Here is a 72089-nt window from a genome sequence, read left to right on the forward strand (position 1 = left end):
ATAAGGGAGCGCCTGTCAGCATAGAGCGAATACGTCCATATACCGAGCAGCAGAAAGTGTAAGAGAAGAACTATAGAAGGATGGACCATAGTGGAGCATTCCGGACTGGAGCAACATAAGGAGCCAAAAGGCTTCCCCCCGGTATTCCATGCTATGTGCTTCTTATAAAGAGACATCTCTCCATAGACCCCTCTGTGAAGACCACCCCCTTATCCAGATGATACATTCTCACTTCCACCATATATAATGCAGACTGGCCATTTTTTTTTTTTTTCAGAAAATCCCCAATTTTGGGTCGTCAGCTGTAAAAGAAGAAATGCTTTACACCAGTGCTGGGAACCTATGGCAGCGTGCAGAGGGGGCAGCAGAGCCCTCCTGGGGGGCACCATGGCCGCAGCACTAGCGCTACTGGATCGGGCCGGCGGGGAGAACTCTGAGCCGCCGAGTGCCGGCACCAGCTCCGCCACTGCAGCTAGATGTGCGATCTCTCTCGGACGGAAACACATCGAGCTGAAGTGTATTGCAGCGCACGAACTAGCCAGGCCCGTACGCTGCAATACACGCTGCCGGCCAATCAGAGGCCAGCGGCTCCCGGCCAATCAGAGGCCAGCATGACGTCGGCCGGTCAATCAGAGGCCAGCGGCTTCCGGTCAATCAGAGGCCAGCATGAATTTGGCCGGACAATCAGAGGCCAGCGGCTTCCGGACAATCAGAAGCGGCTGCCGGCCAATCAGAGGCCAGGGCTGCCGGCCAATGAGAAGCCAGCATGACGTCGGCCGGTCAATCAGAGGCCAGCATGAATTCGGCCAGACAATCAGAGGCCAGCATGACGTCGACCGGTCAATCAGAGGCCAGCGTTTGCCGGCCAATCAGAGGCCAGCATGACGTCGACCGGCCAATCAGAGGCCAGCGGCTTCCTTCCAATTAGAGGCCAGCATGAATTCGGCCGGCCAATCAGAGGCCAGCGGCTTCCGGTCAATCAGAGGCCAGCATGACGTCGACCGGTCAATCAGAGGCCAGCGTTTGCCGGCCAATCAGAGGCCAGCATGACGTCGACCGGCCAATCAGAGGCCAGCGGCTTCCTTCCAATTAGAGGCCAGCATGAATTCGGCCGGCCAATCAGAGGCTAGTGGCTTCCGGACAATCAGAAGCGGCTGCTGGCAAATCAGAAGCCAGCATGACGTCGGCTGGCCAATCAGAGGCCAGTGTCCGCTGGCCTCTGATTGGCCGGCAGCGTGTACTGCAGCGCGCACGGACCTGGCTAGTACGTGCGCGGCAATACACTTCAGCTAGATGTGCCGACTACAGGAGAGGACGCTGCGCGGGAGAAGAAGGAAGGTGAGGAGGAGGGTTTATTATGTGTTTTTTTTTTTTTTTTTAATATGCGATGCACAATGGCTGGGGGGGAGAGGGAGCATGTATACCAGGACTGAGGGGAGGGCCAGCATATATACCAGGATTGAGGGGAGGGCCAGCATATATACCAGGATTAAGGGGAGGGCCAGCATATATACCAGGATTAAGGGGAGGGCCAGCATATATACCAGGATTAAGGGGAGGGCCAGCATATATACCAGGATTGAGGACAGGGCCAGCATATATACCAGGATTGAGGAGGGCCAGCATATATGCCAGGATTGAAGGGAGGGCCAGCATATATACCAGGATTGAAGGGAGGGCCAGCATATATGCCAGGATTGAGGGGGGGCAGCATATATACCAGGATTGAGGGGAGGGCCAGTATATATACCAGGATTGAGGGGAGGGCCAGGATATATACCAGGATTGAGGGGAGGGCCAGGATATATACCAGGATTGAGGGGAGGGCCAGCATATATACCAGGATTGAAGGGAGGGCCAGCATATATACCAGGATTGAGGGGAGGGCCAGTATATATACCAGGATTGAGGGGAGGGCCAGCATATATACCAGGATTGAGGGGAGGGCCAGCATATATACCAGGATTGAGGGGGGGAGCATATATACCAGGATTGAGGAGAGGGCCAGCATATATACCAGGATTGAGGGGAGGGCCAGCATATATACCAGGATTGAGGGGAGGGCCAGCATATATACCAGGATTGAGGGTAGGGCCAGCATATATACCAGGATTGAGGGTAGGGCCAGCATATATACCAGGATGTGGGTGAGCACATTCTTTATTTCTGCAGTCTCTTACCCCTGCTCCTGTCTGTGGCTGCTCTATGCTGCCCTCGTCTGCTCTTTGTATCAGTTGTTTGTATCAGTAAAACCTCAATATTTAGGATAAATTGCCGTGTTGGCACTTGGCGATAAATAAGTGGGTTTTGGATTGCAGTTTGGGCACTCGGTCTCTAAAAGATTCGCCATCACTGCTTTAAACCAATCAATGTGCAAATATCAACATTTTTGAGAAAATACAATACATTTGATCAGATGTCAAAAAATATTCCAGAAAAAAAAAATTGTGATCAGAAATCATAAAGAAAAATTAACTCTTTAATACCATTTTTACCAAAAATACATTGTAAAAAAAAAGAAGTGTAATTTTCTACAGTACAATATTTATTTCTATTTTTCTCAAAAGAATTTTCATTTTAGTCCCCCCAAAAATTGAAAATCAATGTAAAAAGTGTATTTTAATACAATAAAAAAAATCAGGGTAATTGTTCAGTTGTATTGCCAGTTTTACAGCACGACCCGTAGCGATTTACGATCCCACAGGCCGATGAGCTACAATCTTCCTGAGAAAGGATTCATCAATGTATCAGATGCTTTCTTGCATGTTTCTACATGGAGCAATACACATATGTTCCATGTCCCTTCCTCTAAGAAACCTTCAATGAACCCTGATAGGATCTACAGAGAATAGACAAGACGTCCTTTACAGTGTTACACACTTACTCCATACTCAGTCTAATTTCATCATTCATTTTACTTTCTGCTTATAAATGCATTCATTAAAATAATGAATATCTGCATTGAGGACAGTAGAAGAACGAGTTTGTGTTTGTTCATCAAGATGCATTATCTTGGTCTCGTCTTGGCACTGTTAACTGTTGGTAGGTAGCAGAGTACTGGAGAGGTTGCTCCCGTCGTTCAGAGAGTTGCTCCGGTGCGGTGTTCTGTTGGTAGACTGACCGCTTTGTTGGTTTGCTATCAGGTGGTGAATCATATCGGTTATGAGATTGAGTTTATGATCCATTTGAGTTACCTACAAATGTATAAAAAAAAATTCAAACAAAGAGAATAGCATAGATACAGACCACACTCCATACACATTTCACACTACCCATGAGCGCTGCCTGATATTGTAGCTTATCCCTAACCAAATCAATGGGGCACTGAGTTGCAATACCAGACACACCCCATGGACAAGAGAGGCACAGTTTTGGGGAGAAATAAAGTAGATAGATCCCTTAATGCAATATTGGTTAGCCATTTAGACATTGTTGTTTTAATTGAAAACTAGAGTTGGTGCGATTCATTTCGCAGCACTCGGTCCATCGGCCACGTCAGTAATCTTTGGATGCTGGACAGGAGCCTCAAGACCTGCCTTCTACCTTCCAAGATTCCCTGCTTCTCTTCTGATTAGCTGCATCTTTATGGTTACAGCATGATGCATATGTGACATTGCATCAGGCCGGCTAATCAGTAGAACAGCTGTGGATGCCGGGATGTAGGAGGTGGTTCTCAGGGCTCCGATGCAGCGGTCACAGATTATGGATGTGGCTGATGCACTGGGTCCTGCGAATTGACTCGCACCAACTCTATTGGAAACCTTTGTCAGATTGAACTACTTAATGAACTCAGAAAGAGCTTTCTGTCCACATCCATGAAAGTAGTAGCCAACACTTAAAGGGGTTTTCTACTACTCGGACATCTCCTTCTCCATATATATATTTTTGCCCTCAGTAAAATAATAACACCTATACTCCCCTCCAGTGTTCCAGCCATGTCGGCATTGGCTCTCCTTGGAATCACGTGACATTGTTATGTCAAGTGATCCCTGCTGCCAATCAGCGCTGGCTTCACTCTTCCTGCCTCCAGTTATATCACATGCCTGTACATCCGGAGGAAGTAAGACCAGCAACATCTCTCACTTCCTCTGGATGTATGCAAGTTGGCCAAAGGCGGGGAGAGTAAAGTCAGCACTGATTGCCCCTAGGAATCATGAGACATAATGTCATGCTGTCACGCAAGGTGTGGGAAAGACTAAGTGCAACACAAAGGGAAAAGGGAAAGGGAACCCAGACTAGGGAAAGTGGGGAGTGGAGAACTCCTAGGCTGATCTAGTGTCACCCTGTCTCCACTAATGTCCCTTTATTGGTTCTTCACCAATCGCCGCACGCGTACCTCAGCCTGTCTATCCCTGGCATTAGGCTCAGGCTAGGGAACAGAAAGGATGAGCACTAGTTGATCCCCACTGAACACTAAAGACAACAATGGGGGACAAACAAGGGAAAATCGCTTAGCTTTACTCGACTCCAGACAAATGCGCACACGTTATCTAGCACCAGAGAGGAAGAAGTACTGCTCTTGCTCAAGCCTTCACAAGGGGCAATGAATATCGCTGGCACCTCCCTCTGGCTCACAACAGGTATTTATACATCCAGGCCAGGGTGTTAATTAGCCGGAAGGAAGCTAGCCGCTGGGTCCTAGAGATACATATTCTAAGAAGTTGTCTGTAAGGCCAAATGAAGAGATCTCCTGCAACCAACTGCAGGATGACTGTCTGTCACTTCTGACACACCCATGACACACGCAATCCCCAGGAGAGCCAGTGCAGACACCGCTGGAATAGTGCTGGCACTGGAGGTGAGTATAGGTGTTATTATTTTACTGGGGGACACACATATGGATTGAGAAGGTGTTGTCTGAGTAATGGAAAACCCCTTTAAGCCTCCATACACAATAGACTAAGCTAATAGTCTAAGGGGACATCCAGACTCTTCCCTGACAGATGAGGTCAGAGGAGGTAAAATTCAAACTGTCTGACCCTTAATGCCTGACCCTTTTGTTATTCAGGTGATAAGCTGCTGCCAGAGCCGTTTGGCAGTGATTTTTACAGTTCTCCACTTTGAAAACACATTAACATTTAACCAAGCCAAACCTTCTCGTGTATGAGAGTTGGGAGAGGTAGTGGACGGCCGAACCAGCAATCAACGTTCAGTTATTGTGTGTGGCCACCTTAACTTGTCTGTGCAAGTCACAGATGACCACAGGTATTTAGACTCTTTGCAGTGTATGAGCAGCGCTGTAGAATTGGTGTCTGGATGCACCATTATGTATTTTACACTTTTTCAGAGAGTGAGGAATATTCTGTATGTAGTATGTGGTAATTGTCTGTATATCCTGTACTCCATGTGTGTATGTGTAAGTAGTAGCTGTGCATAATATAAATATATATGGTTTTATCTTATTTTCTTACCTTGTCCTCGACACGGTTCAATCTTGACCCAATTGTATTAGAGCCTCGATCTTTCACTTTATCTGGAAATAAATAAAAGTAAAAAAAAGTCATTTTTAAATTTACTATTAGAAATTAGCATTTTTTGGGTCCACTGGCATTCAACCAAATTTGTGAAGCCGTTTACGATTTACAGTTCAGAGAATATAACATGAGAAACGATTTACCTATTCTTCCACAAAGCGATGAAATATGGCATCCTTATTCTGGACAACCTCTTAAAAAAAGGCTTTCCCATTGTTACAAATGACGGCATATTGCTTGGATTTGCCATCATATGATGTCAGATTACTACCATTACTATTGTTAATTTCTCTAAAACATAGCATTTATTCCATTTCATAGTGGTAGGAAGTGGAATCTATCCAGAAAGAAACAGCGAGGGCTTCCCCAATGACTGGTCCAGTCTGTAAGAAAGGAAAAAAATCACTGGTGTAATCAAAAAGTATTTTTATTGAAGAGAAATTCCACCTAAAACTTGCAAACTGTCTCTTCCAGTGCAACCTATTAGAAGTAGCAATCCTAAAAGTCAATATCAACCTTTTAACAAGCCTTGCCACATGATTTAGGATAAATGGCAAACTAGAATCTCAATTTGCAGCCATGGTGTTTCGGGGTGTTGCCCCTCAGCAGTGCAAAGCATGAGATCTGATTTAGCTGTGTGAGAGACTTCAGAAGGAAAAACTTTACCCCTTAGATCCCAGTGAGGAGAGTGAAATGCCAGAGTAAGGAGGCTTATAAACCATGCAATGGCTCCCCGGGGAGCTTACGAGCCTCCTTACACTGGCATTTTTTAGACAAATTATCTTACTTTTCCTGTAAGGATTCAATTTTCTACCTTTTTTCTATTACTTTATCACTGTTGATGACTCCCACTGATTTGCTATAGCAATGAGATGTGCACATATATACATATATACAGTTGAAACCAGAAGTTTACATACACTATATAAAAAGACACATATGCATGTTTTTCTCAATATCTGACATGAAATAAGTATAAACCTTTCCTGTTTTAGGTCAATTAGGATTACCATCATTTTTAATATTTGCCAAATGCCAGAATAATGAGAGAGATAATGTTTTAAGGCATTTTTATTACTTACTGCAAAGTCAAAAGTTTACATACACTAAGATTACTATGTATTTAAACAATTCTGGACTGCCCATATGATGATGCCATGTGTTTGGAAGCTTCTAATAGTTTTTTGGGCAACATCTGAGTCAATTAGAGACACACCTGTGGATGTATTTTAATGCACACCTGAAACACACTGCTTCTATGTGTAGCATCATGGGAAAGTGTAAAGAAATCAGCCAAGATATCAGGAAGAGAATTGTAGACTTGCACAAGTCTGGCTTATCCTTAGGTACAATTTCAAGATATCTGAAGGTGCCTCGTTCATCTGTACAAACAATTATATGCAAGTACAAACAAGATTGGAATGTCCAGCCATCATACCACTCAGGAAAGAGACGGGTTCTGTGTCCCAGAGATGAACGTGCTTTGGTCCGACATGTGCATATCAACCCCAGGACAAAAGCAAAAGACCTTGTGAAGAGGATGGCAGAAGCTAGTAAGATTGTCAGAGTGACAATTCACAGTGAAACGAGTACTGTATCAACATGGGCTGAAAGACCACTCTGCCAGGAAGAAGCCATTACTCCAAAAGAAACATAAAAAATCCAGATTAATGTTTGCAAATGCACACAGGAACTAAGACCTTAATTTTTGGAGACATGTCCTGTGGTCTGATGAAACTAGAATTTAACTTTTTGTGCATAATGACCATCGTTAAGTTTAGAGGAAAAAGGGAGAAGCTTAGAAGCCTAAGAACACCATTCCAACTGTGAAACACGGGGGCGGCAGCATCATGTTGTGGGGTTGCTTTGCTGCAAGAGGGACTTGGTGCACATCACAAAATAGATGGATTCATGAGAAAAGAAGATTATGTGGCAATACTGAAGCAACATCTCAAGATATCAGCCAGGAAGTTAAAGCTTGAGCAGAAATAGGTCCTCCAAATGGACAATGACCCGAAGCATACTGCCAAAATGGTAACAAAGTGGCTTAACCCCTTCATGACAAAACCAATTTTTTTTAAATCTGACCAGTGTCACTTTATATAGTAATAACTCTGGAATGCTTCAACATATCCCATAGCTTTCGAGACTGTTTTTTGTGATGCATGATACTTTATAATAATGGTAAATTTAGGCTGATATGGTTTGCGTTTATTTATAAAAATATCAGAAACTTGGCAAAAATGTTTTAAAAATTGCACTTTTCAAACTTTGATTGATTATGCCTTTAATCCCAATAGTCATACCACACAAAATCAGTAATAAATAACATTTCCCTCATGTCTGCTTTACATCAGCACCATTTGTAAAATGTTGTTTTATTTTGTTAGCATTTTAGAAGATTTAAAAATGTAGCAGTTATTTTTCATTTTTTTCAAGGAAATTTACAAAACTTATTTTTATAGGGACCTGTTCAGTTTTGAAGTGACTTTGAGGCTGCGTGCCCACTGTGCGTTTTTCAAGCGCTTTTGCTGCGGAATTTTCGAAGCGAAAACGCTTAAACGCTTGGTAATGCGTGCCCCATGGTCCTCAATGATAACCCGCATGTGCTGTGTGTTGGTATATGCAACAGTTGTGGACTTCTTTGTTTGTGTGAAGGAGGACTTTATGCTGATCTGACAGTAGATGGCGATGTTGTGTAAAGTTTCCTTGTTTACTGTATTGTGAAAGAAAAAAAGTCTCTCTTGTATTTTCTATTTTGTTCTTACTTCCTGATGCAGTACTGTGTGACTGTGCGTTTTTTCCTTTACCTCATGTTCTGAGAAGTAAAAGCTTGTTATCCCATGTAATCTGCTTTGTGAAGTTTTATACTGCAACTGTGGGTCTCCAGAAGCTGTGCAACACTGTGCACATGCTGCGGAAATTTACGCTGTGGATTATCATTGCGGAAAAATCTGAAGCATACCCATTAATTTTGGATAAATTTTGGACTGAAGGCATCAAAACTATGAATTAACACATGTAGGATTATATACTTAACAAAAAAGTGTGAAACAACTGAAAATATGTCTTATATTCTAGGTTCTTCAAAGTAGCCACCTTTTGTTTTGATGACTGCTTTGCACACTCTTGGCATTCTCTTGATGAGCTTTAAGAAGTAGTCACCGGAAATGGTTTTCACTTCACAGGTGTGCCCTGTCAGGTTTAATAAGTGGAATTTCTTGCCTTATAAATTAGGTTGGGAGCATCAGTTGTGCAGAAGTCAGGTGGATACACAGCTGAGAGTCCTACTGAATAGACTGTTAGAATTTGTATTATGGCAAGAAAAAAGCAGCTAATTAAAGAAAAACGAGTGGCCATCATTACTTTAAGAAATAAATGTCAGTCAGTCCGAAAAATTGGGCAAACTTTGAAAGTGTCCCCAAGTGAAGTTGCAAAAACCATCAAGCGCTACAAAGAAACTGGCTCACATGAGGACCGCCCCAAGAAAGGAAGACCAAGAGTCACCTCTGCTTCTGAGGATAAGTTTATCCGAGTCACCAGCCTCAGAAATCGCAGGTTAATAGCAGCTCAGATTAGAGACTAGGTCAATGCCACACAGAGTTCTAGCAGAAAGAGAGAAGGACATTGAGTTTAGCGATAAAAAACATAATTTTTATTAATTCAATTTCTTAAAAACTTGCATACATAATTTAACATACAGTTTAAGATGTAAAGATGGGTACCCAGTGAGGGCTGAAGTGCCCAGGCGCACAGCACATACACAGGTCGCAGAGATCAGCTGCATTTATTGGACAAAAATGGGGCAGTACTTATAGCAGGCACTTTGCAGAGAGAAAAAAAAGGGGAAGGGGGGGGGGGGTTAAACATATATTGGTAGTCCATACAATATTACGTGCAGAGGTCCATGTAATAATCTCCCCAATGAATCATAAAGTGCAGGTGTCTTGCGCAAAGAAAAATAAATAATAATAGTAGTAATCCATTCAATGTTCCATGCAAAAGCTCTATGCAATAGATTACCCAGTAGATTGTATAATCACAGTCCCTGCAATAATGTGCCACTAATGACAGGTGAGATACCTATACATGGGAGCCCTCAGTAAAGAATGTATTAGGCATGCAATAAAAGCATGAATATAAGAGGAGCTTCCCCAAAAAGTAGAGAGTCAGAGAAACAGTCAGAAACAATGCATACCCATGTGTGTGCAGCCCGCACCAGGTCGTCAGCCTATCCCCGAACCCACGCTCTCGCCGTATGGCTTCCTCAGAGTTCTAGCAGCAGAAACATATCTACAACAACTGTTAAGAGGAGACTTTGTGCAGCAGGCCTTCATGGTAAAATAGCTGCTAGGAAACCACTGCTAAGGACAGGCAACAAGCAGAAGAGACTTGTTTGGGCTAAAGAACACAAGGAATGGACATTGGACCAGGGGAAATCTGTGCTTTGGTCTGATGAGTCCAAATTTGAGATCTTTGGTTCCAACCACCGTGTCTTTGTGCGACGCAGAAAAGGTGAACGGATGGACTCTACATGCCTGGTTCCCACCGTGAAGCATGGAGGAGGAGGTGTGATGGTGTGGGGGTGCTTTGCTGGTGACACTGTTGGGGATTTATTCAAAATTGAAGGCATACTGAACCAGCATGGCTACCACAGCATCTTGCAGCGGCATGCTATTCCATCCGGTTTGCGTTCAGTTGGACCATCATTTATTTTTGAACAAGACAATGACCCCAAACACACCTCCAGGCTGTGTAAGGGCTATTTGACCAAACTGAGAGTGATGGGGTGATACGCCAGATGACCTGGCCTCCACAGTCACCAGACCTGAACCCAATCGAGATGGTTTGGGGTGAGCTGGACTGCAGAGTGAAGGCAAAAGGGCCAACAAGTGCTAAGCATCTCTTGGAACTCCTTCAAGATTGTTGGAAGACCATTTCCAGTGACTACCTCTTGAAGCTCATCAAGAGAATGCCAAAAGTGTGCAAATCAGTTATCAAAGCTAAAGGTGGCTACTTTGAAGAACCTAGAATATAAGACATATTTTCAGTTGTTTCCCAAATTTTTTGTGTTAAGTATATAATTCCACCTGTGTTAATTCATAGTTTTGATGCCTTCAGTGTGAATGTACAATTTTCATAGTCATGAAAATACAGAACAATCTTTAAATGAGAAGGTGTGTCCAAACTTTTGGTCTGTACTGTATATATATATATATATATATATATATATATATATATATATATATATATATATATATATATATATATATATATATATATATATATTAGAATCATTTATTTTTATTTCAGACATGTAGTTCATACACATTCTAAAATATGTACCGTAGATCTATATTCTTTCTATTTGAACAAAGGAAATGTTTGATGCCTAAAAGGAGTTTTCATAAGTGATCTCTTGAGCAGCTCAGAGCTGTGCAGTCTCCTTACTTCCTGATTTCTGGCAGGACGGGCTCTTCTCCCTGAGTGATAGCTCTGATGAGCAAGCACACAGCCACAGACAGTGAGAGCCTAGATACTGGGTGCAGGAATTGTGATTCTACAGGATGGATAAGAGCATCTCGTCAAAAGCCTAAAGGGAGAAGGCAGGGAGCAGCTAACTGGTGTATAGAAATGAATGGGCTGGACAGGGATAACGGTATGTTAGGAATTAACTTTTCTCCTGGAATGTGACTACTGCACACTCTCTACCAAGGTCTACTAGTGGCTGAACTCCAAGGAAATGAGCTTTACACTATGTAAGATAAAAGCTCTCATTGCAGGAGAATGACAGCAGATAGAAAAAGCAAGTCAGTGGCAAACTTGTGTATTTTCATGCTGTTTAACTAATTAAAGCAACTTAGTAACTTGAGAATACCGGTTTATTGACAAAGGTGTTATGAGACTTAATGAGGTTGTCTGGTTTAGAAACCACTTGCACATACTTGGGGCACTATACAGGTTAATAGTGGGGATTCTCCGTTGTAAACCTGAACCCATTTTATGCAGACTAGAGAGCAGTTACATGGAGTCATTCCCACTTTGAAGGTCCCAGTACTTCATTCATTACATAGTCAGCTTATTGATTTCACTGGATACTGTGCAGTACCTCCTGTTTCCTTTGGTGGCAGTGCAGGAGAATTAAATGCTTGTTGACAGATTTTTCAACAAATGGCTTATCGCCGAGATTGCCAGCAACAGATCATCCTTTAGTCAGCATATTGGGGCCCTTCTAACAAAAAGACATTAACTAATGCAGACATTCCTTTTAAGTACAAAGCATATGCCAGTATACTATCTGCAAAGTAAAAAATAAATACATTCTTAAGTGCTTAAAAGGAACGTGTCCTCTGTTGTTTAACCCCTATCTGCCCTACATGTATAGTGCATGTTGGGTGCGAGTGTGTGGAGTGGACTCTGCAACTCAACCCGCAATATACCTGCAGATTCCAGCTGTGTTATACTGCCGGTATTCGTCTGTAAAAGCCGCTATTAGAGCAGCTCTGGTTGCTGCTGTTAACCCCTTACATGCTGCAATAAATCCCTGACCATGGTAGTTAAGGTGCGATGTCCCAGAGGTTCACCATTTTGGATGCCCATGGGATGTTGCCTTCCACCCCCCTTCACTAAGTGAAAGTGCTGCTTATGGATTCCAGTGGCAACCATGAGCCTGCTGACCGCCCCCATGGCTGCCATGTTGGTACATGAAAAAGTGGGATTGAAACATCGTATATAACCCAAAAAATGTTATTAATGAAAACCTCAGCAATTAACAAGCCCTCATAAAGCTCTATCGACCGAATCTCTGAAATATTTTCACCATCAAAATAAAACTATACAAGTTTGATATCTGGTTTTTCAAGTTTGCTCGACATGAAGAATCATGTTCACAGGTCATTTTCACTGCACAATGAAACCTTAGAAACAAAACCCAAATACAATGAAAAACGCAATCCCATTTAACTTCGCTTGGAATTTTTGTTCCAGTTTTCCAGTATATTGTAGGGTAAAAAAAAAACCAGCCCTCATACAGCTATGTCACACGAAAGGGGAGAAAGAAGGCGAGGAACAAAGAAAAAGCCCAAAAACTAAAACTGTCCATGGTGAGAAGGGATTACATTAAATTTACTTTAAATGTCATTTTTTTTAGATTTTCACTTTTTAACATCACAATCAAAAAAAACAATCCTGAAGTCTTACAATTTTCACACTGGCCACTAGTCCTAAGAATAGACTCATTGTGAAGGAAGGGTGAGGAGGTGAGCTGTGACTCATTTATTGTGAATGGTGGCTACTTTATCTGCTTTATATAGAGGTGTCATCTTTCATTGTCATTTTCACTGATGATAATAAAACTGCTGAAAAATCTTCTGCATACAACAGGAAATATGAAACTAATTTTGGCCAGGGTGATAATTGCAGGATCTGTGGGTGTGTTTTTTTAGTTTAGATGGTTACTATAGTGAAAAAAAAGTTAAAAAAAATAATAAATTTCATGTAAAAAGGTAATTTAAACAATTGGTTATTGTTTGATAACACATTCTCTTTAACTGCTCTTCTCTAATAAGATGGCAATATTGCACCGCTGCAAAAATAGGAAGAAGTAGTTTGTCAATTTTAAAGCAGCTTCTTGGAAACTAATGACTTAGTCATTGATATAACATCCTGACAAAATGACTGTTCACTGTCTGTTTCTGAGAAATTAATTCAAAGCTCACAACCGATATGGCTGCACTTCCTATTATCACTTTTGCAAAGACAGACAGTGGATAATGATTATTTCTATTATATATGATCTACGGTATATTCTGATTTTCTAAAAGTGAGATAAGTGACAAGTCTATTGGAAGTAGCAATCCTAAAAGTCAATATCGACCCTTTAACGAGCCTTGTCACATGACTTGGGATAAAAGCCAAACCAGAATCTCAATTTGCAGCCACGGTGTTTCAGGGTATTGCTCCTCGTCAGTACAAAGCATGAGATCCGATTTGACTGTATGAGAGGCTTCTCACTGGGATCTAAAGGGTCATTTTTCTCCTTGTGGAGATTATATATACACTGGCATGCCAGGCATGTCAGATACTCGGCACTCAAATATTCAGAATGATAATGCAATTCTTTATTTCATAAAGAAATCCCAAAATTCAATGTAACGTTTCAGCCTTATGCAAAAGGCCTTTTTCAAACACTGAGACATAAATGAAACAGATAAAGAAATCAATATTACAAAATTAACACCACAATAGAATTTTTTATTTTAATTTTTTTATTATAAGAAAATAACATCCTGTTGTATTGTTGAAATCACTTGAGATTTATTTAAATATAAAGACATTATTATATAATGTCAAATTAATGTGGGAATTCATTTACTTCATGCAAAATAAATTACAATATGACCAATTACATTTCAATATCTCATATACAGTTGAAACCAGAAGTTTCCATACACTATATAAAAAGACATACAGTATATGCATGTTTCTCTCCATATCTGACATGAAATCAGAATAAACCTTTCCTGTTTTAGGTCAATTAGGATTACCATCATTTGTAATATTTGCCAAATCCCAGAATAATGAGAGAGCGAGAATGCAGTAAGTAATAAAAATGCTTAAAACAAAGTCAAAACTTTCCATCCATTTCATTAGTATTTGGTACCATTGTCCTTAACCCCTTAAGCCCCGCGGGTGGTTTGCACGTTAACGACCTGGCCAATTTTTACAATTCTGACCACTGTCACTTTATGAGGTAATTACTCTGGAACGCTTCAACGGATCCCCCTGATTCTGAGATTGTTTTTTCGTGACCTATTGTACTTCATGATTGTGGAAAAATTTCTTCGATATCACTTGCGTTTATTTGTGAAAAAAACGAAAATTTTGAAAATTTTGCAATTTTCAAAATTTTAATTTTTATGCCCTTAAATCAGAGAGATATGTCACACAAAAGAATTAATAAATAACATTTCCCACATGTCTACTTTACATCAGCACAATTTTGGAACCAAAATTGTTTTTTGTTAGGGAGCTATAAGGGTTAAAAGTTGACCAGCGATTTCTCATTTTTCCAACAAAATTTACAAAACCATTTTTTTAGGGACCACATCACATTTGAAGTCACTTTGAGAGGTCTATATGACAGAAAATACCCAAAAGTGACACCATTCTAAAAACTGCACCCCTCAAGGTGCTCAAAACCACATTCAAGAACTTTATTAACCCTTCAGGTGCTTCACAGGAATTTTTGGAATGTGGAAGAAAAAAAGTGAAGATTTAACTTTTTTCACAAAAATGTTACTTTAGACCCAATTTTTTTTTATTTTCGCAGGGGTAACAGGAAAAAATGGACCCCAAAATTTGTTGTGCAATTTCCCCTGGGCACGCAGATACCCCATATGTGGGGAAAAACCACTGTTTGGGCGCACGGCAGGGCTCGGAAGGGAAGGAGCGCCATTTGACTTTTTGATTGTAAAATTTGCTTGAATAATTAGCGGACGCCATGTTGCGTTTGGAGAGTCCCTAATGTGCCTAAACAGTGGAGCTCCCCCACAAGTGACCCCATTTTGGAAAATAGACCCCCCAAGGCACCTATCTAGATGCATAGTGAGAACTTGGAACCCCTAGGTGCTTCACAAATTGATTCGTAAAAATGAAAAAGTTTTTTTTTTTCCACTTTTTCATTTTAACGAATCAATTTGTGAAGCACCTGAGGGTTCCAAGTGCTCACTATGCATCTAGATAGGTGCCTTGGGGGGTCTAGTTTCCAAAATGGGGTCACTTGTGGGGTAGCTCCACTGTTTAGGCACATCAGGGGCTCTTCAAACGCAACATGGTGTCCTCTAACAAATTGAATGGAAAATCGGCTCAAATTGTTAGCGGACACCATGTTGCGTTTGAAGAGCCCCTGATGTGCCTAAACAGTGGAGCTACCCCACAAGTGACCCCATTTTGGAAACTAGACCCCCCAAGGCACCTATCTAGATGCATAGTGAGCACTTGGAACCCTCAGGTGCTTCACAAATTGATTCGTTAAAATGAAAAAGTGGAAAAAAAAAAACTTTATACGTTTATTTTTTACGCCGTTCCTCGTGCGGTATAAGTGATGAGATTACTTTATTCTTTGGGTCGGTGCGATTACAGCGATACCAGAATCATATTGGGTTTTTATGATTGACAGCTGTCACACACTAAAAGACACATATTTTGTAAAATCTAGTTTTTGCATTGCCATATTTTGGCCGACAGTCATGTGGCGGCTTGTTTTTTGCGGGATGAGTTGGCGTTTTTATTGGTGCCATTTTCAGGCATGTGACATTTTTTGATCGCTTTCTATTCCAGCTTTTGGGAGACAGAATAAACAAAAACCAACAATTCAGGAATTTTTTTTTTGTTTTTTTTATTCTGCTCCGGGTGTGGTAAAATTGATAAGGTAGCTTTATTCTTCGGGTCAGTACGTTTACAGCGGTACCACATTTATATTGTTTTTTATGTTTTGGCGCTTTTACACAATAAAAGCTATTTTATAAAAAAAAATATTTTTTTGCATTGCTTTATTCTGAGAGCTGTAACTTTTTGATTTTTCGGATAATGGATCTGTATGGCAGCTTGCTTTTTGCGGGACGATATGACGTTTTCAGCGGTACCATTTTTATTTATATTCGTCTGTTTGATCGCGTGTTATTCCATTTTTTGCATGGCGGTATGATGATAAAGCATTGTTTTTTGCTTTGTTTTTTATTTTTATTTTTTACCGTGTTCACTGAAGGGGTTAACTAGTGGAACAGTTTTATAGTCCAGGTCGTTACGGACGCGGCGATACCAAACATGTGTACTTTTATTGTTTGTTTGTTTTTTCATAATATTTATTGATGGGTACATTATATTTTTATTTTTAGTGGATTATTTTTTTTTTTATATTTTTACAATTTTTTTTTTTTTTTTCACTTTCTGGGAGTTTTTACACTTTTTTTACTTTGTCCCACTGTGGGACTTTCACTTTTTTTATTCTGATCGCCTGCACAGCATAGGGATGGAGCACCATCCCTGTGCCATGCAGGCTGTCAGCGCTGGACAGGGAGAAGATAGTTTGGAGATGCACTGCGCATGTCCAAACAATCTTACTGCTGTCTGGTGACCCGGATGTTGTCATGACGACATCGGGTAGTCATGGCAACACCCGGGAAGCCGCGGCAGACAGCGCTGGAGGCCGGAAGAGGAGGTGAGTATACCGATCACCTCCCCTTGCCTCCGCAATGCTGCGATCGACTTCGATCGCAGCATTGCGGGGGTTAATGTGCTGGGAGCGGTGCGGAACCACTCCCTGCACATAGTACTGGGTGTCAGCTGTGACAATCAGCTGACACCCGGCGGCGATCGCCTGTGTGCGCGCGCGATCGCGGTGACGTACTAATACGGGTCAGGCTCTTAAAGCCCAGGGCACAGACGCGTATTAGTACGTCATGGGCTTTAAAGGGGTTAAAATGGTAACACTTTTGGGTGGTTTCCAACATATAAGACTCGCAGGCTAAGTGCCCACGAAGCAAAAATGCTCCAGATTTTTTCTGTATCTCCCTGGCAGGAAAAATGCATGCGGATTTTACATGCGTTTTTCCCGCCAGGTAGAAGCGTTTGTCAAGCGCTTTTCCAAGCGATTTTAGCATCAGTTGGAAAAGTGCTTGACAACTTGGTCACACTATATAAATCCATGCAACCGGCATGGATTTATATAGTGTGACCAAGTTAATAGTTAAAAAAAAGAATAAAAATGGTAAACAAAAAAAACATTCTACTCGCCTTCCGATAGCCCCCGGTCTCCTTCTCCGGTGCGTCCGGTGTCTTGGGCGGCTCGCGATGGTGTAAAAGGACTTTCCATGACGTCATTTAGTCATGTGACAGGTCAAGCGATCTCCGACATCAATGGTCACGTGACCTGTCACATGACTAAATGACATCATGGAAGGTCCTTTTACACCACCACGAGCCGCCGAAGACACCGGACGCACCATACAGGAGACCGGGGGCCATGAGAAGGTAAGTATAATGTTATTTTTTATTTTATTCTTTTTTATCTACAGGTACTATGGTACCCGGGTCTGGAGGAGAGTCTCCTCTTCTCCAGACCTGGGTACCAACCACACATTGAATCACTTAATATCCACATGTGTACATGTAGTCATTAAGAAATTATGCAATTCAATGGAAGTCAATGGCGGGAATTATGCCGCGTTTCCGCAAAATTAATGGATATGCTTCAGATTTTTCCGCAATGATAATCCGCAGCGTAAATTTCCGCAGCATGTGCACAGTGTTGCACAGCTTCTGGATACCCACAGTTGCAGTATAAAACTTCACAGAGCAGATTACAGGGGATAACAAGCTTTTACTTCTCAGAACATGGGGTAAAGGAAAAAACGCACAGTTACACAGTACTGCACCAGGAAGTAAGAACAAAATAGAAAATACAAGAGAGACTTTTTTCTTTTACAATACAGTAAACAAGGAAACTTTACACAACATCGCCATCTACTGTCAGATCAGCATAAAGTCCTCCTTCACACAAACAAAGAAGTCCACAACTGTTGCATATACCAACACACAGCACATGCGGGTTATCATTGAGGACCATGGGGCACGCATTACCAAGCATTTAAGCATTTTCGCTTCGAAAATTCCGCAGCAAAAACGCTTGAAAAACGCACAGTGGGCACGCAGCCTCAAAGTCACTTCAAAACTGAACAAGTCCCTATAAAAATAAGTTTTGTAAATTTCCTTGAAAAAAATGAAAAATAACTGCTACATTTTTAAATCTTCTAAAATGCTAATAAAATAAAACAACATTTTACAAATGGTGCTGATGTAAAGCAGACATGAGGGAAATGTTATTTAGTACTGTTTTTGTGTGGTATGACTATTGGGATTAAAGGCATAATCAATCATAGTTTGAAAAGTGCAATTTTTAAGACATTTTTGCCAAGTTTCTGATATTTTTATAAATAAACACAAACCATATGAGCCTAAATTTACCATTATTATAAAGTATCATGTGTCACAAAAAACAGTCTCAAAAGCTATGGGATATGTTATTCCAGAGTTATTACTACATAAAGTGACACTGGTCAGATTTAAAAAAATTGGTTTGGTCACGAAGGGGTTAAGCCACTTTGTTACCATTTTGGCAGTATGCTTCCGGTCATTGCTCATTTGGAGGACCCATTTCTGCTCAAGCTTTAACTTCCTGGCTGATGTCTTGAGATGTTGCTTCAGTATTGACAACATAATCTTCTTTTCTCATGAAGTCAACTACGTATTTTGTGATGTGGACCAAGTCCCTCTTGCAGCAAAGCAACCCCACAACATGATGCTGCCACCCCCGTGTTTCACAGTTGGGATGGTGTTCTTAGGCTTCTAAGCTTCTCCCTTTTTCCTCCAAACTTAACGATGGTCATTATGCACAAAAAGTTCAATTCTAGTTTCATCAGACCACAGGACATGTCTCCAAAAATTAAGGTCTTAGTTCCTGTGTGCATTTGCAAACATTAATCTGGATTTGTTATGTTTCTTTTGGAGTAATGGCTTCTTCCTGGCAGAGTGGTCTTTCAGCCCATGTTGATACAGTACTCGTTTCACTGTGAATTGTCACTCTGACAATCTTACTAGCTTCTGCCATCCTCTTCACAAGGTCTTTTGCTTTTGTCCTGGGGTTGATATGCACATGTCGGACCAAAGCACGTTCATCTCTGGGACACAGAACCCGTCTCCTTCCTGAGTGGTATGATGGCTGGACATTCCAATCTTGTTTGTACTTGCATATAATTGTTTGTACAGATGAACAAGGCACCTTCAGTTATCTTGAAATTGTACCCAAGGATGAGCCAAACTTGTGCAAGTCCACAATTCTCTTTCTGATATCTTGGCTGATTTATTTACACTTTCCCATGATGCTACACAAAGAAGCAGTGTGTTTCAGGTGTGCATTAAAATACATCCACAGGTGTGTCTCTAATTAACTCAGATGTTGCCCAAAAAACTATTAGAAGCTTCCAAACACATGGCATCATCATATGGGCAGTCGAGAATTGTTTAACCACTTTGCGCCAGAGCCTGTTTTTGCCTTAGCGACCGGGCCAATTTTTTCAATTCTGACCACTGTCAATTTATGAAGTAATTACTCTGGAACGCTTCAACGGATCCCGCTGATTCTGAGACTGTTTTTTCGTGACATATTGTACTTCATGATAGTGGTAAAATTTCTTCGATATCACTTGCGTTTATTTGTGAAAAAAATCGGAAATTTGGCGAAAATGTTGAAAATTTTGCAATTTTCAAACTTTGAATTTTCATGCCCTTAAATCAGAGAGATATGTCACACAAAATAGTTAATAAATAACATTTCCCACATGTCTACTTTACATCAGCACAATTTTGGAACCAAAATTTTTTTTTGTTAGGGAGCTATAAGGGTTAAAAGTTGACCAGCGATTTCTCATTTTTCCAACAAAATTTACAAAAACATTTTTTTAGGGACCACATCATATTTGAAGTCACTTTGAGGGGTCTTTATGACAGAAAATACTCAAAAGTGACACCATTCTAAAAACTGCACCCCTCAAGGTGCTCAAAACCACATTCAAGAACTTTATTAACCCTTCAGGTGCTTCACAGGAATTTTTGGAATGTGGAAGAAAAAAATGAACATTTTACTTTTTTCACAAAAATATTACTTTAGACCCAATTTTTTTTTATTTTTGCAGGGGTAACAGGAAAAATGAACCCCTAAATTTTTTGTGCAATTTCTCTTGAGCGCGCTGATACCCCATATGTGAGGGAAAACCACTGTTTGGGCGCACTGCAGGGTTCGGAAGGGAACGAGCGCCATTAGACTTTTTGAATGTAAAATTTGCTTGAATAATTAGCGGACGCCATGTTGCATTTGGGGAGCCCCTGATGTGCCTATACAATGGAAACCCCCCCACAAGTGCCACCATTTTGGAAACTAGACCCCTTAGGGAACTTATCTAGATGTGTGGTGAGCACCTTGCACCCCCAGGTGCTTCACAGAAGTTTATAATATTGAGCCGTAAAAATAAAATTTTCACATTTTTCCCACAAAAAATGTTTTTCATCCCCTAATTTTGCATTATCATAAGGATAACAGGAGAAATTGCACCATTAAATTTGCTGTGCAATTTCTCCTGAGTATGCCGATACCCCATATGTGGGGGAAAACCACTATTTGGGTACACTGCAGGGTTCGGAAGGGAAGGAGCGCCATTTGACTTTTTGAATGTAAAATTTGTTTGAATAATTAGCGGACGCCATGTCGCATTTGGGGAGTCCCTGATGTGCCTAAACAGTGGAAACCCCCCACAAGTGACACCATTTTGGAAACTAGACCCCTTAGGGAACTTATCTAGATGTGTGGTGAGCACATTGGGAGACATAATAAACAAATCAGTAGCAGGTGAAGAATTGGTTTTATTTATTTTTTACGCCGTTCCTCGTGCGGTATAAGTGAAGAGATTACTTTATTCTTCGGGTCGGTGCGATTACAGAGATACCAGATTTATATCGGGTTTTTCTGACTGACAGCTGTAACACACTAAAAGACGCTTTTTTTTGTAAAATCTAGTTTTTGCGTCGCCATATTTTGAGAGCTATAATTTTTCCATATTTGGGCCGACAGTCATGTGTCATGCTCCGTTTTTTATTTATTTTTATTACGTTGTGCACAGAAGGAGTTAATTAGTGTGACAGTTTTATAGCTCGGGTTGTTTCAGATGCAGCGATACCAAATGTGTACTTTTTTTGTTTTTGCATAAATATACGGATTTATCGGTTTAATATTTTATTTATTTATTTTGTGATTTTTTTTTTTTAGTAGTTTGAAAACATTTTTTGTTACTTTTTTTTTACATTTTTACTTAGTACCTGTATGGGACATTAATTTTTATTTTTCTGATCACTGATCTCATGTAATGTAATAGACATATATTACATTACATGAGATCTTTGCTGACTGTTTCACAGTCAGAGTCTCCTGCCAGGCTTCAGCTGCAGGCTGAGCCTGGCAGGACACCATATATGGCAGATCTGGAGGCGGTCATGTGACCTCCAGCTGCCATAGCAACGTCAGGTCCTGGAAGGTATCAGGGGTCGTCGGAGAGGTAAGTAGAAGACCCTTCTCCTCCTGCTGTCTTCTATATGCCGCGATCACTATAGATCGCGGCATATAGAAGACAGCAAAGGGTTAACATCACTGGGACCTGATCCAATCAGGTCCCGATCATGTTCCCTGTCAGAGCTATCGCTCTGCACCGCACCCGTAGCGCTTGCAGGACCCTCGGGGTGCTGAGCGCTGCGGGACCACCCACCGTTTTTAAGCGTCCGCGCTGCACAGAGCCCTGGCAGCGCCGACGTTTATCTACAGTGGGTGGTCGGGAAGTGGTTAAATTTAAAAAAAAAAGTTTTCACAAAGTAAAATAGAGAGTTACCTTTTTATTATCATCTAGGACTGTGTTCATACTTTCTATCCCTAGCGTATCAATAGGTCCATCAAAGATAACCCATTTTCTTTCCGGGGTCTCAGATAACGCAAACTCCCGGAAAGTATTAGCGACTATCCCATCGGTCCACTGCAAATGAAGAGAGGCATCAATAAAATTGCTCTTCCCATAAAATCCAATACAATCCCACAATTGAAAGGATTATTAAAGGGAACGCCTGGGATTATGATATTGATGATACACATGTATTGACTACACGTGGCCCCTATTGAAGTGAATGTGCCGGCACCGGGAGAGACCGCAAGTAAGTGATTTGCATATATGCAGTCACATGCCAACTAGAAGTGCGTGACCTCACTCAAAGCAAGTGTATTGAGTGAGGCCAGACACAGTCTAGTCAGAATGTGGCTGGAAGTATGCAAATTTATGCTAATTTCTGGCATAAATAATACAATTTGTTGCTTCCATGTCTGATGAGGAAAATAAAATTTTTGTGCAAACAGGGAGTAAGTCATAATAAAATGATTGCCCGGCAATGTATGGCTGGGGTCTATGTCTCTGAAGGAACCCCTTCTACCATGTCCATAAGCCATAAAAGGGGAGATTTTCCCATTTTCAGCAAAGGTATTAGTATTATAAACAATAATTCCAATCATAGACGAACCTCATGTGACACTGGATCAAACTGCCCGAACAGCTGCCCCATGGTGATGGCTTTAGGGTTCACTGTCCGGTAAATCACTTTTTCTTCTTCGCACCCTCGCTCATTCATAAGAGACAGCGTATCAGCGAGGACGTGGAGGACCTTCGTTTTTCCAGAGAACGGCTCTCCAACCAACATAAAACTGTACGGGATAAACAAAATGCAGCATGGTCCATTGTATAAAATGGAAACAGCGAAGAATAAATCCCCCGTCCCATGGACTTCTGTAGTTGCAGCTCACCCGTGTCTGACAATCATCATCTCATACGTCTGGATCATGTCCTCCAGGAAGACCTTCTCGGGCTGGATGTTGTGTCCAGCACAGCTCTCCTGTGCGCATTCCAGTAAATCCTGAGCAAAAGGAAGGTAAAATATTTCATCAGTCTGTTTACAGTGGATCCAATTAGAGGTGGGAGAATACATTTTCAGGACCCAGATCAGTATTCTGTGGCCGCTGGACGGGACGCCTGAGAGACGCCTCTTAGCTGCCGGCATCCCCGGCTCCTCTTCTGATTATATGGCCTGGTGTACATCATGCTGCAACCATAACGTCATGCCAGGCCGGCTAATGTGAAGAAGAGCCGGGGGGGCAGGAAGAAATAAGGTGGCTCTCAGGGGTCTCATTCAGTGCCCACCACTGACCTGATGTCACGCACAGTGTAGGAAAGACAAAGTGCGACACAAAGGGATGAGGGGAAGGGAGCCCAAACACTAGGGAAAGGGGGAAATGGAGACCTCCTAGGCTGATCTGCAATCACCCTGTCTCCCCTACCGACTCTATATTGGTTCCTCACCAATTGCCGCACAGGAACCTATCCCTGTATTTCCTTAGCGCTTGGCCCTGGATAGGGAAGGGGGGGTGAGCACTAGTCGATCCCCACTGACAACTAAAGACAGCAAGGGGAGACAGACACAGGGGAAGTAGCTTAGCTTGAGTCGACTTCAGAGAGATGGCACACACATCCTCTTAGCACCAGAGAGGAAGTAAGAACTGCACTTGCTCCAAGCCTTCACAAGGGGTCATGTGAATATCACTGGCACCTCTGTGTAGCAACCAGGAAGTATTTAAACACCCAGGCCTGATTGTCAGTTAGAACAGGAGGGAGGTAGCCGCTGGGTCCTACAGTGAGACCGCTAAGAAGATGTCTGGAATGCCAAACGAAGGGATCTCCTGCAACCAACTGCAGGGCGACTGTCTGTCACATCTGACGCACCCATGACACCTGGCCATTGGATTAGTCTCCTGCGAATCAATTCATTCATCTAAAAAAAAATTCTCCATAACCTACAACTAAACTAGTGATAAATCACTCACAGATGTTTTAACCATTTTTTTTTCTACATCAGATCATCCTGCATTGGAGGTATAAGTGAGCCCCCTTACCTCTGGTGCCCCTGTGCAGCTGCCCAGGTTGCACTAATGGGACCGGACGATGAGTGACAAGGTCATGTAACCCAATTCCAAAGCAGTGGATCAGGATCGGGTGAATTCAATGGGATTGGTCTACCATCTACTGTGTATGGGGGCCTCATGACAGATTATGTTGGGGGACATAAAAATCGGGCGGTTGGAATTTAATCACCCAATCCTTATTTTCTGACCCTGAAATTAGCAGCTGCCATAAGATTCTGGCAGCGACTCGGTCATAGAGAAAACAGGAGCGAGCATTCCTGAATATGGGGGAGCCGGGAAAGATAACGGTCATCCAAATGATAGCTGGCCAGCTATATAGGACCTATCACTTGCCATTAATATGCAATTTTATTACCTGGTGTAAATGCCGCTGTTCTCCTGAATCCGGTGTTGTTTTCTTTTGCTCCTGCGCCTCTCCATTCCTGAGATATAGCCTCTTTATAGAAATCTAGTTCATAATTTTAATAGCCAAGTGGGCGTGGTCATCAAGTCCTCTCTGTGGGAGTCTTCAGGAAGGCCTTGCCCAGTTGGCTTAAAGGGCTAGAGGAGAGTGACAGATGTCAGGAACGGAGAGGAGCAGGAAGAAAAGAAAAACAATGCCGGAGTCAGGAGAACAGCGGCATTTACCTATTTATGGCGAGGGACAAGTCCTCTTTAAGTCTTGGAAAACCCCTTTAAGACACTATTATATTTTAATACCTTATAGTCGGCTTTCGGAAGTTGAATGCCAGGGAACAGGTCGCTGGTAATCCCATTGAACAGAGGAATATCAGGAGACAAAGATTTGGGTTCGTTTACATCCTTAATTGACCGCAAGAGCTAAATAGAATGAAAAAGGATTAAATGATAAAATAATTCATATACAATATGACATGAAACAATATTAAAAGTGAAGAACCCCATTACAAAGGAGCCGTCAGTTCTTGTGGTATGTCTGTATTAGTAAAGAATAGTATTCTCCAAAAAATAAGGATGAAACCTCTTTTCCTAAAACTCTACATTGTATCGTCCCTCTGTTATACCTCCTGGAAATGTATGTGTAAATGATATATAATGTATATATAATCTATATAGGGGACAACCCTATACAATCTGACTGTGCCCAAACAGTGGTGACATTGTCAGACTGTGTAGGGGACTCGTTATTGACAGATTTCAATTAATTCCTACATTTCCAGGAATGATAAAAGAGGAATGGAACGCTGCTGAGTTGCACTAAAATATGCTGCAGAATTGTTTTTCCATAGGGAATACATGTGGCCTCTGTGTTACTGTTAATTGCCGGCTGCAGAATGAGTTAAGTGAGATACTGTCAGTGAACTCGTTTTTGCTGGCTGACGGGGAGTTTGTAAATGTTTTATCTGTCTTTTTCTGAGCTCCTCTCAGTTTATTTATGACCACAGACCTTATCAAAATTGAATGTGCAGGGAATCAAAAAGCCGGTGAAAGCCAAGCGATGCAACATTTTTAATAAAACCCAATTGTTAAAATGATTTTTAGCCTAAAATACATGCGATTAAGTTAAAAATCAAAACTGTCCCATAAGATGAACAAGCTACGTGTTTAACAACTATAGTTTTGACACTTTTGCACAGATGAGATCTAACAAGCCAGGAACAGTAATGTACAGAAATTATTTGCAAGTCTCTGTCTGCTACTATAAAATCATACAGCTCTAATTTTTGTGATCCAAATGCTTCTCGGTAAGATGGTAATGCTATCCTATACGAGATGTAAAGCGACCAACAGTTCAGAACTTACAAGAATATCTTCATTTTCATGGGGGAATTTCAGCTTCAGATTGCCAGCAGCGATCAGCACAGCCTTTACTGCACGCATCCCATAATCATAATGGAACTGGGACGAGAGCGGCTCCGAGCACAGCCGGTAAGTCATTACCATCTTCACCGAGAGAGGTTTAGCGTGCAGAAAACCGTAAGAATAAAGGCAGATCTCCGCAATCAGAGCATAGTTGGGGACCATCATTGCTACAGTCCGGAAAAGAACCTGAAATGCGCAAACCAGATGGGTCAGTCAACAAATGAAACTAAATTACTGTAAACTAGGCATAGAGCAGGGGAACCCATTATGTCCATTTACACTATCCTCCACCCCAGACCTAAAAGTGATGTGTCTATTCCACATCAGAGGAAAGTCAGTCAAAGTGTGGTTAAAGGGGTATTCCCATCTCCAAGATCCTGTCCCAATATGTAATAGGTGTAATAATAATAATGTTTGCAAATATCTCCAATTAGAAATGTAGTATAGTTCTTCTGATTAGCTATGTTGCTTAAACCCATGTGCAGGACATTGCAGTAGCTTAGGTATCCATGGTTACGAGCACTCATAGTAACAGTTAGTTACTTGCTAGTGGTCGTAACCATGGATACCTAAGCTACTGCTATGCCCTGCACATGGGTTAAGCGACATAGCTAATCAGAAGAACTATACTACATTTCCAATTGGAGGTATTTGCTATTAATATTATTATTACACCTATTACATATTGGGATAGAATCTTGGAGATGGGAATACTCCTTTAACACTTTCCAAATCTCTCTCCACACCTCTACTGTGTCCATTTTGGAAAATAGGAGAACGGGACATCAATATTAAGGAGCTTGCAGAAATGAGGGCATCAGGTGTTGTGATTATACATAGGAAATGAACAATCTCATATAGGTTTGGGGGAGAATAATCCCTTTGATGAAATCTTATGTTTCTTTTGTAAACCTAGTATTTACTTGAAAGTTTGTGAACCCCTCAAAAATTTCTGTATTACTGCATAAATTTGACTTAAAGCTACATCAGTCTGTGAGGTCACAAAGGAACTCAAGGTAACCTCTAAGCAACTAAAGGCCTCTCCTCAGATTAGCTAATGTAATTGTTCATGAGTCCACCATCAGAAGGACAATGAACAACAATGGCGAGCATGGCAGGATTGCAAGGAGAAAGGCAATGCGATTTAAAATGTCACTGCTAAAACTCACCTGGGCACATCAATAGGTAACTGGAATAATGCTTTGTGGAAGGATGAGGCCAAGATAGAGATTTTAAGTGAGAAGCTATAGGTTTGCAGAAAGAAAATACTGCATTACAGCATAAGAACCTCCTATCATCTATGAAACACAAAGATGGTAATCGTAACATGCTTTGGGCCTGTTTTGCTGCACTTGGCCAAGGACGGCTGCCATCATTGATGGAACAATGAATTCTAAAATCGATCAGCAAATGCTAAAGGAAAATATCAGGATATCAGTTCATGTACTGAATCTCAAGAAAACGTGGGTCATGCAGCAAGACAATGGCCCAAAGACACAAGTCGTTCTACAAAAGAATGGTTGAATAAACATAAAGTTTTGGAATGGCCGAGTCATAGTCCTGAGCTTAATCCTATAGAAATGTTGTGGAAGGGCCCGATGCAAGGCACTGGGACGCTTTACCTTGAGGTTATCCGGCAGCTCAGAACGTCCCGCGTAGCCAGGATTCATGGTAATGGCTACGAAGCAATTTGGGTTAAACTTCAGTTCTGTTCCTTCGAAGTTGAACATGTCCATCTTCATCTGGATGGCTCTCTGGATGCGGAGAATCTGTTGGGCCACCACGGACAACACCTCCAGCTCAATACGGTTAAACTCATCAAAACACGCCCATGCTCCCGATGATGCCAGCCCTTGGAAAAACTAAAAAAAGTATATACAGTACAGACCAAAAGTTTGGACACACCTTCTCATTTAAAGATTTTTCTGTATTTTCATGACTATGAAAATTGTACATTCACACTGAAGGCATCAAATTATTAATTAACACATGTGGAATTATATACTTAACAAAAAAGTGTGAAACAACTGAAAATATATCTTATATTCTAGGTTCTTCAAAGTAGCCACCTTTTGCTTTGATGACTGCTTTGCACACTCTTGGCATTCTCTTGATGAGCTTCAAGAGGTAGTCACCGGAAATGGTCTTCCAACAATCTTGAAGGAGTTCCCAGAGATGCTTAGCACTTGTTGGCCCTTTTGCCTTCACTCTGCGGTCCAGCTCACCCCAAACCATCTCGATTGGGTTCAGGTCTCGTGACTGTGAAGGCCAGGTCATCTGGCGTAGCACCCCATCACTCTCCTTCTTGGTCAAATAGCCCTTACACAGCCTGGAGGTGTGTTGGGGTCATTGTCCTTTTGAAAAATAAATGATGGTCCAACTAAACGCAGACCGGATGGAATAGCATGCCGCTGCAAGATGCTGTGGTAGCCATGCTGGTTCAGTATGCCTTCAATTTTGAATAAATCCCAAACAGTGTCACCAGCAAAGCACCCCCACACCATCACACCTCCTCCTCCATGCTTCACGGTGGGAACCAGGCATGTAGAGTCCATCCGTTCACCTTTTCTGCGTCGCACAAAGACACGGTGGTTGGAACCAAAGATCTCAAATTTGGACTCATCAGACCAAAGCACAGATTTCCACTGGTCTAATGTCCATTCCTTGTGTTCTTTAGCCCAAACAAGTCTCTTCTGCTTGTTGCCTGTCCTTAGCAGTGGTTTCCTAGCAGCTATTTTACCATGAAGGCCTGCTGCACAAAGTCTCCTCTTAACAGTTGTTGTAGAGATGTGTCTGCTGATAGAACTCTGTGTGGCATTGACCTGGTCTCTAATCTGAGCTGCTGTTAACCTGCGACTTTTAAGAACCTAGAATATAAGACATATTTTCAGTTGTTTCACACTTTTTTGTTAAGTATATAATTCCACATGTGTTAATTCATAGTTTTGATGCCTTCAGTGCGAATGTACAATTTTCATAGTCATGAAAATACACAAAAATCTTTAAATGAGAAGGTGTGTCCAAACTTTTGGTCTGTACTATATAATCAAAACATGTCAGCAGAACATCGGTTGGAGTCAGTTTATTATCTGCAATGGAGCAGCTTAACATTGTATGTACCTTTGACATTGCTATGTAGTCCAAACCATCAGAGCAGTTAAAGACCACACACTGCACGGCCAGCGCCTTGGCCAAATCTTTGGTGGTCTCAGTTTTTCCTGTGCCGGCCGGACCTTCTGGAGCTCCACCAAGATTTAGATAAAAAGCACCGATCTACCAATGAAACATGAAAGAACTGGTATGAAATATCAATAAACTTTCTAATAAGTTTCATGCATCATACAAAAGTCAAAAAGATTTCTGAGCATAACCCATCACATCATACCAGAGTCCGCTAGCATCTGTCAGTGAGCGGAGTGATGACCAGGCGTGGGGAGTCGCCCAGGTACTCATAGGTGGACTTCACATTGCAGTTGATGATTCGCACTCTCGCATTCTCATTCTCCCAGTAATAGCGGAGTTGGGCAAGCCACTGGAAGTCTGTTCATGAGAAACTCCTGAGCAATGTAGGAAAAGATAGTCAACCTCTAAGACACTGCAGAATCACAAGGGAGAGTTTCTAAAGGGAAGGCAAATGCCCATACATTATAGGACAAAACTCCTAGTCACCGAATTCTGCTTTTTTCATTTAGTCCCATTGCCCACGGTGTATAACATCCGGACTCTCAGCCCCCAGTTTATAAAATCCGGCCTCTCGCCTCCCCCGGTGTATAACATCCGCCCCTTGCCCCTAGTTTAGTATAACATCCGTCCCCTTGCCCCCCCCGCCAGTGTATAAAATCCATCCCCTCAACCCCACTGTATAACATCCAACCCCAAGCCATCCATTGCATAACATCCGGCCCCCAGGGTATAACATCTGGCCCCCAGCCCCAGTGTATAACATCTGTCCCCTCGCTCCCTCCCCCTGGTGTATAACATCTGGCCTCTCGCCTCCCCCGGTGTATAATATCCGTCCCCTCGCTCCTAGTGTATAACAACCATCCCCTCGCCCACGATGTATAATATCCGTCCCCTCGCTCCCTCCCCCTGGTGTATAACATCCGTCCCCTCGCCCCCCGCCAGTGTATAAAATCCATCCCCTCAACCCCACTGTATAACATCCAACCCCAAGCTCTCCTTTGCATAACATCCGACCCCCAGGGTATAACATCCGGCCCCCAGCCCCGGTGTATAACATCTGCACCCTCGCTCCCTCCCCCTGGTGTATAACATCCGGCCTCTCGCCCCCCGGTGTATAATATCCGTCCCCTCGCCCCCAGTGTATAATATCCGTCCCCTCGCCCCCGGTGTATAATATCCGTCCCCTCGCCCCCGGTGTATAATATCCGTCCCCTCGCCCCCGGTGTATAATATCCGTCCCCTCGCCCCCGGTGTATAATATCCGTCCCCTCGCCCCCGGTGTATAATATCCGTCCCCTCGCCCCCGGTGTATAATATCCGTCCCCTCGCCCCCGGTGTATAATATCCGTCCCCTCGCCCCCGGTGTATAATATCCGTCCCCTCGCCCCCGGTGTATAATATCCGTCCCCTCGCCCCCGGTGTATAATATCCGTCCCCTCGCCCACGGTGTATAATATCCGTCCCCTCGCCCACGGTGTATAATATCCGTCCCCTCGCCCACGGTGTATAATATCCGTCCCCTCGCCCACGGTGTATAATATCCGTCCCCTCGCCCACGGTGTATAATATCCGTCCCCTCGCCCACGGTGTATAATATCCGTCCCCTCGCCCACGGTGTATAATATCCGTCCCCTCGCCCACGGTGTATAATATCCGTCCCCTCGCCCACGGTGTATAATATCCGTCCCCTCGCCCACGGTGTATAATATCCGTCCCCTCGCCCACGGTGTATAATATCCGTCCCCTCGCCCCTTAGTGTATAACATCCAGCCCTCGGACTTGTATAACATCTAGCCCCTTGTACCCCCAGTGTATAACATCAATCCCCTCGGCTCTGGTGTATAATATCCGTCCCCTTGCCCCTCAGTGTATAACATCTAGCCCCTCGGCCTTGTATAACATTAAGACTCTCGCCCCCCACCAGTGTATAACATCAATCCCCACGCCCCCCGGTGTATAACATCCGCCCTCCCATGCTGTGTGCTGTTACTAACATATGACAGAACGGCTGGTGGTGCAGAGCTCTCTGATACCAGCGCGGTCCTGTAATAGGAGCCACCGGGGTAACAAGTCTGGATATTAAAATTTCTTCCCTCCTAAATCTTCCCCCATCACATGTGAGTGATATTATTAAGGAGTAGAAGGAACTGCAGCAACTCAGGAGACCCCGGAACATTACAGAGCGGGGTCACTGAGTGCTGAGGAGCAGAGGGCAGAACGCTTTCCTGACTCCATTGGTAACAACATCACCACAAACACTGCGCCCCCGCCAGGAGCTTCATGGCCGAGCAGCTGCATGCAGCCTTACATCACCAAGCACGATGCCGAGCGTCAGATGGAGTGGTGTGAAGCCGCCACCACAGGACTCTGGAGGAGACCTGTTCTGTGCAGTGACGGATCACACTTCTCTATCTGGCATCTGATGGACGAGTCTGGATTTGGTGAATGCCAGGAGAACGTTACCCTATTAACTGCATTGTGCCCGCTGTACAGTTTGCTGGTGGGGGTATGGCCTTGTTTTTAGGGGTTGGTCTAGGCCCCTTAGTTCCAGTGAAAAGATATCTTAATGCTTCAGCATAAGACATTTTAAACAATTGCAGCTTCCAACCCTAAGGGAATAGAAGAGCAGAACTGTTTCACACACGTTCTCAACCTCAACCCCACTAAACACCTTTAGGATGATTAATTAGAACAAATACTGCACAATGGCAGCATAAATATGTCACCGCAACATAGGGAAGAACAATGTCAGTCACACATCAATTACATTGCCATATGTCTGCTCAGGCTTAGAATGGCTGACCATTCGGAGAATTACATAATACCTACAAAGAAGCCGAACAAAAGGTCATTAAAGGAATTGACATAAAAACCCTTTATTAGTACATCCATGGTTATGGAAGGACACCGCACAGAGGAGGGCACACACACCATTGATAGAAAAATATTATAAACCGCACCTAGGCCATCCAAAACACTGACTATAAAGAATATCAATTGTGGCAATGAGTCATATACAGGGGACGCCGACACATACAGATGCAAAAACATTCCTATACAGTTATATGAAAAAGTTTGGGCACCCCTATTAATCTTAAGCTTATTGTTTTATAAAAATTGGTGTTTTTGCAACAGCTATTTCAGTTTGATATATGGAATAACTGTTGGACACAGTAATGTTTCTGCCTTGAAATGAGGTTTATTGTACTAACAGAAAATGTGCAATCTGCATTCAAACAAAATTTGACAGGTGCATAAGTATGGGCACCCTTATCATTTTCTTGTTTTAAATACTCCTACCTACTTTTTACTGACTTACTAAAGCACTTTTTTTGGTTTTGTAACCTCATTGAGCTTTGAAGTTTATAGCCAGGTGTATGCAATCATGAGAAAAGCTACTTAAAGTGGCCACTTGCAAGTTGTTCTCCTGTTTGAATCTCCTCTGAAGAGTGGCATCATAGGCTCCTCAAAACAACTGTCAAATGATCTGAAAACAAAGATTATTCAACATAGCTGTTCAGGGGAAGGATACAAAAAGCGGTCTCAGAGATTTAACTTGTCAGTTTCCACTGTGAGGAACATAGTAAGGAAATGGAAGAACACAGGGACAGTTCTTGTTAAGGCCAGAAGTGGCAGGCCAAGAAAAACATCAGAAAGGCAGAGAAGAAGAATGGTGAGATCAGTCAAGGACAATCCTCAGACCACCTCCAGAGAGCTGCAGCATCAACTTGCTGCAGATGGTGTCACTGTGCATCGGTCAACTATACAACGCACTTTGCACAAGGAGAAGCTGTATGGGAGAGTGATGCGAAAGAAGTCGTTTCTGCAAGCACGCCACAAACAGAGTCGGCTGAGGTATGCAAAAGCACATTTGGAGAAGCCAATTTCCTTTTGGAAGAAGGTCCTGTGGACTGATGAAACCAAGATTGAGTTGTTTGGTCATACAAAAAGGCATTATGCATGGCGGCAAAAAAACACAGCATTCCAAGAAAAACACTTGCTACCCACAGTAAAATTTGGTGGAGGTTCCATCATGCTTTGGGGCTGTGTGGCCAATGCCGGCACCGGGAATCTTGTTAAAGTCGAAGGACGCATGGATTCCACTCAGTATCAGCAGATTCTTGACAATAATGTTCAAGAATCAGTGACAAAGTTGAAGTTACGCAGGGGATGGATCTTTCAGCAAGACAATGATCCAAAACACCGCTCTAAATCTACTCAGGCATTCATGCAGAGGAACAATTACAATGTTCTGGAATGGCCATCCCAGTCCCCAGACCTGAATATCATTGAACATCTGTGGGATCATTTGAAGAGGGCTGTCCATGCTCGGCGACCATCAAACTTAACTGAACTGGAATTGTTTTGTAAAGAGGAATGGTCAAAAATACCTTCATCCAGGATCCAGGATCTCATTAAAAGCTACAGGAAGCGACTAGAGGCTGTTATTTTTGCAAAAGGAGGATCTACTAAGTATTAATGTCACTTTTCTGGTGAGGTGCCCATACTTATGCACCTGTCAAATTTTGTTTGAATGCAGATTGCACATTTTCTGTTAGTACAATAAACCTCATTTCAAGGCAGAAACATTACTGTGTCCAACAGTTATTACATATATCAAACTGAAATAGCTGTTGCAAAAACACCAATTTTTATAAAACATTAAGCTTAAGATTAATAGGGGTGCCCAAACTTTTTCATATAACTGTATAGTGACCACCATCTCAATAGGCATAAATGACTACTGCCCCATAGACGTCATTGTAAGTACACCCCAAGATTGCTTTACTGTGACAAGATCAATTGTGTCCTATGAAAACTCAAAGAAAAGAGGGGGGAATATAACATAGATATGGAAAGAAGATAGGAATGGGGTGAAATGTATGAAGGTGCTCTGCATATTGAGCTGTGATATCTGTAGAGGGACGGACTCCATATTAACATCCTGTATATGGATTTAGAATAGGAGGCCATAAAAGCCCCTGTAGGTGTAATGTGGAGGGGGCACAATACCTTTCTCCATGTAGTGTATAATAAATAGAACATGGTATTGGAAAGTTTGGTGCCAGCCATGATGTTTGCACAAACCTGTTTGGATCATTTCCATGCCCATGTCACGAGCGTGCCCCTCTATGGTGACGAGAGCCCCCAATGTGCTGCGAGTCTGCTGGGACAATTTGCCTCCTCGCACAAGCTCCACAATATCATTTAGCTGGAGCTGCAGATTATCATAGGAGTTTTTCAGGCCCTACAAGAAGGATGTAACGGTGAAATCATCTGCAGAAACATTCATAGAACATACATATTGCAAGGGGGCTGAAATCTATACAGATTATAAGCTGCAGACTAGATTGAGAACTCCACAATATGCAGGCACTTTTTAATGTACACAACAATTTTACAACATATCTTTATAGAAGTTGGAGATCTGGATTGAACCCAGAGCTCCAAATACCCAGATGTACCTCTATAAAACCCTGCCACAAACAGCATGGAAAACTCAATGCAGATGGATTCATTTTATGCTGGTATTATGGGAAATCCCATACAATGTCTTCCCTTATTGGTAGATATGACGAGAGTAGAGATGAGCGAATGGATTTGCAGGACTCTGGTCCAACAGTCGGGTCAGTATTCCACGGCCGCAGGACCGGAGCTCCATGAAACGGCATCTCCGGCTCCTCTTTTGATGTCGATGTCATAGTTGTGGTGTGAGGCACAAATGACATCACGCCTGGCCGGCTAATCAAAAGAGGAGCCAGGGATGCCGGCATGTAAGAGGCGGTTAGCAAGGCTCCCATCCAACAGCCACAGACTACTAACCTGCTCTCTTAGACCAAGGTCCTGCAAATTTAGTTGCTCATCTCTAGACAAGATGCATGAATCAATGCAAAATCCCAACAATACTATGGAGCCTTTTGGGTACCTTCAAGATATTGAGCCGCTGTACAACTGCAACCCCCAGGAGAAGACCCCTGGGCAAGAACAGTACATGGGCTCTTTGCAGTCTAATAACGTGCTGTGAAAGAAGCTACTTGCATCTTTTGATGTGAATGTGGGTCCCCTTACCTCTGTTGCACCAATGGTATATCCACCCCTGGAAACTCCTATAAGCTGCGTCCCTGGGTATGACAGTCTATTAGCAGGAGAACACATGAAGTCTGTCTATGAATGTATATATATGTATTTCTCCCAGAAAATTATTACAATTACACATGTTTTGTTGTTCACATGTTTATTTAATTTGTGTGTATTGGAACAACACAAAAAGAAGATATTGGTCAACAATTTTGGTTCTCAAGTCCTCAGACAGTTCTCTTTTCCTCTTTCTGTTCTCCCTACTTAGTGTGGCACGTAACAACGCAAAGATTGAGTCAACTTTTCCCCTTTGTATCGGGTTTCAGGTCTGATTTTCATATTGCCCACACCTGTTACTTGCCACAGGTGAGTTTGAACGAGCATCACAAGCTTGAAACAAAATTGTTTACCCACAATTTTGGAAAGATGCCAACAATTTTGTCCGGCCCATTTTTGGGGTTTTGTGTGAAATTATATCCAATTTGCCTTTTTTTCTCTGTTTTTTTTGTGTTGTTCCAATACACACAAAGGAAATAAACATGTGTATAACAAAAAATACACATGCAATTGCAATAATTTTATGAAAAATACTTCAAGGGTGCCAACACTTCCGGCCATGACTGTTTCTAGTGAAGCAACCTTGATCAGTAAAGGAGCTTATGCCGTACCTCTGGGCCACTACCGATAGCTTCATGCACTTCACTGGTCCAGAACATCTGAGACACACAGAGCACGACCTGTCCCGGCCATTCCCTCACCCAGTCTTTTCTTGCAGTCTCAGGGTATGCCTTTTAAAAAACAAAGTTAAATTACGTTGACAGAAGCATTTAAGAGAGGGACAACCTTACTAGTATTATCTAGCAAATTCATTTCTACCGATTGCAGGTAGAAGATCTGCTACCTGGCTCTATAGCAAGAGATACATCATCCACAAATCATTCACTGCTGCCAAATAATCTTATACAAATATAAAAGTACTAGATTAGTTCCAATTAATGCTTTTGGTCTGTAGGTAGATTCGTACCATTCGTGACCGAGCAATAACATCATGCACGCTCCTTAACATGACATCTTCCCCTTGGATGAGCCACTTCTCCACGGCCCCCCGAGCCTCGGAGGTGGAGATGGTCTGGATGAGCTCTACGCGTTCCCCCTCGGTGCTGTACATGGCTTTGATGTCCAGGTTAGGAAGGAACTCCAGCTTTGCGATGCCTTCAAAGCCCTTCTTTAGACGTGGTTGGACCCGCAGAGGATCTTTAGTCTCAGAGAGAATTTCTAGCATTTCGTCGTTGGACAGGAAGAAAAAGCTAAAGCGAAAATGCACAATATGATAAAGATGTCATTAAAGTATTGGGTCAGGCGCCATTTGTATTACTGTCTATGTGAGAAAATAGAAAAGCAAAGCTTTAAAGTAAAGATTCAGTCCCCATACACATTGGATTAAAATAGTTTAAACCTGACGATTGCAGCAGGACCGGCCTACCCACTGATGTGTATGGGGGTCTCCTGACTCTCCCCCGATAGAGGATGTCAGGGCCAGAAGGATCGGGCAGATGGGATTTCAATACCCGGTCTTTTGGCTCTCAGGGGAGATAACCCGCTGCCGGAGGTGTCCAGTACTGACTTTCTCCTCTCTCCCCATTAAAAACACATGACTGTTCAGCAGAATATGTGGGAGTCAGAAGAAGTAGCCAAATAACCATTCAGACCACGGGTATCTCATATCTGATGCGTATGGCTAGCTTAAAGGGGCTATCCAGTTTTGGGAACTTTTTTTATTTAACTGAAATGTGTATTCCCATCTCCAGGATTCTACCCCAATATGTAGTAGGCGTCATAATAATATTAGCAAATACCTCCAATTAGAAGTGTAGTATAGTTCTTCTGATTTGCTTTGTCGCTTACCCCATGTGCAGGGCATTGCAGTAGCTTAGGTTACGACCACTAGCAAATAACTGTCACTATATGAGTGGTCGTAACCATGGATACCGAAGCTACTGCAATGCCTTGCACATGGGGAAAGTGACATAGCGAATCAGAAGAACTATACTACACTTCTAATTGGAGGTATTTGCTAATATTATTATTACTACGCCTACTACATATTGGGATAGGATCTTGGAGATGGGAATACCCATTTAATTGCGAGTATTTGCGACAATTCAGTTTCATTAAAAATGTTGCACCGTTAGGCTTTTTGTTTCCTGCACATTCAGCTTTGATGTGATCTGTGGTCATAAATCGGCTAAGAGGAGCTGAAAAAAGACAGATTAAAAATAAGTCCAATAGCCAGCGCAACACAGAGCCAATAGAAGGCAAACAGTGCAAAATTATTAATGAAATCCAATTACAAAAATGATTTCAATGCGTTTAAATAAGAAAAAAAATAAATTCTTTAAGTAGTATATAGAATCATTGCAACAAGTGAAAGGACTATACCGTGGGAAAAAAGCCTCTTCTTCTCCAGATAGGCATTCAGCCCTTTCATGATTTTATCCAGAAGCACATTGCTGTCCTGAAGTTTTTCCAGAAGTCCGGTCAGAGAAGTGGCGCTTAAAACCTAAAACAAAGTAGATAGCCCATAAGTAAGATTCCATTATATAGTTATAGAGACTGAAAAAAGGTCACATTCATTGACTATTGTGCCAATAGTTCATATTAAAAAAATAATTAGAACATACAGTTATATGAAAAAGTTTGGGCACCCCTATTAATCTTAAGCTTAATGTTTTATAAAAATTGGTGTTTTTGCAACAGCTATTTCAGTTTGATACATGTTATAACTGTTGGACACAGTAATGTTTCTGCCTTGAAATGAGGTTTATTGTACTAACAGAAAATGTGCAATCTGCATTCAAACAAAATTTGACAGGTGCATAAGTATGGGCACCTCACCAGAAAAGTGACATTAATGTTTAGTAGATCCTCCTTTTGCAAAAATAACAGCCTCTAGTTGCTTCCTGTAGCTTTTAATGATTTCCTGGATCCTGGATGAAGGTATTTTTGACCATTCCTCTTTACAAAACAATTCCAGTTCAGTTAAGTTTGATGGTCGCCGAGCATGGACAGCCCTCTTCAAATGATCCCACAGATGTTCAATGATATTCAGGTCTGGGGACTGGGATGGCCATTCCAGAACATTGTAATTGTTCCTCTGTATGAATGCCTGAGTAGATTTGGAGCCGTGTTTTGGATCATTGTCTTGCTGAAAGATCCATCCCCTGCGTAACTTCAACTTTATCACTGATTCTTGAACATTATTGTCAAGAATCTGCTGATACTGAGTGGAATCCATGCGTCCCCATCCGTCCATCCTGGATAGGTGTATATGCACCGCCATCCATCCATCCTGGGTAGGTGTAGATGCCTCTCCATCCATCCATCCTGGGTAGGTATACATGCCCCTCCATCCATCCTGGGTAGGTGTATATGCTTCTCCATCCATCCTGGGTAGGTGTATATGCCCCGCCATCCATCCATCTTGGGTAGGAGTAGATGCCCCTCCATCCATCCATCCTGGGTAGGAGTAGATGCCCCTCCATCCATCCATACTGGGTAGGTGTAGATGCCCCTCCATCCATCCTGGGTAGGTGTATATGGTCCTCCATCCATCCATTCTGGGTAGGTGTATATGCCCCTCCATTCATCCATTCTGGGTAGGTGTATATGCCCCTCCATCCATCCATTCTGGGTAGGCGTAGATGCCCCTCCATTCATCCATTCTGGGTAGGTGTATATGCCCCTCCATCCATTCTGGGTAGGCGTAGATGCCCCTCCATCCATCCATTCTGGGTAGGTGTAGATGCCCCTCCATCCATCAATCCATCCTGGGTAGGGGTATATGCCCTCCATCCATCCATTCTGGGTAGGCGTAGATGACCCTCCATCCATTCATCCTGGGTAGGTGTAGATGCCCCTCCATCCATCCATCCCGGGTAAGGTGTAGATGCCCCTCCATCCATCCATCCTGGGTAGGTGTAGATGCCCCTCCATCCTGGGTAGGTGTAGATGCCCCTCCATCCATCTATACATCCTGGGTAGGTGTAGATGCCCCTCCATCCATCCTGGGTAGGTGTAGATACCCAGGATGAATGGATGGATGGATGGAGGGGCATCTACACCTACCCAGGATGGATGGATGGATGGAGGGGCATCTACACTTACCCAGGATGAATGGATGGATGGGCAAGTGTAGATGCCCCTCCATCCATCCATCCTGGGTAGGGGTAGATGCCCCTCCATCCATCCATCCTGGGTAGGTGTATATGCCCCTCCCTCCATCCATCCATTCTGGGTAGGTGTATATGCCCCTCCATCCATCCATCCATCCTGGGTAGGCGTAGATACCTTTCCATCCATCCATCCTGGGTAGGTGTATATGCACCTCCATCCATCCATCCATCCATGCATCCATCCAATCTGGGTAGGTGTATATGCCCCTTCATCCATCCATTCTGGGTTTGCGTAGATGCACCTCCATCCATCCTGGGTAGTCTATTCTGGTAGGTGTATATGCCCCTCCATCCATCCATCCATCCTGGGTAGGAGTATTTGCACCTCCATCCATCCTGGGTAGGTGTATATGACCCTTCATCCATCCATCCATTCTGGGTAGGCGTAGATGCCCCTCCATCCATCCATCCATCCTGCGCAGTCTATTCTGGTAGGTGTATATGCCCCACTATCCATCCATCCTGGGTAGGTGTAGATGCCCCTCCATCCGTCCATTCTCGGTAGGTGTAGATGCCCCTCCATTCGTCCATTCTCGGTAGGTGTAGATGCCCCTCCATTCGTCCATTCTCGGTAGGTGTAGATGCCCCTCCATTGGTCCATTCTCGGTAGGTGTAGATGCCCCTCCATTCGTCCATTCTCGGTAGGTGTAGATGCCCCTCCATCCATCAATCCATCCTGGGTAGGTGTAGATGCCCCTCCATCCATCCATAGTAGGTGTAGATACCACTCCATCCATCCATTCTGGGTAGGTGTTTATGCCCCTCCATCCATCCTAGGTAGGTGTATATGCCCCTCCATTCATCCTGGGTAGGAGTATTTGCCCCTCCATCCATAGTGGGTAGGTGTATATGCCCCTCCATCCATCCATCCTGGGTAGGTGAATATGCCCTTCCATCCATCCTGGGTAGGTGTATCGGCCTCTCCATCCATCCTGGGTAGGTGTATATGCCCCTCCATCCATCCATCCAGAGTAGGTGTATATGCCCCTCCATCCATCCATCCTGAGTAGGTGTATATGCCCATCCATCCATCCTGGGTAGGTGTATATGCCCCTCCATCCATCAATCCATCCTGGGTAGGTGTATATGCCCCTCCATCCATCCATTCTGGGTAGGCGTAGATGCCCCTCCATCTATTCATCCTGGGTAGGTGTAGATGCCCCTCCATCCATCCATCCATCCTGGGTAGGTGTAGATGCCCCTCCATCCATCCATACATCCTGGGTAGGTCTAGATGCCCCTCCATCCATCCATCCATACATCCTGGGTAGGTCTAGATGCCCCTCCATCCATCCACCCATCCTGGGTAGGTGTAGATGCCCTTCCATCCATCCATTCATCCTGGGTAAGTGTAGATGCCCCTCCATCCATCCATCCTGGGTAGGGGTAGATGCCCCTCCATCCATCCATCCATTCTGGGTAGGTGTATATGCCCCTCCATCCATCCATTCTGGGTAGGTGTATATGCCCCTCCATCCATCCATCCTGGGTAGGCGTAGATACCTTTCCATCCATCCATCCTGGGTAGGTGTATATGCACCTCCATCCATCCATCCATCCAATCTGGGTAGGTGTATATGCCCCTTCATCCATCCATTCTGGGTTTGCGTAGATGCACCTCCATCCATCCTGGGTAGTCTATTCTGGTAGGTGTATATGCCCCTCCATCCATCCATCCATCCATCCTGGGTAGGAGTATTTGCCCCTCCATCCATCCTGGGTAGGTGTATATGCCCCTCCATCCATCCTGAGTAGGTGTATTTCCCCCTCCATCCATCCATCCTGGGTGAGTGTATATGACCCTTCATCCATCCATCCATCCATTCTGGGTAGGCGTAGATGCCCCTCCATCCATCCATCCTGCGCAGTCTATTCTGGTAGGTGTATATGCCCCTCTATCCATCCATCCTGGGTAGGTGTATATGCCCCTCCATCCATCCATTCTCGGTAGGTGTAGATGCCCCTCCATTCGTCCATTCTCGGTAGGTGTAGATGCCCCTCCATCCATCAATCCATCCTGGGTAGGTGTAGATGCCCCTCCATCCATCCATAGTAGGTGTAGATACCACTCCATCCATCCATCCTGCGCAGTCTATTCTGGTAGGTGTATATGCCCCTCCATCCATCCATTCTCGGTAGGTGTATATGCCCCTCCATCCATCCATCCTGGGTAGGTGAATATGCCCTTCCATCCATCCTGGGTAGGTGTATCGGCCTCTCCATCCATCCTGGGTAGGTGTATATGCCCCTCCATCCATCCATCCTGAGTAGGTGTATATGCCCCTCCATCCATCGTGGGTAGGGGTAGATGCCCCTCCATCCGTCCACTCTGGGTAGCTGTATATGCCCCTCCATCCATCCATACATCCTGGGTAGGTGTAGATGCCCTTCCATCCATCCATTCATCCTGAGTAGGTGTAGATGCCCCTCCATCCATCGTGGGTAGGGGTAGATGCCCCTCCATCCATCCATTCTGGGTAGGTGTATATGCCCCTCATTCCATCCATCCTGGGTAGGTGTAGATACCTCTCCATCCATCCATCCTGGGTAGGTGTATATGCACCTCCATCCATCCATCCAAACTGGGTAAGCATAGATGCCCCTCCATCCATCCATCCATCCTGAGCAGTCTATTCTGGTAGGTGTATATGCCCCTCCATCCATCCACTCTGGGTAGGTGTAGATGCCCCTCCATCCATCCATGGTAGATGCGAATACCCCTCCATCCATTCTTCCATCCATCCATCCTGGGTAGGTGTATATGCCCCTCCATCCATCCTGGGTAGGTGTATATGCCCCTCCATCCATCCTGGGTAGGAGTATTTGCCCCTCCATCCATCCTGGGTAGGAGTATTTGCCCCTCCATCCATCCATCCTGGGTAGGTGTATATGCCCATCCATCCATCCTGGGTAGGTGTATATGCCCCTCCATCCATCCTGGGTAGGTGTATCGGCCCCTCCATCCATCCATCCATCCTGAGTAGCTGTATATGCCCCTCCATCCATCCTGGGTAGGTGTATATGCCCCTTCATCCATCCATCCATCCTGGGTAGGTGTAAATGCCCCTCCATCCATCCATCCTGGCTAGGTGTAAATGCCCCTCCATCCATCCACTCTGGGTAGGTGTAGATGCCCCTCCATCCATCAATCCATCCTGGGTAGGTGTAGATGCCCCTCCATCCATCCATGGTAGATGCGAATACCCCTCCATCCATTCTTCCATCCATCCATCCTGGGTAGGTGTATATGCCCCTCCATCGATCCATCCTGGGTAGGTGTATATGCCCCTCCGTCCATCCAGTGTAGGAGTATTTGCCCCTCCATCCATCCTGGGTAGGTGTATATGCCCCTCCATCCATCCATCCATCCTGGGTAGGTGTATATGCCCTTCCATCCTGGGTAGGTGTATATTCCCCTCCATCCATCCATCCTGGGTAGGTGTATCGGCCCCTCCATCCATCCTGGGTAGCTGTATATGCCCCTCCAGCCATCCATCCATCCTGGGTGGGTGTATATGCCCCCTCCATCCATCCAGTGTAGGAGTATTTGCCCCTCCATCCTTCCATCCTGGGTAGGTGTATATGCCCCTCCATCCTTCCATCCTGGGTAGGTGTATATTCCCCTCCATCCATCCTGGGTAGGTGTATATGCCCCTCCATCCATCCTGGGTAGGTGTATCGGCCCCTCCATCCATCCATCCATCCTGGGTAGCTGTATATGCCCCTCCAGCCATCCTGGGTAGGTGTATATGCCCCTCCATCCATCCTGGGTAGGTGTAGATGCCCCTCCATCCATCCTGGGTAGTCTATTCTGGTAGGTGTATATGCCCCTCCATCCAACCTGGTTAGGTGTAGATGCCCCCTCCATTCATCCATCCTGGTTAGGTGTAGATGCCCCTCCATCCATCCATCCATCCTGGGTAGTCTATTCTGGTAGGTGTATATGCCCCTCCATCCAACCTGGTTAGGTGTAGATGCCCCCTCCATCCATCCATCCTGGGTAGGTGTATATGCCCCTTCATTCATCCATCCTGGGTAGGTGTAAATGCCCCTCCATCCATCCATGCTGGGTAGGTTTATATGCCCCTGACTAGCCCAGGGGAATGGGTATGACTCGGTACCCGGGCCTTTAGGGATGTCGCGGTGGTCGGCTCCCGGGCCCGTACCCTGGGGTCGCTCCTTTAAAAGGGTTGGTGATTTGTGAAGTTTATAAAAGAGTTTGTGACGCCACCTGTGGTTTCTGGTGAGGATCACCAGCGCTGCGCAGTCCACTGAGGCCGGTGATAAGGCAGCTCGATGGTATAGCTTCCCACAGGTGGAGCTAGGCCTCAGGGCAGCGTATGGACGGGGAAAGCAGGACGGAGAGACCCAGCCGGGTCAGAGCAAGAACAGGGACAGACACGATTGTCACTTCAGTACCTTTTACTGATGGAAATTCAGGCACGTCCCAGAGCACTGTAGGGTGAAGGGTGCACGTCAGGATCCTCCCCAATGAGCGGGTTTTGGGCCTCCTGTTTCTTGCCTCTGCGTAGTAAGTTTCTGACCTTCCTGGAGCAAGGCCTAACTTTGTCTCTGTCCTGCGCTGGCTGACCTTCTGGTAGGGCCTTTTCTTGGATTACACGCTCCCGACTTAAGGGGCCTATGTGTCTCCTGGCTCTATTACGTATCAGCACTTTTGCAATACTGGGACTTGTAGTTCTCCAGGGATTCTGGTTATATCTTACTGGGTCGTGGAGATCCCGGTAAGCTTCGGACCCGATGTCCGGTAACTGCTTCTTCGGGGTGAGCTAGTTAAGCTCCTCTGGCCCCTATGTATTAACTCTCCACTCGCCTTCGGCCTACTCGGGCCCTCACTAGGCTATACACACTAACGGCAGCTTGCCGCGCTTCACCGATCTTATGGCGCCGGCACACCTAAAGCTCACCTCTCTGAGCTACAACTGAGTCTAGAACGTGCTCCACTGCAGACTGACCTCTCTCAGGCTTTTGCACTGCAGGAGCTCTCTCAACAGGTTTGCTTTCTGTCGACTCCAGTCTAGACTAACTGCTGCCTGGCTCCACCTTCCCTTATATATCTATCCTTAACGGGCTCCCTCTGATGGTCTGAGGTGGAAGGTGGAGATGTGTGAATGGTTATGGGGGCCTCTTGTGGAGGAATCCATCAATACACCCTGCTAGGATCTGTGATACCAAGCGCAGCTAGGCGTCACACACCCCCATCCATCCTGGGTAGATGTATATGCCCCTCCATCCATCCCGGTCAGTATATGCCCCCCTCCATCCATCCATCCTGGTGGATATATCCTCCCCTTCATACTGGTGGGTATATGCCCCCCCCTACATCCATCCTGGTGGGTATATGCCCCCCCTCCATCCTGGTGGGTATATGCCCCCCCTCCATCCATCCTGGTGGGTATATGCCCCCCCCCCCTCCATCCATCCTGGTGGGTATATGCCCCCCCCCCTCCATCCATCCTGGTGGGTATATGCCCCCCCCCTCCATCCATCCTGGTGGGTATATGCCCCCCCCCTCCATCCATCCTGGTGGGTATATGCCCCCCCCCTCCATCCATCCTGGTGGGTATATGCCCCCCCCTCCATCCATCCTGGTGGGTATATGCCCCCCCCTCCATCCATCCTGGTGGGTATATGCCCCCCCCTCCATCCATCCTGGTGGATATATCCTCCCCTTCATACTGGTGGGTATATGCCCCCCCCCCTCCATCCATCCTGGTGGGTATATGCCCCCCCCTCCATCCATCCTGGTGGGTATATGCCCCCCCCTCCATCCATCCTGGTGGGTATATGCCCCCCCCTCCATCCATCCTGGTGGGTATATGCCCCCCCCTCCATCCATCCTGGTGGGTATATGCCCCCCCCCTCCATCCATCCTGGTGGGTATATGCCCCCCCCTCCATCCATCCTGGTGGGTATATCCTCCCCTTCATCCTGGTGGGTATATGCCCCCCCCCTACATCCATCCTGGTGGGTATATGCCCCCCCCCCTACATCCATCCTGGTGGGTATATGCCCCCCCCTCCATCCATCCTGGTGGGTATATGCCCCCCCCTCCATCCATCCTGGTGGGTATATGCCCCCCCCCTCCATCCATCCTGGTGGGTATATGCCCCCCCCTCCATCCATCCTGGTGGGTATATGCCCCCCCCTCCATCCATCCTGGTGGGTATATGCCCCCCCCCTCCATCCATCCTGGTGGGTATATGCCCCCCCCCTCCATCCATCCTGGTGGGTATATGCCCCCCCCCTCTATCCATCCTGGTGGGTATATGCCCTCCCCCCTCCATCCATCCTGGTGGGTATATGCCCTCCCCCCTCCATCCATCCTGGTGGGTATATGCCCCCCCTCCATCCATCCTGGTGGGTATATGCCCCCCCCCTCCATCCATCCTGGTGGGTATATGCCCCCCCCCTCCATCCATCCTGGTGGGTATATTCCTCCTCCTCCATCCTGGTGGGTATATGCCCCCATATATTCAATGCGAAGGGAAAAAAAACAAAACAAACGCTTCTACTCACCTTCCACGTTCCCACGCAGCGCTTTGTCTGTGTTGCCTGAAGATGTCGGCGGTGATAACAGCTGAGAGGCTGAGATCACCGCACGGCGCCGCTGCAGATACTCACTCGGGACGTCCACTCCTAGGCATTTCCTCCCCGGCAGTTCCTGTCATGGCATGCTCTGACTGAGCAGTGCGTGCGACGACAGGGGGAATGTACAGCTTACACTGCAGGCTCCACAAAGATGGCTGAACCAAGGGGGCGTGCCCAGGTCACAGCTAGAGGCAGGAGGAGCGGCCTCTAATGTTAGAGAAAGGGTCGGTGACAGACTACTGTCTCTTATGGCCAGGGCTGCCGTAAATGAGGTGTGTAAGAGCGCTTCTTACACACCCCCCCAAATAAAAATGGCAGCCCCTAGTGGCCAATGTAAAAATAAATAAAAAACTAATAAAGTGGTACATTTAATTTTGTATTAAAAATAATTGATTACATAATTATTAATACAAAACATAAAATCGTGGCCCCTTCCCTGTAAGAATAGCACATGGCTCTTTTCACGTCTGGTTATTTCTCTAGCAGGTAGAATATGCTCCGTTATAGACCGTGGACAGGTTTACAGCTCTATTTATTGTGGACGATTGATCTGCAAATCAGAACTGAGACCGGTCCGATTTTCATCCGATTTGTAGATAAAGATCATCTATTGAAGTCAACGAGTCTGTCAGAAAAATGGCCAGAACCAACCATGTTGCCTGTACTGCTTGTTTTCCAGTGTCTATAGGCCGGGCAAGCGAGGCGAGGAAACCTTTAGCTTTTTACTTTACATATAAAAAAATATGCCCCACTGAGGAGAAAAACTGACACACTGACCAAAATCAGATGAAAATTAGAAAAAAAACACTGATTAAAACCTGACATGTGAACGGGGCCTTAGGCCTTAATCAGATGTCAGCAGGGTCGGACTGGGGTGTCTGGGGCCCACAGGGGACACTGACTCTAGGGGCCCACCTCCAGCAATATGCAGATCTCTCTTCTCTGCTCTCCCTGTTATAGTGGAGCAGTGACCGGCGGCTCCTCACATCTACTCTGCACAGACTACAACAGGGATGGACAATTTCTGTAGTTTACATGAAAGAGCTTCTTTGGTTAAAACAAGTCATCACAGATTCATGGGCTACACAGGATAGGTGATCACTTATTGATTGGAAGAATGGGGAAGTTTTATCCCTGACAGGACACTTATCCCCATTTTAAAATGCAGCGACAGGTGGGACGTCTGACCACAGCCTCATTCGTTCTCTTGGGGGCTTCCAAAAAAGAGCAGCGCTCGCAGCCTCTGAGGGAATGAATGGATCAGTGGTCGAGTCGCACATGAGCTCCAGTGTAATGGGGAGAAAAGCTCCACAGTCTGCCGATCGCTGCAGGTCCCAGTAGTCAGACCCCCACCAATCAATAAGTTATCACTTATCCTGTGGAGAGGGGATTACTTGTTCTCCCCGGAGAACCCCTGTGAGTGCATCTCTGACGCTCTGCTCCAAGTATTTCATCTCTAAGGCCACAGCCCCACTATCAGTATTCAGTCAGGATTTTTTCTCAGGAGTGGGAGCCAAAACCAGGTGAGGAACAATCAGAGAAAAGGTAGAATAGAAACAAGTCACCAATTCTGTATTTATCACCCACTCCTGCTTTTGGCTCTCACTACTGAGAAAAAATACTGACCAAATACGGATAGTGAAGCCGTGGCCTCATGGAAAAAAATCTTTTCCTAGGTAATCTCAGCGAGAACAAATGACCGCCATACACAACATAATCCACTATAACAACACCAATAATATCACATACAAAAGGGACAAATATCACCACACCATGACCAGACCACATATTACCACCACATAGTGACCAAATAATACAATACTGATCAGGAATACAAACCACAATACTAACACTGTCACTATACATATGAGCTCTGTATATAGTGTCAGTGTACAGGTAATACAGTGATCCCCAGTGACAATATAAACAGGATCTCTGTATATAGTGTCAGTGTACATGTAATACAGTGATCACCGGTGACATTATACACAGGAGCTCTGTATGTAGTGTACAGGTAATACAGTTATCACGAGTGACATTATACACAGGAGCTCTGTATATAGTGTATAGGTAATACACTGGTCACCAGTGACATACACAGGAGCTCTGTATATACTATATACTGTAAGTGTACAGTAATACACTGACTCACCAGTGATGTCTCTAGGTGAAGTTCTTCATCTTCGCTTTTCCTCATCTGGCACAGTCCACCATCACTTCTTCCAGCCAGGAATCATCTCTGCAGAAAATAACACACAGTTATCAATAACTGATCTCTTTTAGAGCACATTCCCACTTTTCCCCAGGCTTCTACACTACACCAGTTGAAGAAATAAAGCGACATAGTGGCGCCCTGCACAGTAACAGGACCCCCCTTTTGTCCCCTCTTACGGAAAACAGTTTCCTAAAAATAAAATTATATTACAGAAGTAATAATGTCCCTAATTGGACTCTAAAGTAATAATGTTCCCCACTCGCCATCATAAACTAATAAAGTTCCTCAATCTGGCCCCTAAACAGTAATAAAGTCCCTTGTCCAGCGTGGCCCCCCATCTATCCATCCTGACCCCCCCCCCCCATGTATTCATTCTGGTCTCCATGTGTCCAGCCTGCCCCTCCCATATATCCATCCGGGCCTCCATGTGTCCAGCCTGCCCCCCTTCATATATCCATCCTGTCCCACTCATATATGCATCCCACCCCACCCCATATATCTATCCAGGACCCCATGTGTCCAGCTTGCCGCCCTTCACCTCCATGTGTCCATCCAGGTCCCCATGTGTCCAGCTTGCTGCCCTTCACCTCCATGTGTCCATCCAGGTCCCAATGTGTCCAGCTTGCCCCCCTTCACCTCCATGTGTCCATCCAGGTCCCCAACTTGGCCCCCTTCACCACCATGTGTCCCCTTATGCGTCCAACCAGCCCCCCCCTTTCAGCCCCATGCCTCCATCCATATGTCTCCCCATGGGTCCAGCCAGCCCCCCCTTCAGCCCCGTGCCTCCATCCATATGTCACCCATGCGTCCAGCCAGCCCCCCTTCAGCCCCATGTCCCCATGGGTCCAGCCAGCCCCCCCTTCAGCCCCATGTCCCCATCCATATCCCCATGGGTCCAGCCAGCCCCCCCTTCAGCCCCATATCCCCATCCATGTCCCCATGGATCCAGCCAGCCAGCCCCATGTCCCCATGGGTCCAGCCAGCCCCCCCCCCCTTCAGCCCCATGTCCCCATGGGTCTAGCCAGCCCCCCTTCAGCCCCATGTCCCCATCCATGTTCCCATGGGCCCAGCCAGCCCCCTCCCCTTCAGCCCCATGTCCCCATGGGTCCAGCCAGCCCCCCCTTCAGCCCCATGTCCCCATCCATGTCCTCATGGGTCCATCCAGCCCCCCCTTCAGACCCATGTCCCCATCCATGTCCCCATGGGTCCAACCAGCCCCCCCTTCAGACCCATGTCCCCATCCATGTCCCCATGTGACCAGCCTGCAACCCCTCCATATATGGATGATGACCAATGCTGGGAACACTCACCCAGAAAAACGTGGATATTGCACTTGACTTGAAGTTGAAGCAGGGAGAGCTGTAGCCAGACCTGCAGCCTTGTTTCCAGGGTTATGGTGAGAGAGCAGAGTGCTGGTCACCGCATACTCAGCCCAGGAGCCGGCTTAAAAGGCAAGAGAGCAGGAGAGAAGAGGGCGGTGCGCGGTGCTGGTGCGGTGTTCCATACCCGGACGGGAGCCGGTGTTACAAAGCCAATTCCAAGGGAGCAGGAGCCGGGACTGGAGAGCAGAGCGCGGCGTCGGCGTATCAAAAGCCGGCAGGGGAGCAGGGAGAGGAGAGCGCGACGTCAGCGTGTCACCTGACAACACACCACTGCCAGCCACCAGCGGCAAAGCAGAGCGCGGTGCGTGTCACAGCCCACCAAGAACACGTCCTCAGTCATGTGACTATGCGCGTCACCCGCTGTCACCACTGAATAGTATGAGCGCCGCAAGCGACGCTACATTTCCTTCGGCTGCGCTTTTAAAGGGCCCGCACTTTTTAAGAGCCTCCGCTACCAATTCTCTCACTCTCTCATCGGGGCCCACCGGGAATTTTTCCAGCTATCACACAAGGCCAGTCCTACCCTGCGCGCTGGCATCGGGGCCCCCTCCTCAAATACTTACCTCTCCCGTTCCCAGCAACTCCTGTGTCTTCAGCGTCTTCGGAGTCTGTCGTCACTACCGTGCGCCCTCTGTCTTATCTAGCAATCCATAAGTATAATGCAAACTATGGGGCCATTATACAGCATGGAGCAATCTATGGGGCCATTATACAGCATGGAGCAATCTATGGGGCCATTATACAGCATGGAGCAATCTATGGGGCCATTATACAGCATGGAGCAATCTATGGGGCCATTACACAGCATGGAGCAATCTATGGGGCCATTACACAGCATGGAGCAATCTATGGGGCCATTACACAGCATGGAGCAATCTATGGGGCCATTACACAGCATGGAGCAATCTATGGGGCCATTACACAGCATGGAGCAATCTATGGGGCCATTACACTCATGGAGCAATCTATGGGGCCATTACACTCATGGAGCAATCTATGGGGCCATTATACAGCATGGAGCAATCTATGGGGCCATTATACAGCATGGAGCAATCTATGGGGCCATTATACAGCATGGAGCAATCTATGGGGCCATTATACAGCATGGAGCAATCTATGGGGCCATTATACAGCATGGAGCAATCTATGGGGCCATTATACAGCATGGAGCAATCTATGGGGCCATTATACAGCATGGAGCAATCTATGGGGCCATTATACAGCATGGAGCAATCTATGGGGCCATTATACAGCATGGAGCAATCTATGGGGCCATTATACAGCATGGAGCAATCTATGGGGCCATTATACAGCATGGAGCAATCTATGGGGCCATTATACAGCATGGAGCAATCTATGGGGCCATTCCACAGCATGGAGCAATCTATGGGGCCATTCCACAGCATGGAGCAATCTATGGGGCCATTCCACTTATGGAGCAATCTATGGGGCCATTCCACTTATGGAGCAATCTATGGGGCCATTCCACTTATGGAGCAATCTATGGGGCCATTCCACTCATGGAGCAATCTATGGGGCCATTCCACTCATGGAGCAATCTATGGGGCCATTCCACTCATGGAGCAATCTATGGGGCCATTCCACTCATGGAGCAATCTATGGGGCCATTCCACTCATGGAGCAATCTATGGGGCCATTCCACTCATGGAGCAATCTATGGGGCCATTCCACTCATGGAGCAATCTATGGGGCCATTCCACTCATGGAGCAATCTATGGGGCCATTCCACTCATGGAGCAATCTATGGGGCCATTCCACTCATGGAGCAATCTATGGGGCCATTCCACTCATGGAGCAATCTATGGGGCCATTCCACTTATGGAGCAATCTATGGGGCCATTCCAGCATGGAGCAATCTATGGGGCCATTCCAGCATGGAGCAATCTATGGAGCCATTCCAGCATGGAGCAATCTATGGGGCCATTCCAGCATGGAGCAATCTATGGGGCCATTCCAGCATGGAGCAATCTATGGGGCCATTCCAGCATGGAGCAATCTATGGGGTCATTCCAGCATGGAGCAATCTATGGGGCCATTCCAGCATGGAGCAATCTATGGGGCCATTCCAGCATGGAGCAATCTATGGGGCCATTCCAGCATGGAGCAATCTATGGGGCCATTCCAGCATGGAGCAATCTATGGGGCCATTCCAGCATGGAGCAATCTATGGGGCCATTCCAGCATGGAGCAATCTATGGGGCCATTCCAGCATGGAGCAATCTATGGGGCCATTCCAGCATGGAGCAATCTATGGGGCCATTCCAGCATGGAGCAATCTATGGGGCCATTCCAGCATGGAGCAATCTATGGGGCCATTCCAGCATGGAGCAATCTATGGGGCCATTCCAGCATGGAGCAATCTATGGGGCCATTCCAGCATGGAGCAATCTATGGGGCCATTCCAGCATGGAGCAATCTATGGGGCCATTCCAGCATGGAGCAATCTATGGGGCCATTCCAGCATGGAGCAATCTATGGGGCCATTCCAGCATGGAGCAATCTATGGGGCCATTCCAGCATGGAGCAATCTATGGGGCCATTCCAGCATGGAGCAATCTATGGGGCCATTCCAGCATGGAGCAATCTATGGGGCCATTCCAGCATGGAGCAATCTATGGGGCCATTCCAGCATGGAGCAATCTATGGGGCCATTCCAGCATGGAGCAATCTATGGGGCCATTCCAGCATGGAGCAATCTATGGGGCCATTCCAGCATGGAGCAATCTATGGGGCCATTCCAGCATGGAGCAATCTATGGGGCCATTCCAGCATGGAGCAATCTATGGGGCCATTCCAGCATGGAGCAATCTATGGGGCCATTCCAGCATGGAGCAATCTATGGGGCCATTCCAGCATGGAGCAATCTATGGAGCCATTATGCAGCATGGAGCACTCTATAGGGCCATTATACAGCATGGAGCAATATATGGAGCCATTATACAGCATGGAGCAATCTATGGGGCCATTATACTTATGGAGCAATCTATGGGGCCATTATAGAGCATGGAGCAATCTATGGGGCCATTATACAGCATGGAGCAATCTATGGGGCCATTATACAGCAGGGAGCAATCTATGGGGCCATTATACAGCATGGAGCAATCTATGGGGCCATTATACAGCATGGAGCAATCTATGGGGCCATTATACAGCATGGAGCAATCTATGGGGCCATTATACAGCATGGAGCAATCTATGGGGCCATTATACAGCATGGAGCAATCTATGGGGCCATTATACAGCATGGAGCAATCTATGGGGCCATTATACAGCATGGAGCAATCTATGGGGCCATTATACAGCATGGAGCAATCTATGGGGCCATTATACAGCATGGAGCAATCTATGGGGCCATTATACAGCATGGAGCAATCCATGGGGCCATTACAGCATGGAGCAATCTATGGGGCCATTATACAGCATGGAGCAATCTATGGGGCCATTATACAGCATGGAGCAATCTATGGGGCCATTATACAGTAGGGAGCAATCTATGGGGCCATTATACAGCATGGAGCAATCTATGGGGCCATTATACAGCATGGAGCAATCTATGGGGCCATTATACAGCATGGAGCAATCTATGGGGCCATTATACAGCATGGAGCAATCTATGGGGCCATTATACAGCAGGGAGCAATCTATGGGGCCATTATACAGCATGGAGCAATCTATGGGGCCATTATACAGCATGGAGCAATCTATGGGGCCATTATACTTATGAAGCAATCTATAGGGCCATTATACTTATGGAGCAATCTATAGGGTCATTATACAGTATGGAGCAATCTATAGGGTCATTATACAGTATGGAGCAATCTATGGAGCCATTATGCAGCATGGAGCAATCTATAGGGCCATTATACAGCATGGAGCAATCTATGGAGCCATTATACAGCATGGAGCAATCTATGGGGCCATTATACTTATGGAGCAATCTATGGGGCCATTATACAGCATGGAGCAATCTATGAGGCCATTACAGCATGGAGCAATCTATGGGGCCATTATACTTATGGAGCAATCTGTGGGGCCATTACAGCATGGAGCAATCTATGGGGCCATTATACAGCATGGAGCAATCTATGGGGCCATTATACAGCATGGAGCAATCTATGGGGCCATTACAGCATAGAGCAATCTATGGGGCCATTATACTTATGGAGCAATCTATAGGGCCATTACAGCATGGAGCAATCTATGGGGCCATTATACTTATGGAGCAATCTATAGGGCAATTACAGCATGGAGCAATCTATGGGGCCATTATACTTATGGAGCAATCTATAGGGCCATTACAGCATGGAGCAATCTATAGGGCCATTATACACCATGGAGCAATCTATGGGGCCATTATACTTATGGAGCAATCTATGGGACCATTATACAGTATGGAGCAATCTATGGGACCATTATACAGTATGGAGCAATCTATGGAACCATTATGCAGTATGGAGCAATCTATGGGGCCATTATGCAGCATGGAGGAATCTATAGGGCCATTACAGCAAGGAGCAATCTATGGGGCCATTATACTTCTGGAGCAATCTATGGGGCCATTATACTTCTGGAGCAATCTATAGGGCCATTACAGCATGGAGCAATCTATGGGGCCATTATACAGCATGGAGCAATCTATGGGGCCATTATACAGCATGGAGCAATCTATGGGGCCATTATACTTATGAAGCAATCTATAGGGCCATTATACTTATGGAGCAATCTATAGGGTCATTATACAGTATGGAGCAACCTATGGGGCCATTACAGCATGGAGCAATCTATGGAGCCATTATGCAGCATGGAGCAATCTATAGGGCCATTATACAGCATGGAGCAATCTATGGAGCCATTATACAGCATGGAGCAATCTATGGGGCCATTATACAGCATGGAGCAATCTATGGGGCCATTATACAGCATGGAGCAATCCATGGGGCCATTACAGCATGGAGCAATCTATGGGGCCATTACAGCATGGAGCAATCTATGGGGCCATTATACAGCATGGAGCAATCTATGGGGCCATTATACAGTAGGGAGCAATCTATGGGGCCATTATACAGTAGGGAGCAATCTATGGGGCCATTATACTTATGAAGCAATCTATAGGGCCATTATACTTATGGAGCAATCTATAGGGTCATTATACAGTATGGAGCAACCTATGGGGCCATTACAGCATGGAGCAATCTATGGAGCCATTATGCAGCATGGAGCAATCTATAGGGCCATTATACAGCATGGAGCAATCTATGGAGCCATTATACAGCATGGAGCAATCTATGGGGCCATTATACTTATGGAGCAATCTATGGGGCCATTATACAGCATGGAGCAATCTATGAGGCCATTACAGCATGGAGCAATCTATGGGGCCATTATACAGCATGGAGCAATCTATGGGGCCATTATACAGCAGGGAGCAATCTATGGGGCCATTATACAGCATGGAGCAATCTATGGGGCCATTATACAGCATGGAGCAATCTATGGGGCCATTATACAGCATGGAGCAATCTATGGGGCCATTATACAGCATGGAGCAATCTATGGGGCCATTATACAGCATGGAGCAATCTATGGGGCCATTATACAGCATGGAGCAATCTATGGGGCCATTATACAGCATGGAGCAATCTATGGGGCCATTATACAGCATGGAGCAATCTATGGGGCCATTATACAGCATGGAGCAATCTATGGGGCCATTATACAGCATGGAGCAATCTATGGGGCCATTATACAGCATGGAGCAATCTATGGGGCCATTATACAGCATGGAGCAATCTATGGGGCCATTATACAGCATGGAGCAATCTATGGGGCCATTATACAGCATGGAGCAATCCATGGGGCCATTACAGCATGGAGCAATCTATGGGGCCATTACAGCATGGAGCAATCTATGGGGCCATTATACAGCATGGAGCAATCTATGGGGCCATTATACAGCATGGAGCAATCTATGGGGCCATTATACAGTAGGGAGCAATCTATGGGGCCATTATACAGCATGGAGCAATCTATGGGGCCATTATACAGTAGGGAACAATCTATGGGGCCATTATACTTATGAAGCAATCTATAGGGCCATTATACTTATGGAGCAATCTATAGGGTCATTATACAGTATGGAGCAATCTATGGAGCCATTATGCAACATGGAGCAATCTATAGGGCCATTATACAGCATGGAGCAATCTATGGAGCCATTATACAGCATGGAGCAATCTATGGGGCCATTATACTTATGGAGCAATCTATGGGGCCATTATACAGCATGGAGCAATCTATGAGGCCATTACAGCATGGAGCAATCTATGGGGCCATTATACTTATGGAGCAATCTGTGGGGCCATTACAGCATGGAGCAATCTATGGGGCCATTATACAGCATGGAGCAATCTATGGGGCCATTATACAGCATGGAGCAATCTATGGGGCCATTACAGCATAGAGCAATCTATGGGGCCATTATACTTATGGAGCAATCTATAGGGCCATTACAGCATGGAGCAATCTATGGGGCCATTATACTTATGGAGCAATCTATAGGGCAATTACAGCATGGAGCAATCTATGGGGCCATTATACTTATGGAGCAATCTATAGGGCCATTACAGCATGGAGCAATCTATAGGGCCATTATACACCATGGAGCAATCTATGGGGCCATTATACTTATGGAGCAATCTATGGGGACATTATACTTATGGACCAATCTATAGGGCCATTATACTTATGGAGCAATCTATGGGACCATTATACAGTATGGAGCAATCTATGGAACCATTATGCAGTATGGAGCAATCTATGGGGCCATTATGCAGCATGGAGGAATCTATAGGGCCATTACAGCAAGGAGCAATCTATGGGGCCATTATACTTCTGGAGCAATCTATGGGGCCATTATACTTCTGGAGCAATCTATAGGGCCATTACAGCATGGAGCAATCTATGGGGCCATTATACACCATGGAGCAATCTATGGGGCCATTATACAGCATGGAGCAATCTATGGGGCCATTATACAGCATGGAGCAATCTATGGGGCCATTATACAGCATGGAGCAATCTATGGGGCCATTATACTTATGAAGCAATCTATAGGGCCATTATACTTATGGAGCAATCTATAGGGTCATTATACAGTATGGAGCAACCTATGGGGCCATTACAGCATGGAGCAATCTATGGAGCCATTATGCAGCATGGAGCAATCTATGGGGCCATTAAGCAGCATGGAGCAATCTATAGGGCCATTACAGCATGGAGCAATCTGTGGGGCCATTACAGCATGGAGCAATCTATGGGGCCATTATACTTATGAAGCAATCTATGGGGCCATTATACAGCATGGAGCAATCTATGGGGCCATTATACTTATGGAGCAATCTATAGGGCCATTACAGCATGGAGCAATATATGGGGCCATTATACAGTATGGAGCAGTCTATGGGGCCATTATACAGTAGGGAGAAATCTATGGGGCCATTATACAGCATGGGGCAATCTATGGGGCCATTATACAGCATGGGGCAATCTATGGGGCCATTATACAGCATGGGGCAATCTATGGGGCCATTACAGCATGGAGCAATCTATGGGGCCATTATACTTGTGGAGCAATCTATAGGGCCATTACAGCATGGAGCAATCTATGGGGCCATTATACAGCATGGAGCAATCTATGGGGCCATTATACAGCATGGAGCAATCTATGGGGCCATTACATCATGGAGCAATCTATGGGGCCATTATACTTATGGAGCAATCTATGGGGCCATTATACTTATGGAGCAATCTGTAGGGCCATTATACTTATGGAGCAATCTATGAGGCCATTATACTTATGGAGCAATCTATAGGGCCATTATACTTATGGAGCAATCTATGGGGCCATTATACGTATGGAGCAATCTATGGGGCCATTATACAGTATGAAGCAATCTATGGAGCCATTATGCAGTATGGAGCAATCTATGGGGCCATTATGCAGCATGGAGCAATTTATAGGGCCATTACAGCATGGAACAATCTATGGGGCCATTATACTTATGGAGCAATCTATGGGGCCATTATACAGCATGGAGCAATCTATGGGGCCATTATACAGCATGGAGCAATCTATGGGGCCATTATACAGTAGGGAGCAATCTATGGGGCCATTATACAGTAGGGAGCAATCTATGGGGCCATTATACAGCATAGAGCAATCTATGGGGCCATTGGACTAATGGAGCAATCTATAGGGCCATTACAGCATGGAGCAATCTATGGGGCCATTATACAGCATGGAGCAATCTATAGGGCCATTACGACATGGAGCAATGTATAGGGCCATTACAGCATGGAGCAATCTATGGGGCCATTATACTTATGGAGCAATCTATGGTGCTATTACAGCATGGAGCAATCTATGGGGCCATTAAACAGCATGGAGCAATCTATGATGCCATTATACAGCATGGAGCAATCTATGGGCCCATTATACTTATGGAGCAATCTATGGGCCCATTATACTTATGGAGCAATCTATAGGGCCTTTACAGCATGGAGCAATCTATGGGGCCATTATACTTATGGAGCAATCTATGGGGCCATTACCGCATGGAGCAATCTATGGGGCCATTACCGCATGGAGCAATCTATGGGGCCATTACCGCATGGAGCAATCTATGGGGCCATTACCGCATGGAGCAATCTATGGGGCCATTACCGCATGGAGCAATCTATGGGGCCATTACCGCATGGAGCAATCTATGGGGCCATTACCGCATGGAGCAATCTATGGGGCCATTACCGCATGGAGCAATCTATGGGGCCATTACCGCATGGAGCAATCTATGGGGCCATTACCGCATGGAGCAATCTATGGGGCCATTACCGCATGGAGCAATCTATGGGGCCATTATACTTATGGAGCAATCTATAGGGCCATTATACAGTAGGGAGCAATCTATGGGGCCATTACCGCATGGAGCAATCTATGGGGCCATTATACTTATGGAGCAATCTATGGGGCCATTATACAGTAGGGAGCAATCTATGGGGCCATTATACAGCATGGAGCAATCTATGGGACCTTTATACAGCATGGAGCAATCTATGGGACCTTTATACAGCATGGAGCAATCTATGGGGCCATTATCCTTATGGAGCAATCTATAGGGCCATTACAGCATCGAGCAATCTATGGGGCCATTATACTTATGGAGCAATCTATGGAGCCATTACAACATGGAGCAATCTATGGGGCCATAATACAGCATGGAGCAATCTATGGGGCCATTATACAGTAGGGAGCAATCTATGGGGCCATTATACTTATGGAGCAATCTATAGGGCCATTACAGCATGCAGCAATCTATGGGGCCATTATACAGTATGGAGCAATCTATGGGGCCATTATACAGCATGGAGCAATCTATGGGGCCATTATACAGCATGGAGCAATCTATGGGGCCATTATACTTATGGAGCAATCTATAGGACCATTACAGCATGGAGCCAATCTATGGGGCCATTATACAGCATGGAGCAATCTATGGGGCCATTATACTTATGGAGCAATCTATAGGGCCATTATACTTATGGAGCAATCTATAGGACCATTACAGCATGGAGCCAATCTATGGGGCCATTATACAGCATGGAGCAATCTATAGGGCCATTACAGCATAGAGCAATCTATGCGGCCATTATACAGCATGGAGCAATCTATGGGGCCATTATACAGCATGGAGCAATCTATGGGGCCATTATACAGCATGGAGCAATCTATGGGGCCATTATACAGCATGGAGCAATCTATGGGGCCATTATACAGCATGGAGCAATCTATGGGGCCATTATACAGCATGGAGCAATCTATAGGGTCATTATACTTATGGAGCAATCTATGGGGCCATTATACAGTATGGAGCAATCTATAGAGCCATTATGCAGCATGGAGCAATTTATAGGGCCATTACAGCATGGAGCAATCTATGGGGCCATTATACTTATGGAGCAATCTATGGGGCCATTATACAGCATGGAACAATGTATGGGGCCATTACAGCATGGAGCAATCTATGGAGCCATTATGCAGCATGGAGCAATCTATAGGGCCATTATACAGCATGGAGCAATCTATGGGGCCATTACAGCACGGAGCAATCTATGGGGCCATTATGCAGCATGGAGCAATCTATGGGGCCATTATACAGTAGGGAGCAATCTATAGGGCCATTATACAGTATGGAGCAATCTATGGGGCCATTATACAGCATGGAGCAATCTATGGGGCCATTATACAGCATGGAGCAATCTATGGGGCCATTATACAGCATGGAGGAATCTATAGGGCCATTACAGCAAGGAGCAATCTATAGGGCCATTATACTTATGAAGCAATCTATGGGGCCATTATACAGCATGGAGCAATCTATGGGGCCATTATACTTATGGAGCAATCTATAGGGCCATTACAGCATGGAGCAATATATGGGGCCATTATACAGTATGGAGCAGTCTATGGGGCCATTATACAGCATGGGGCAATCTATGGGGCCATTATACAGCATGGAGCAATCTATGGGGCCATTATACAGCATGGAGCTATCTATGGGGCCATTACAGCATGGAGCAATCTATGGGGCCATTATACTTGTGGAGCAATCTATAGGGCCATTACAGCATGGAGCAATCTATGGGGCCATTATACAGCATGGAGCAATCTATGGGGCCATTATACAGCATGGAGCAATCTATGGGGCCATTACATCATGGAGCAATCTATGGGGCCATTATACTTATGGAGCAATCTATGGGGCCATTATACTTATGGAGCAATCTATGGGGCCATTATACTTATGGAGCAATCTGTAGGGCCATTATACTTATGGAGCAATCTATGGGGCCATTACCGCATGGAGCAATCTATGAGGCCATTATACTTATGGAGCAATCTATAGGGCCATTATACTTATGGAGCAATCTATGGGGCCATTATACAGTATGAAGCAATCTATGGAGCCATTATACAGTATGGAGCAATCTATGGGGCCATTATGCAGCATGGAGCAATTTATAGGGCCATTACAGCATGGAACAATCTATGGGGCCATTATACTTATGGAGCAATCTATGGGGCCATTATACAGCATGGAGCAATCTATGGGGCCATTATACAGTAGGGAGCAATCTATAGGGCCATTATACAGTAGGGAGCAATCTATGGGGCCATTATACAGTAGGGAGCAATCAATGGGCCATTATACAGCATAGAGCAATCTATGGGGCCATTAGACTAATGGAGCAATCTATAGGGCCATTACAGCATGCAGCAATCTATGAGGCCATTATACAGCATGGGGCAATCTATGGGGCCATTATACAGCATGGAGCAATGTATAGGGCCATTACAGCATGGAGCAATCTATGGGGCCATTATACAGCATGGAGCAATCTATAGGGCCATCACGACATGGAGCAATGTATAGGGCCATTACACTTATGGAGCAATCTATGGTGCTACTACAGCATGGAGCAATCTATGGGGCCATTAAACAGCATGGAGCAATCTATGATGCCATTATACAGCATGGAGCAATCTATGGGCCCATTATACTTATGGAGCAATCTATAGGGCCATTACAGCATGGAGCAATCTATGGGGCCATTATACTTATGGAGAAATCTATGGGGCCATTGCAGCATGGAGCAATCTATGGGGCCATTATACTTATGGAGCAATCTATGGGGCCATTACCGCATGGAGCAATCTATGGGGCCATTACCGCATGGAGCAATCTATGGGGCCATTACCGCATGGAGCAATCTATGGGGCCATTACCGCATGGAGCAATCTATGGGGCCATTACCGCATGGAGCAATCTATGGGGCCATTACCGCATGGAGCAATCTATGGGGCCATTATACTTATGGAGCAATCTATGGGGCCATTATACTTATGGAGCAATCTATGGGGCCATTATACTTATGGAGCAATCTATGGGGCCATTATACTTATGGAGCAATCTATAGGGCCATTATACTTATGGAGCAATCTATGGGGCCATTACCGCATGGAGCAATCTATGAGGCCATTATACTTATGGAGCAATCTATAGGGCCATTATACTTATGGAGCAATCTATGGGGCCATTATACAGTATGAAGCAATCTATGGAGCCATTATACAGTATGGAGCTATCTATGGGGCCATTATGCAGCATGGAGCAATTTATAGGGCCATTACAGCATGGAACAATCTATGGGGCCATTATACTTATGGAGCAATCTATGGGGCCATTATACAGCATGGAGCAATCTATGGGGCCATTATACAGTAGGGAGCAATCTATAGGGCCATTATACAGTAGGGAGCAATCTATGGGGCCATTATACAGTAGGGAGCAATCTATGGGGCCATTATACAGCATGGAGCAATCTATGGGACCTTTATACAGCATGGAGCAATCTATGGGACCTTTATACAGCATGGAGCAATCTATGGGGCCATTATCCTTATGGAGCAATCTATAGGGCCATTACAGCATGGAGCAATCTATGGGGCCATTATACTTATGGAGCAATCTATGGGGCCATTATACTTATGGAGCAATCTATGGAGCCATTACAACATGGAGCAATCTATGGGGCCATAATACAGCATGGAGCAATCTATGGGGCCATTATACAGTAGGGAGCAATCTATGGGGCCATTATACAGTAGGGAGCAATCTATAGGACCATTACAGCATGCAGCAATCTATGGGGCCATTATACAGCATGGAGCAATCTATGGGGCCATTATACAGCATGGAGCAATCTATGGGGCCATTATACAGCATGGAGCAATCTATGGGGCCATTATACTTATGGAGCAATCTATAGGACCATTACAGCATGGAGCCAATCTATGGGGCCATTATACAGCATGGAGCAATCTATGGGGCCATTATACTTATGGAGCAATCTACAGGGACATTATACAGTATGGAGCAATCTATGGAGCCATTATGCAGTATGGAGCAATCTATGGGGCCATTATGGAGCATGGAGCAATCTATAGGGCCATTATACTTATGGAGCAATCTATAGGGCCATTATACTTATGGAGCAATCTATAGGGCCATTATACTTATGGAGCAATCTATGGGGCCATTACAGCATGGAGCAATCTATGGGGCCAATATACAGCATGGAGCAATCTATAGGGCCATTATACAGCATGGAGCAATCTATGGGGCCATTATACAGCATGGAGCAATCTATGGGGCCATTATACTTATGGAGCAATCTATGGGGCCATTATACAGTATGGAGCAATCTATGGAGCCATTATGCAGCATGGAGCAATTTATAGGGCCATTACAGCATGGAGCAATCTATGGGGCCATTATACTTATGGAGCAATCTATGGGGCCATTATACAGCATGGAACAATCTATGGGGCCATTACAACATGGAGCAATCTATGGAGCCATTATGCAGCATGGAGCAATCTATGGAGCCATTATACAGTATGGAGCAATCTATGGGGCTATTAAGCAGCATGGAGCAATCTATAGGGCCATTACAGCATGGAGCAATCTATGGGGCCATTACAGCATGGAGCAATCTATGGGGCCATTATACTTATGGAGCAATCTATGGGGCCATTATGCAGCATGGAGCAATCTATGGGGCCATTATGCAGCATGGAGCAATCTATGGGGCCATTACAGCATAGAGCAATCTATGGGGCCATTATACTTATGGAGCAATCTATAGGGCCATTACAGCATGGAGCAATCTATGGGGCCATTATACTTATGGAGCAATCTATAGGGCCATTACAGCATGGAGCAATCTATGGGGCCATTATACACCATGGAGCAATCTATGGGGCCATTATACTTATGGAGCAATCTATGGGGCCATTATACTTATGGAGCAATCTGTAGGGCCATTATACTTATGGAGCAATCTATGGGGCCATTACCGCATGGAGCAATCTATGAGGCCATTATACTTATGGAGCAATCTATAGGGCCATTATACTTATGGAGCAATCTATGGGGCCATTATACAGTATGAAGCAATCTATGGAGCCATTATACAGTATGGAGCAATCTATGGAGCCATTATGCACCATGGAGCAATTTATAGGGCCATTACAGCATGGAACAATCTATGGGGCCATTATACAGCATGGAGCAATCTATGGGGCCATTATACAGTAGGGAGCAATCTATGGGGCCATTATACAGTAGGGAGCAATCTATGGGGCCATTATACAGTAGGGAGCAATCTATGGAGCCATTATACAGTAGGGAGCAATCTATGGAGCCATTATACAGCATAGAGCAATCTATAGGGCCATTACAGCATGGAGCAATCTATGGGGCCATTATACAGCATGGAGCAATCTATAGGGCCATTACGACATGGAGCAATGTATAGGGCCATTACAGCATGGAGCAATCTATGGGGCCATTAAACAGCATGGAGCAATCTATGATGCCATTAAACAGCATGGAGCAATCTATGATGCCATTATACAGCATGGAGCAATCTATGGGCCCATTATACTTATGGAGCAATCTATGGGGCCATTATACTTATGGAGAAATCTATGGGGCCATTGCAGCATGGAGCAATCTATGGGGCCATTATACTTATGGAGCAATCTATGGGGCCATTACCGCATGGAGCAATCTATGGGGCCATTACCGCATGGAGCAATCTATGGGGCCATTACCGCATGGAGCAATCTATGGGGCCATTACCGCATGGAGCAACCTATGGGGCCATTACCGCATGGAGCAACCTATGGGGCCATTACCGCATGGAGCAATCTATGGGGCCATTACCGCATGGAGCAATCTATGGGGCCATTACCGCATGGAGCAATCTATGGGGCCATTACCGCATGGAGCAATCTATGGGGCGTTTATACTTATGGAGCAATCTATGGGGCCATTATACTTATGGAGCAATCTATGGGGCCATTATACTTATGGAGCAATCTATGGGGCCATTATACTTATGGAGCAATCTATAGGGCCATTATACTTATGGAGCAATCTATGGGGCCATTATACAGTAGGGAGCAATCTATGGGACCATTATACAGCATGGGGCAATCAATGGGGCCATTATACAGCATGGAGCAATCTATGGGACCTTTATACTTTTGGAGTAATCTATAGGGCCATTACAGCATGGAGCAATCTATGGGTCCATTATACAGCATGGAGCAATCTATGGGGCCATTATACAGCATGGAGCAATCTATGGGGCCATTATCCTTATGGAGAAATCTATAGGGCCATTACAGCATGGAGCAATCTATGGGGCCATTATACTTATGGAGCAATCTATGGAGCCATTACAACATGGAGCAATCTATGGGGCCATAATACAGCATGGAGCAATCTATGGGGCCATTCTACAGTAGGGAGCAATCTATGGGGCCATTATACTTATGGAGCAATCTATAGGGCCATTACAGCATGCAGCAATCTATGGGGCCATTATACAGTATGGAGCAATCTATGGGGCCATTATACAGCATGGAGCAATCTATGGGGCCATTATACAGCATGGAGCAATCTATGGGACCATTATACAGCATGGGGCAATCAATGGGGCCATTATACAGCATGGGGCAATCTATGGGACCTTTATACTTATGGAGTAATCTATAGGGCCATTACAGCATAGAGCAATCTATGGGTCCATTATACAGCATGGAGCAATCTATGGGGCCATTATACAGCATGGAGCAATCTATGGGGCCATTATCCTTATGGAGCAATCTATAGGGCCATTACAGCATGGAGCAATCTATGGGGCCATTATACTTATGGAGCAATCTATGGAGCCATTACAACATGGAGCAATCTATGGGGCCATAATACAGCATGGAGCAATCTATGGGGCCATTATACAGTAGGGAGCAATCTATGGGGCCATTATACTTATGGAGCAATCTATAGGGCCATTACAGCATGCAGCAATCTATGGGGCCATTATACAGTATGGAGCAATCTATGGGGCCATTATACAGCATGGAGCAATCTATGGGGCCATTAAACAGCATGGAGCAATCTAGGATGCCATTAAACAGCATGGAGCAATCTAGGATGCCATTATACAGCATGGAGCAATCTATGGGCCCATTATACTTATGGAGCAATCTATAGGGCCATTACAGCATGGAGCAATCTATGTGGCCATTATACTTATGGAGAAATCTATGGGGCCATTGCAGCATGGAGCAATCTATGGGACCATTACCGCATGGAGCAATCTATGGGGCCATTACCGCATGGAGCAATCTATGGGGCCATTATACTTATGGAGCAATCTATAGGACCATTACAGCATGGAGCCAATCTATGGGGCCATTATACAGCATGGAGCAATCTATGGGGCCATTATACTTATGGAGCAATCTATAGGGCCATTATACTTATGGAGCAATCTATAGGGACATTATACAGTATGGAGCAATCTATGGAGCCATTATGCAGTATGGAGCAATCTATGGGGCCATTATGGAGCATGGAGCAATCTATAGGGCCATTATACTTATGGAGCAATCTACGGGGCCATTACAGCATGGAGCAATCTATGGGGCCATTATACAGCATGGAGCAATCTATAGGGCCATTACAGCATAGAGCAATCTATGGGGCCATTATACAGCATGGAGCAATCTATGGGGCCATTATACTTATGGAGCAATCTATGGGGCCATTACAGCATGGAGCAATCTGTGGGGCCATTATACTTATGGAGCAATCTATAGGGCCATTATACTTATGGAGCAATCTATAGGGTCATTATACTTATGGAGCAATCTATGGGGCCATTATACAGTATGGAGCAATCTATGGAGCCATTATGCAGCATGGAGCAATCTATGGGGCCATTATGCAGCATGGAGCAATTTATAGGGCCATTACAGCATGGAGCAATCTATGGGGCCATTATACTTATGGAGCAATCTATGGGGCCATTATACAGCATGGAACAATCTATGGGGCCATTATACAGCATGGAACAATCTATTGAGCCATTATACAGCATGGGACAATCTATGGGGCCATTATACAGCATGGAGCAATCTATGGGGCCATTATACTTATGGAGCAATCTATAGGGCAATTACATCATGGAGCAATCTATGGGGCCATTATACTTATGTAGCAGTCTATAGGGCCATTACAGCATGGAGCAATCTATGAGGCCATTACAGCATGGAGCAATCTATGCGGCCATTATACTAATGGTGCAATCTATAGGGCCATTATACTTATGGAGCAATCTATGGGGCCATTATACTTATGGAGCAATCTATGGGGCCATTATGCAGTATGGAGCAATCTATGGAGCCATTATGCAGCATGGAGCAATCTATAGGGCCATTACAGCATGGAGCAATCTATGGGGCCATTATACTTATGGAGCAATCTATGGGACCATTACAGCATGGAGCAATCTATGGGGCCATTATTCAGTATGGAGCAATCTATGGAGCCATTATGCAGTATGGAGCAATCTATTTGGCCATTATGCAGCATGGAGTAATCTATAGGGCCATTACAGCATGGAGCAATCTATGGGGCCATTCTACTTATGGAGCAATCTATGGGGCCATTATACAGCATGGAACAATCTATGGGGCCATTATACAGCAGGGGTCAATCTATGGAGCCATTATACAGCATGGGGCAATCTATGGAGCCATTATACAGCATGGAGCAATCTATGGGGCCATTATACAGCATGGAGCAATCTATGGGGCCATTATACTTATGGAGCAATCTATGGGGCCATTATGCAGTATGGAGCAATCTATGGAGCCATTATGCAGCATGGAGCAATCTATAGGGCCATTACAGCATGGAGCAATCTATGGGGCCATTATACTTATGGAGCAATCTATGGGACCATTACAGCATGGAGCAATCTATGGGGCCATTATACAGTATGGAGCAATCTATGGAGCCATTATGCAGTATGGAGCAATCTATTTGGCCATTATGCAGCATGGAGCAATCTATAGGGCCATTACAGCATGGAGCAATATATGGGGCCATTATACTTATGGAGCAATCTATGGGGCCATTATACAGCATGGAACAATCTATGGGGCCATTATACAGCAGGGGTCAATCTATGGAGCCATTATACAGCATGGGGCAATCTATGGAGCCATTATACAGCATGGAGCAATCTATGAGGCCATTATACAGCATGGAGCAATCTATGGGGCCATTATACAGCATGGAGCAATCTATGGGGCCATTATACAGCATGGAGCATTCTATAGGGCCATTACAGCATAGAGCAATTTATGGGGCCATTACCGCGTGGAGCAATCTATGGGGCCATTATACTTATGGAGCAATCTATAGGGCCATTATACTTATGGAGCAATCTATAGGGCCATTATACTTATGGAGCAATCTGTGGGGCCATTACAGCATGGAGCAATCTATGGGGCCATTATACAGTATGGAGCAATCTATGCAACCATTATGCAGTATGGAGCAATCTATGGGGCCATTATGCAGCATGGAGGAATCTATGGGGCCATTATACTTCTGGAGCAATCTATGGGGCCATTATACTTCTGGAGCAATCTATAGGGCCATTACAGCATGGAGCAATCTATGGGGCCATTATACAGCATGGAGCAATCTATGGGGCCATTATACAGCATGGAGCAATCTATGGGGCCATTATACAGCATGGAGCAATCTATGGGGCCATTATACTTATGAAGCAATCTATAGGGCCATTATACTTATGGAGCAATCTATAGGGTCATTATACAGTATGGAGCAACCTATGGGGCCATTACAGCATGGAGCAATCTATGGAGCCATTATGCAGCATTGAGCAATCTATAGGGCCATTATACAGCATGGAGCAATCTATGGAGCCATTATACAGCATGGAGCAATCTGTGGGGCCATTACAGCATGGAGCAATCTATGGGGCCATTATACTTATGAAGCAATCTATGGGGCCATTATACAGCATGGAGCAATCTATGGGGCCATTATACTTATGGAGCAATCTATAGGGCCATTACAGCATGGAGCAATATATGGGGCCATTATACAGTATGGAGCAGTCTATGGGGCCATTATACAGTAGGGAGAAATCTATGGGGCCATTATACAGCATGGGGCAATCTATGGGGCCATTATACAGCATGGGGCAATCTATGGGGCCATTATACAGCATGGAGCAATCTATGGGGCCATTACAGCATGGAGCAATCTATGGGGCCATTATACTTGTGGAGCAATCTATAGGGCCATTACAGCATGGAGCAATCTATGGGGCCATTATACTTATGGAGCAATCTATAGGGCCATTACAGCATGGAGCAATCTATGGGGCCATTATACACCATGGAGCAATCTATGGGGCCATTATACTTATGGAGCAATCTATGGGGCCATTATACTTATGGACCAATCTATAGGGCCATTATACTTATGGAGCAATCTATGGGGCCATTATACAGTATGGAGCAATCTATGGAACCATTATGCAGTATGGAGCAATCTATGGGGCCATTATGCAGCATGGAGGAATCTATAGGGCAATTACAGCAAGGAGCAATCTATGGGGCCATTATACTTCTGGAGCAATCTATGGGGCCATTATACTTCTGGAGCAATCTATAGGGCCATTACAGCATGGAGCAATCTATGGGGCCATTATACAGCATGGAGCAATCTATGGGGCCATTATACAGCATGGAGCAATCTATGGGGCCATTATACAGCATGGAGCAATCTATGGGGCCATTATACTTATGAAGCAATCTATAGGGCCATTATACTTATGGAGCAATCTATGGGGCCATTATACTTATGGAGCAATCTGTAGGGCCATTATACTTATGGAGCAATCTATGGGGCCATTACCGCATGGAGCAATCTATGAGGCCATTATACTTATGGAGCAATCTATAGGGCCATTATACTTATGGAGCAATCTATGGGGCCATTATACAGTATGAAGCAATCTATGGAGCCATTATACAGTATGGAGCAATCTATGGGGCCATTATGCAGCATGGAGCAATTTATAGGGCCATTACAGCATGGAACAATCTATGGGGCCATTATACTTATGGAGCAATCTATGGGGCCATTATACAGTATGGAGCAATCTATGGGGCCATTATACAGTAGGGAGCAATCTATGGGGCCATTATACAGTAGGGAGCAATCTATGGGGCCATTATACAGTAGGGAGCAATCTATGGGGCCATTATACAGCATAGAGCAATCTATGGGGCCATTAGACTAATGGAGCAATCTATAGGGCCATTACAGCATGGAGCAATCTATGGGGCCATTATACAGCATGGAGCAATCTATGGGGCCATTATACAGCATGGAGCAATCTATAGGGCCATTACGACATGGAGCAATGTATAGGGCCATTACAGCATGGAGCAATCTATGGGGCCATTATACTTATGGAGCAATCTATGGTGCTACTACAGCATGGAGCAATCTATGGGGCCATTAAACAGCATGGAGCAATCTATGATGCCATTAAACAGCATGGAGCAATCTAGGATGCCATTATACAGCATGGAGCAATCTAGGATGCCATTATACTTATGGAGCAATCTATAGGGCCATTACAGCATGGAGCAATCTATGTGGCCATTATACTTATGGAGAAATCTATGGGGCCATTGCAGCATGGAGCAATCTATGGGGCCATTACCGCATGGAGCAATCTATGGGGCCATTACCGCATGGAGCAATCTATGGGGCGTTTATACTTATGGAGCAATCTATGGGGCCATTATACTTATGGAGCAATCTATGGGGCCATTATACTTATGGAGCAATCTATAGGGCCATTATACTTATGGAGCAATCTATGGGGCCATTATACAGTAGGGAGCAATCTATGGGACCATTATACAGCATGGGGCAATCAATGGGGCCATTATACAGCATGGAGCAATCTATGGGACCTTTATACTTTTGGAGTAATCTATAGGGCCATTACAGCATGGAGCAATCTATGGGTCCATTATACAGCATGGAGCAATCTATGGGGCCATTATACAGCATGGAGCAATCTATGGGGCCATTATCCTTATGGAGAAATCTATAGGGCCATTACAGCATGGAGCAATCTATGGGGCCATTATACTTATGGAGCAATCTATGGAGCCATTACAACATGGAGCAATCTATGGGGCCATAATACAGCATGGAGCAATCTATGGGGCCATTCTACAGTAGGGAGCAATCTATGGGGCCATTATACTTATGGAGCAATCTATAGGGCCATTACAGCATGCAGCAATCTATGGGGCCATTATACAGTATGGAGCAATCTATGGGGCCATTATACAGCATGGAGCAATCTATGGGACCATTATACAGCATGGGGCAATCAATGGGGCCATTATACAGCATGGGGCAATCTATGGGACCTTTATACTTATGGAGTAATCTATAGGGCCATTACAGCATAGAGCAATCTATGGGTCCATTATACAGCATGGAGCAATCTATGGGGCCATTATACAGCATGGAGCAATCTATGGGGCCATTATCCTTATGGAGCAATCTATAGGGCCATTACAGCATGGAGCAATCTATGGGGCCATTATACTTATGGAGCAATCTATGGAGCCATTACAACATGGAGCAATCTATGGGGCCATAATACAGCATGGAGCAATCTATGGGGCCATTATACAGTAGGGAGCAATCTATGGGGCCATTATACTTATGGAGCAATCTATAGGGCCATTACAGCATGCAGCAATCTATGGGGCCATTATACAGTATGGAGCAATCTATGGGGCCATTATACAGCATGGAGCAATCTATGGGGCCATTAAACAGCATGGAGCAATCTAGGATGCCATTAAACAGCATGGAGCAATCTAGGATGCCATTATACAGCATGGAGCAATCTATGGGCCCATTATACTTATGGAGCAATCTATAGGGCCATTACAGCATGGAGCAATCTATGTGGCCATTATACTTATGGAGAAATCTATGGGGCCATTGCAGCATGGAGCAATCTATGGGACCATTACCGCATGGAGCAATCTATGGGGCCATTACCGCATGGAGCAATCTATGGGGCCATTATACTTATGGAGCAATCTATAGGACCATTACAGCATGGAGCCAATCTATGGGGCCATTATACAGCATGGAGCAATCTATGGGGCCATTATACAGCATGGAGCAATCTATGGGGCCATTATACTTATGGAGCAATCTATAGGGCCATTATACTTATGGAGCAATCTATAGGGACATTATACAGTATGGAGCAATCTATGGAGCCATTATGCAGTATGGAGCAATCTATGGGGCCATTATGGAGCATGGAGCAATCTATAGGGCCATTATACTTATGGAGCAATCTATAGGGCCATTACAGCATGGAGCA

Source organism: Phyllobates terribilis, unplaced genomic scaffold, assembly GCF_046119375.1.
Source record: "Phyllobates terribilis strain yellow unplaced genomic scaffold, ASM4611937v1 Scaffold_249__1_contigs__length_2872098, whole genome shotgun sequence".
Lineage (NCBI taxonomy): Eukaryota > Metazoa > Chordata > Amphibia > Anura > Dendrobatidae > Phyllobates > Phyllobates terribilis.